The sequence below is a fragment of the Erinaceus europaeus genome, chromosome 16, assembly GCF_950295315.1.
Source record: "Erinaceus europaeus chromosome 16, mEriEur2.1, whole genome shotgun sequence".
Taxonomy (NCBI): domain Eukaryota; kingdom Metazoa; phylum Chordata; class Mammalia; order Eulipotyphla; family Erinaceidae; genus Erinaceus; species Erinaceus europaeus.
Genome location: NC_080177.1, coordinates 11,269,409 through 11,341,212, shown reverse-complemented (window position 1 = coordinate 11,341,212; position 71,804 = coordinate 11,269,409). Strand labels below are relative to the sequence as shown.

The following is a 71,804-nucleotide window of genomic DNA, read 5'->3' as shown; positions in this document are numbered from 1 at the left end:
AAAAACTGGAGACACTAAGCTTAAATAATAATCACCTGCGAGAGCTTCCATCTACTTTTGGGCAACTTTCTGCACTCAAGACCCTGAGCCTCTCTGGGAACCAGCTGGGAGTCCTACCACCCCAACTTTGTAGCCTGCGGCACCTGGACGTGCTGGATCTCTCCAAGAACCAGATTCGAAGCATACCTGACATAGTAGGGGACCTGCAAGTCATGGAACTCAACCTCAACCAGAACCAGGTCTAGAACTAAAGGATTTTTTTTTCTTATGCAGCATATATGTGGGTTTATAATCCTTTTAATATTCCTGTATTTTTACTTTTTGAACTGTGTAGTTGTCAATGAGAGAGAACCAGAACATCATTCTGGTGTATGAGATGTTGGGAATAGAATTTGGAACCTCATGCTTAAGAGGCCAGTATTTTATTTACCAACCACCCCCTGGGCCCAGATCCCTTGTTTTTAAACTGCAGTTATGAAACAATGAAAGGTGTATTCTGTGGGATGGACTAATTTCAAAACCCAAACTATCTTGGAGTTGTGTAAGTGGTGTTTCTTGGAGTGTGGAGAGGATAACAGGATAAATTTCAAAAGTTAAATTACTATCACAAATCTTAAAAAGTCCCTTTGACTCTGCTCCAGTACAACACTAATCTCCTGGCAAGGAGTTATATAGAGCAGAAGAGGCTTAAACTCTTAGGTCCTGAGTTGGAGATCAGAGGTAATTAAAAAATATATATATATATATTTACATCTTTGTCAAATGTTTACAGCTTTGGTAGGAAAAAAACCAAACTTGGCATTGAAAGCCTTTCTGGAGATAGTTGGTTTCATTCTTAGAATATTTCTTTAAAAGATTTGTTTTATGTATTTATTTATTACCAGAGCACTAGCTTAGCTCTGGTTTATGGTGGTGCGGGGAATTGAGTCTGGGTCTTTGGAGCGTCAGGCATGAGAGCTTTTTTGCATAACCTCTATGGTATTTCCCCAGCCCTAAAAATATGTTCTAAAGTTCTATTTACTACATATGAGAGAGAGTTTCACAAGAGTCAAAGAAAAAGTCAGAGCACCACTCTGGTACCTGCTGCACTGGGGGAATCTAACAGGGAGCCTCAGGCATGTAAGTCTGTTGCTTTTTACCAATTAATTTCCCCAGACATAAGAAATTTTTATTTTTATGAGAAAGACTAGATAGAGCATTACTCATCTCTGGCATATGGCAGTATCAGAAATTAAATCTGGGACTTCAGGCATGCAGGTGGGCATTTTTTTTTTTTAATTGGGGAATTAATGTTTTACATTAAACAGTAAATACTATAGTTTGTACATGCATAACATTCCCCAGATTCCCATTTAACAATACAACCCCCACTATGATGTCATTCATCATCTTTCATGGACCTGTATTCTCCCCACCCACCCCAGAGTCTTTTACTTTGGTGTAATACGCCAATTCCATTTCAGGTTCTACTTGTGTTTTCTTTTCTAATCTTGTTTTTCAACTTCTGCCTGAGAGTGAGATCATCCCATATTCATCCTTCTGTTTCTGACTTATTTCACTCAACATGATTTTTTCAAGGTCCATGCAAGATCAGCTGAAAACAGTGAAGTCACCATTTTTTACAGCTGAGTAGTATTCCATTGTGTATATATATCACAACTTGCTCAGCCACTCATCTGTTGTTGGACACCTGGGTTGCTTCCAGGTTTTGGCTATTACAAATTGTGCTGCCAAGAACGTATGTGTACACAGATCTTTTTGGATGGATGTGTTGGGTTCCTTAGGATATATCACCAGGAGAGGAATTGCAGGGTCATAGGGTAGGTCCATTTCTAGCCTTCGGAGAATTCTCCAGACTGTTCTCCACAGAGGTTGGACCAATTGACATTCGCAGGTGGGCATTCTAATGCTGAGCTGCCTCCATGCCCTAAAGTGGATATTCTATGCTCCCAAGCTTTTTGCGGGGGAAATATATATATTCATATGTATATATACACATATATAATATATATATCATATTGAGCACTCACTTCACATCTACCTATATTAATGTTTTAGCCAGTGATTCTGATATTAGTGTGCATCAGAATAGCTAGACTATATCTAGATCACTAAGCCCTGTTCTCATTGTTTCTGATTTGCAGGTCTGGGCTCAGTTCTGACACTCTGCATTTCAAAATGTTCCCAGGCAACGTTCTGTGATATCAGGGAGAGTAAATACAATGTGGATGATTTGGAGCATTTAAAAGATATTTAATTTTAAGGATCTATTTATTACAGATGAGTGTCACATTAGGCAGAGGAGAGAGACAAACCTGAGTATCACTCTACCACATGTAGTGCCAAGGATTGAACCAGGAATTTCAGGCATGAAAGTCTGATGCTCTGACAGTCCGGCTATTTCCCCAGCCTTGATTTGGTACTTTTAAAAGACGAAAGAGGTACCTAGGCAGTAAAGCACATGCCTTGCATGCATGAGGTTCTGGATTGATCCCCAATAATGCATAGTAAAAGCAAGAAAGACAAAAACTAGTGAAACACCATTAACAGCAAAACAGGGCTTCTGTCTCTGCTAAAAAATGAATAAAACAAAAGAAGTGATTGAATCAAAGGTTACTACTTGATATAGTGCCCTAGGGTCTAAGATGAGAGCGGTGCTACTGAAATTGACATGCTGAGTTGACTGTGATGGTGAGTTGTTCATATGGAAATGCTTTAGTAAAAATTGAAGACATACTAGTGGAATAGAGATCTATAGGGACTAACTTAAGGTCTTAATAGAGGTGATGGCTTTAAGAATAGTTGAACTTTCTAGGAGAAAATTTAGAGGAGAGAAAATAAATTAGGGAGTGCTGCTTGAAACATGTCCACAGGAACAAAAGGGAAGATAAACATCAGTATTAAAAAGCTAGAACCCAGTACTTAAATACAAGAGGGAGTTTCAAGGAAGGGACAGAAAAGGCAGTCAAGTAGGAACAATGTAATCCTAACTTTGGCCTGCTGGCATATATGTAAAGATAAGATTGTAACAAAATGCTTATCTGGTGAGCTGTACATACTGTTTTCTTATATATATATATATTTTTTCTTTTTTGCCCTTAGTTTTTTATTGTTGTAGTTATTGTTGTTGTTATTGATGTCATCGTTGTTAGATAGGATAGAGAAAAAATGGAGAAAGGAGGGGAAGACGGGGGGAAAGAAATATAGACACCTGCAGACCTGCTTCACCGCTTGTGAACTCCCCTGCAGGTGGGGAGCTGGGGGCTCGAATCAGGATCTTTACAGTACTGTTTTCTTTTGCTCTCCTTCCTTTCCAGCCTCCCCGCACCTTGCTAGATTTATCATGAGAAAATGAATGAGGGAGAGAGGTGAGAGACTGCTCAACCCTGGCTTGAGGTGGTGTTTGGGATTGAACCTGTAGCCTCAGGTATACACACCAGTGCTCTCTTAATAGCCTGAAGCACTTCCCCAGCCCCAGGTAATATTTCCTTTAAATTTATTTGATTCTCGGATTTTCTCCCATCCAAGTACTAACCAGGCCCGACCCTGCTTTGCTTTTGAGATCGGGCGTGTTCAGGGTGGTATACCAGGCCGTAGACAATTCTCCTATTTTCTATGAGCACAGCTTATCCAAAAATTTTGTTTCCAAAAAGGCACTGGTGACCTTCAAAATATTTTTTTCAAAGTGGAGGAGTAACAGAAGTTGCAAAATAGGCACTTCTGGAATGAGGAGGTAGTGAGAAAATGGAGGCGGAAAATGAAAGAACCAGGGCAGATGCTCAAATAAAGGTTTTGTTTTAAATATACACATATATATTACAGCTGGGTGATGGCCTACGTGTCTGAGCACACATTACCATACACAAGAACCTGGGTTCAAGCCCCCCCCAAGTCCCCACCTACAGGGGGTAAGCTTCACAGTGGTGAAGCAGCATTGCAGGTACCTCTCTCCCTATCTCCCCTTCCCCTCTCAACTTCTCTGTGTTCTAGCAAATAAAAATAAAAACACTATAGTACTTGTGCTTTTTTCCTATTCTTCTTTTTTGTTGTGGTTCAATAGATATCTCAGATCTCAGTAAAGATATCTTGCTGTCCTCGCCTTAAAGTTCTTCGCCTGGAAGAGAACTGTCTTGAGCTCAGCATGCTTCCACAAAGCATCCTCAGTGATTCCCAGATCTGTCTGCTTGCTGTGGAAGGCAACCTTTTTGAGATAAAGAAACTTCGAGAGCTAGAAGGGTATGACAAGGTATGAGTGTATTTCTTTATTTCTAGTCACTGGTCTAGAAAAGAGAATGACAAATCTTTTAAGTCTGCATTTTGTAGAAAATCAATCATTATGCAATAAAAACTAAAAGCAGTGGTCTGGGAAGTGGCGCAGTGGATAAAGCAGTAGACTCTTAATGAGGTCCTGAGTTCAATCCCCGACAACACATGTACCAGAGTGATGTCTGGATCTTTTTTTCTCTCCTCCTATCTTTCTCACTAATAAATAAATAAAATCTTTAAAAAAATAACTAAAAATAAACAGCCTTCCCCACCTGCAGGGGATCGCTTCACAAGCAGTGAAGCAGGTCTGCAGGTGTCTTTCTCTCCCCCTCTCTGTCTTCCCTTCCTCTCTCCATTTCTCTGTCCTATCCAACAACAATGACAACAACAATAATAATAACAACCAAAAAAACCAAGGGCAACAAAAGGGGAAAAAAATGGCTTCCAGGAGCAGTGGATTTGTGGTACAGGTGCCAAGCCCCAACGATAACCCTGGAAGCAAAATAAATAAGTAAACGGCCTACTTTATATATAGGTTGACATTTGCTCATGCCAAAATAACTACTTATACATTAAATGTATTCTTTCATGACTTTTAGTATATGGAGAGATTTACGGCTACCAAGAAGAAGTTTGCATGATATTCTTCAGGAATATGGAACCTTCTAGGATATTGAATTAGAACCTGCTGCAGTCTGGCTGAATCAAAGACTGTTGCTGTCAAGGATATCTGCAGTAAGGATGTGACCCCCAGGAGATTCTATCACTCAGTGATCTTTTTCCTTTCCAAGGCTTATGTCAAATAAGCTAAGACGAATCAAGAGATGGAAAGAGCCCTCCCTCCATTTTGAGTCATGGATAGAGTGATGGACAATGTTGATCTTCCAAATCATCATTAACTTTGACTTTAAGAAACCAGTAGTTTGTTGCTATTTATCCAGTGAGGGGATGCTGCCTGGTAACAGAATAGCTCTACCACAGCTTGAAATTTCATGTTTAGTTTCCCTGTGTGAGCGTTCATAAAATCAGTTGTCATTCCACCTGTGTCAGCATTCATATCCTTATGAAATCCAAATCATGTGTAAGAGCCTTTTATGGTTAATCTAAGGATTTACAGTTTTATTCTAGTTCATCATTGTGATTGCAGTATTTTACTTGGAATTTAGGCTATACATAAATGTCAATGTTTGCCTTGATTAAATGTGTACTTTGACAGAGAAGCACTAACCTAATACTAAAAAAGTTTCCCAAGGCTGCAGTAGCAAATTAACTATTGCAGGTGCCTTATTGGTATAGGGCTCCAAAGAGCCAAATCATATATGCAAAACTTGTAATTTATACCAGAGTTTTTAATAATCAGGATTTACTGAAGCTTTGTTAGAAATAATGTCAACTTTTCCTGCTAATCCTTTCCTCTTTTTGTATTTATAATTCTGAGTATCAATTACCAGTCAAAAAACTATTTCAATATTTTTAAACTATGCCTATTGGGACTCAGGCAGTAGCGCAGCGGGTTAAGCGCACATAGCACAAAGCACAAGGATCCGCGTAAGGATCCCAGTTCCAGCCCCCGGCTCCCCACCTGCAGGGGAGTCGCTTCATTGGCGGTGAGGCAGGTCTGCAGGTGTCTGTCTTTCTCTCCCCCTCTGTCTTCCCCTCCTCTCTCCATTTCTCTCTGTCCTATCCAACAATGATATCAATAACAACAATAATAACTACAACAATGAAAAACAACCAGGGCAACAAAAAGGAAAATAAGTATATATTAAAAAAAAACTATGCCTATCAAGTCTAGTCTCTGAATGTAAGAATATACTAAATAAAGAGTTTTTCATTAATTTTGGGTGGAATGAAAGTTAATTCATTAAAGTAAGAAAACAGTTTGAGAGTAAATTGATTAGAAGAAGTGTTTCATGTTCTTAGGTTATGCAAGTACTGAAATCCATGTGACTGATAAGCATGTTGTGGTACTGAAACCATACTTTAAAATATATATATTTTGGGGAGTCGGGCGATAGCGCAGCAGGTTAAGCACAGCCAGCACAAAATACAAGGACCTACAAAAAGATCCCGGTTCGAACCCATGACTCCCCATCTGCAGGGGAGTCGCTCCACAGGCAGAGAAACAGGTCTGCAGGTGTCTTATCTTTCTCTCTCCCCCTCTCTATCTTCCCCTCCTTTCTCTATTCCTCTTTGTCCTATCCAACAACAATGACATCAATAATAACTACAACAATAAAACAACACAGGCAACAAAAGGTAATAAATAAATTTTATATATTTAATTTGGGCAGAGGGTAGATAGCATAATGGTTATTCAAAGAGACTCTCGCGCCTGAGGCTCCAAAGTCCCAGGTTCAATCCCCAAACCACCATAAGCCAGATCTGAGTAGTGCTTTGGTTAAAAAAATAAAAATCTATTTATGGGTGGGGATAGATAACAATGGTTATGTAAAGAGATTCTCATGCCTGTGGCTCTGAGGTCACAGGTTCATCCCTTGCTCTACCATAAACCAAAGCTGATCAGTGCTCTGATTTAAAAAAAAAAAAAAAAAAAGATTTAGGGGGGTAGATAGCAGAATGGTGATGAGAAGAGACTCCCATGCCTGAGGCTCTGAAGGCCCAGGTTCAATCACCCCACATCACCACAAGCCAGAGTTCTGGTGTTTCTCTGTATGTCTCTCTCTCAAAAATAAAATAAGTGAAATTTTAAAAAGGATTTTAAAATTATATATATATGGGAGTTGGGTGGTAGCGCAGCGGGTTAAGCGCAGGTGGCGCAAAGCGCAAGGACCGGCATAAGGATCCCGGTTCGAACCCCCAGCTCCCAACCTGCAGGGGAGTCACTTCACAAGTGGTGAAGCAGGTCTGCAGGTGTCTGTCTCTCCCCCTCTCTGTCTTCCCCTCCTCTCTCCATTTCTCTCTGTCCTATCCAACAACAACGACATGAATAACAACAATAACTACAACAATAAAAAAACACAAGGGCAACAAAAGGGAATAAATAAAAATGAAAAAAAAATTTAAAAAGACGATAGGTAGATAGAAAGAAATCGGGGGCAGGGGTGGGGCTGGGACATAGCTTCCCTGGAAGAGCTGTATCTTGCCATGTGCAAGGACAAAGTTTTGAGCTCCCTGGATACTACCTGGGAGTACCATGCAAAGGAACATTCACAAATGGTGGAGTAGCGCTTGTGTTCTCTTTCCTTCTGTCTGTCCCACATCCTCTACTTGGGAGGGTGCGGTGGACTGACCCATCAGGTGTGGTGCAATTGCACAAGTTAAGCCTTCATAACAAAAACAAATAAAACCTAGTTCCTAATGAAGTCACTACAGGTTATCTGGCAAGTAGATTTAAGGGAGACTCGTAATTTACACATGACATGTAAAGAGCTAGAGTGAAAGTATAACAAAGGATGAAATAAATACAACTGCAAGGGATAAAGATCATTGTCACTGGGTAGCCTGGAGATAGCTTATCCTGTAGAGTACATACCTTGCAGTATGCAAGGCCCAGGGTTTGAGCCCAGATACTATATGGGAGCACCACAGGTAGCACTGGAGAATCCCCATGGGTGGAGGAGCAGTATTATGGTGCCCACTGCTTTTCTGTTTCTCCCTCCCACCCTCTTTAAATAAAATACGAGGGGAAAAATGTATGGCCTAGAAGACAGCCGAGCACGATATTGCATCAATATATGGCCCTGAGTTCTTTTCCTGATGCAGAATTTGGGAAGAAAAAAAAAAATGTCATCATAATACTGGGAACTTGAAGAAGGTGGCAGCCAGGGAAGTTGGACTTCAATGCATGTGCATCAGAGAATGATGCTCTGGTTCTCACTCTCTCTCTCTCTTGTTAATATATATATTTTTATATATATTAAGTTCCAAAGTGAATACTTTTAATTCCTCAGGCACAGCATTTGTTCAAGCTTTCAGAACTAGTAAATGAACTACCAAATTCTGAACCCCAGGCCAGACTCCTAAAATGTGTTAACCATTTTAGTTAGTACCACTCCAGAAGGTAATGGAAATAAGTTTCCAGACAATGCTGCAGGAAAGAAAAAGGATTTTGTCAGCAGCTTTTATTTCTAGTGTATTCCATCCCTCTTTAGTCAATCAATTAAACAAACAAACAAAAAAAAGACTTTACAGTCTAGCATTCATGGATAGACTTTTAAAATTCATTTATACAAGATCCCCCACACCTGGGAGTCAGGTGGTAGGGCAGTAGGTTAAGCGCACATGGCGCAAAGCGCAAGGACCCGCGGAAGGACCCTGGTTCAAGCCCCTGGCTGCCCACCTGCAGGGGGAGTCGCTTCACAGGCGGTGAAACAGGTCTGCAGGTGTCTGTCTTTCTCTCCTCCTCTCTGTCTTCCCCTCCTCTCTCCATTACTCTCTGTCCTACCCAACAACGAACACATCAACAATAACTACAACAACAAAACAAGGGCAACAAAAGGGAAAACAAATAAAAAAAAAACATTTTTAAAAAAAGATTCCCAACACCTATGGACATATAATCTTTGACAAAGGGGCCCAGACTATTAAATGGGGAAAGCAGAGTCTCTTCAACAAATGGTGTTGGAAAAAGTGGGCTGAAACATGCAGAAGAATGAAACTGAACCACTATATTTCACCAAATACAAAAAAAGTAAATTCCAAGTGGATCAAGGACTTGGATGTTAGACCACAAACTATCAAATACTTAGAGGAAAATATTGGCAAAACTCTTTTCCACATAAATTTTAAAGACATCTTCAATGAAACGAATCCAATTACAAAGAAGACTAAGACAAGCATAAACCTATGGGACTACATAAAATTAAAAAGCTTCTGCACAGCAAAAGAAACCACTACCCAAACCAAGAGACCCCTCACACAATGGGAGAAGATCTTTACATATCATACATCAGACAAGAGGCTAATAACCAGAATACATAAAGAACTTGCAAATCTCAACAAGACAACAAATAACCCCATCCAAAAATGGGGGGAGGTCTTGGACAGAATATTCACCACAGAAGAGATCCAAAAGGCCAAGAAACACATGGAAAAATGCTCCAAGTCTTTGATTGTCAGATAAATGCAAATAAAGACAACAATGAGATACCACTTCACTCCTGTGAGAAAAGGCAACAGCAGCAAATGCTAGAGAGGGTGTGGGGTCAAAGGAACCCTCCTACACTGTTGGTGGGAATGTAAATTGGTCCAACCCCTGTGGAGAGCAGTCTGGAGAACTCTCAGAAGGCTAGAAATGGACCTACCCTATGACCCTGCAATTCCTCTCCTGGAGATATATCCTAAGGAACCCAACACACCCATCTAAAAAGATCTGTGAACACATATGTTCTTGGCACACAATTTGTAATAGCCAAAACCTGGAAGCAACCCAGGTGTCCAACAACAGATGAGTGGTGTGGCTATATATATATATATATATATTACCTCAGCTATAAAAAACGTGACTTTACCATTTTCAGTTGAACTTTGATGGATCTTGAAAAATTCATGTTAAGTGAAATAAGTCAGAAACAAGGATAAATATGGGATTGTCTCACTCATGGGCAGAAGTTGAAAAACAAGATCAGAAAACACAAGTAGAACCTGAAATGGAATTTGCGTATTGCACCAAAGTAAAAGACTCTGGGGTGGGTGGGTGGGGAGAATACAGATCCAAGGATGACAGAGGACCTAGTAGGGGTTGTATTGTTATATGGAAAACTGGGGAATGTTATGCATGTACAAACTATTGTATTTATTGTTGAATGTAACACATTAATTCCCCAATAAGGAAATTAAAATATAATAAAATAAAATCCATTTATACAAGATTCATTATTTTCTCTCAATCTCTCTTTGCCTCCAGAATTATTGCTGGGGCTCTGTACCTGCACTACAAATCCACTGCTTCTGGAGGCCATCTTTTTTTTTTTAAATATTTTTTATTTTATTTATTTATTCCCTTTTGTTGCCCTTGTTGTTTTATTATTGTAGTTATTGTTGTTGTTGTCGTCGTTGTTGGATAGGACAGAGAGAAACGGAGAGAGGAGGGGAAGACAGAGGGGGGAGAGAAAGATAAGACACCTGCAGACCTGCTTCACCGCCTGTGAAGCGACTCCCCTGCAGGTGGGGAGCCGGGGTTCGAACCGGGATCCTTATGCCAGTCTTTGTGCTTTGCCCCACCTGCACTTAACTCGCTGCGCTACAGCCCGACTCTCGAGGCCATCTTTTTTCCATTGTTGTTGGTGTTGGTGTTGCTGCTGCTGTTGTTGAATATGACAGAGAGAAACTGATAGAGGAGGGGAGAGAAAGATAGACACACCTGTGTACACCTATGTTCATAGCAGCACAATTCATAATACCTAAAAGCTGGAAGGAACCCAGGTGCACAACAATAGATGAGTGGCTGAGAAAGCTGTGGTCTATATACACAATGGAATACTATGCAGCTGTCAAGAACAATAAACCCTCCTTAGCTGACCCATCTTGGATGGAGCTAGAAGGAATTATGTTAAGTGAGCTAAGTCAGAAAGATAAAGATGAGTATGGGGTGATCCCACTCATCAACAAAAGTTGAGAAAGAAAAACATAAAGGGAAACTAAAAGCAGGATCTGATTAAATAGAGAGTAGGGTACCAAAGTAAAAACCCTGTGGTGAGGGGGAGGGTGGACATTCAGCTTTGCAGGGCAGCAAGGAGGGGAGTGGGGGTGGGTGGGTGAGATGGGGCACAGTCTTTTGGTGGTGAGAATGGTGTTTATGTACACTCCTATTAAAGTGTAGTCATATAGACCACTATTTAATTAATATGAGAGGGAAAAACTGATCATATGTCTCGAACTTTTTAAAACACAGACTGAATCTTTTTAATACATAGGCTGAGTCTTTGATATGCTCTCAAAAGCCTAGACCAGGGAGAACAGAAGCAACCAGTGGCACAGCTATATACAAGATGCTGGGTATTATACAGCAATCCCTAACAAAGGGATTTTTCAAAGTTAACCCAATTATCAAATAATGTGATAATAGCAATCCATTGTCTTCTTTTTTAAAAAATTTTTAAAATATTTATTTTATTTATTTATTCCCTTTTGTTGCCCTTGTTGTTTTGTTGTTGTTGTTGATGGATAGGACAGAGAGAAATGGAGAGAGGAGGGGAAGACAGAGAGGAGGAGAGAAAGATAGACACCTGCAGACCTACTTCACCGCCTGTGAAGCGACTCCCCTGCAGGTGGGGAGCCGGGGTTCGAACCGGGATCCTTATGCCGGTCCTTGTGCTTTGTGCCACCTGCGCTTAACCCGCTGCGCTACAGCCCGACTCCCCATTGTCTTCTTGAACCCTAAGACAACATGAACCTCACATTTCCACTATAGAGCCTCTATTTCCCTCAGTCCTGGAATCTTAGGGTGGGGCCCACTTTCCTGCATGGAAAATTCATATCAAGTAATATTGCATCCGCCGATCACAATCTAAAAACGCAATGAGTGCCACCCCAGCATGCTTCACTTCAGACTGTCTCTAGAGACTTCAGGTGTGGAATGACAACCCTTCAGCTTCATCACTTGGGTGAGACCTTTCCTTTCATAGTATTCTCTAATTCCATTCCAGGTGGTTCACTTCCTAACAAAGTCCCAAAACCTAGATATAGACCAGGTCCCCTGAGATAGAGCATATGTTCACATGTATCCATAAACCAAGGCAAAATATATACCTAAAAGCAAAAGTACACAATAGTCTGCAGTGAGTACCCCCCAACACTTCATCTGCACTATTCCAGCCTTTAGGTCCATGATTGCTCAACAATTTGTTTCGCTTTGTATGCTCTCTTTTCAGCCACCAGGTTCCAGATGCCAGCATGCCGACCAGACTTCCCTGGACAGATGACCCCACCAATGTGTCCTGGAGCCCCACTTCCCCAGAGACCCACCCTACTAGGGAAAGAGAGTGGCAGACTGGGAGTATGGATCGACCAGTCAATGCCCATGTTCATCGGGGAAGCAATTACAGAAGCCAGACCTTCCACCTTCTGCAACCCACAATGACCCTGGGTCCATGCTCCTAGAGGGACAGAGAATGGGAAAGCTATCAGGAGGGGATGGGATATAGAGACCGGGTGGTGGGAATTGTGTGGAGTTGTACCCCTCCTATCCTATGGTTTTGTTTTTGTTAATGTCTCCTTTGTTAAATAAATATATAACATAAAAAAAAAAAAACTTGCAGACTTGCTTCACCACTTGTGAAGCGACGCCCACCTCCCAGAGGTGGGGAGCCAGGGGCTGAAACAGGGATCCTTGCACAGTCCTTGTGCTTTGCACTACACGTGCTTAACCCACTGTGCTACAGCCTGGCCTCCTTTTTTTGTTCTTAAACTTTTTTTTTTTTGCTTCCAGGGTTATTTCTGGGGCTCAATGCCTGCACCATGAATCCACTGCTCCTGGAGGCTTTTTAAAAAAAAAATATTTTATTTATTTTCCATTTTGTTGCCTTTGTTTTTATCGTTGTGGTTATTATTACTGCTGTTATTGATGTTGTTGCCGGATAAGAAAGAGAGAAAGATAGATACCTGCAGACCTGCTTCACCTCCAGTGAAGCGACCCCCCTGCAGGAAGCCGGGGTCTCCAGCTGAAATCCTTATACTGGTCCTTGTGTTTTGTGCCACAAGTGCTTAACCCACTACACTACCACCCGATTCCCTATTTATAAAAATTTTAAAATAATTTTAAAAAATATTTATTTATTCCCTTTTGTTGCCCTTGTTTTATTATGGTTATTGTTGTTATTGTTGTTAGATAGGACAGAGAGAAATGGAGAGAGGAAGGGAAGACAGAGAGGAAGAGAGAAAGATAGACACCTGCAGACCTGCTTCACCGCTTATGAAGCGAACCCCTGCAGGTGTGGAGCTGGAGGCCTGAACCGGGATCCTTATGCCAGTCCTTGGCTTTGCACCATGTACATTAGCTTAACCCACTGCACTACTGCCCAACCCCATTTATTTATTTATCTATTTCCCTTTTGTTGCCCTTGTTTTATTATTGTAGTTATTATTGTTGTTGTTGTTGATGTCATTGTTGTTGGATAGGACCGAGAGAAATGGAGAGAGATGGGGAAGACAGGGGGGAGAGAAAACTAGACACCTACAGACCTGTTTCACTGCTTGTGAAGTGACTCTCCTGCAGGTGGGGAGCCACAGTCTTGAACTGGGATCCTTACACTGTTCCTTGTGCTTGGCGCCACGTGCCCTTAACCCGCTACGCTACCGCCTGACTCCCCCAACCCCGTTTTTAAACTTCTTTATAAACTTTATTTATGACTTATTGGGTAAAGACGGAGAAAAATCAAGAAGGAAGGGGTGACGGGGGGGATAGCTTCAGCACTGCTCACTGCTTATGAAGTTTTCCCCCTCTATGTGGGGGCTGGGTGCTTGAACCTGAGTCACTGGGCATGGTAATGTGTTCATTATTCTCTTTTTAAATACCAGGATATGACTCTAGCGTATGCAGATTGAACTTGGGACCTCATACTTTCAAGTTATGGTCTCTACCACTAAGTTAGTCACTTCCGAGACTGTAAGATTCACTATTCTCTGGCAAGCAAAATAGTTCACCTGTATAGTGTGCTTGCCTTGCACTGTGAATGATCCTGGGTCTCAATCCCACACACTACCATAAGCCAGAGCTGAGCAGTGCTCTGACTGATTAAATAAATAAATAAATAAAATGTATGTGAATGATCCTGGTTCAAGTCCAATCCTCACTGCACTGGAGAAAGCTTCAATGGGTATGTGTATGTGTGTGTGTGTCTGAAATGTGTTTGTGTCTAAAGTGTGTGTGTGTGTGTGTGTGTGTGTGTCTGAAAGAGCCTGCCCAGACTAGAGAAAGCTTCAGAGTGTGTGTGTGTGTGTGTGTGTGTGTGGTGTGTGTGTGTGTGTGTGAAAGAGCCTGCCCAGTGCAATAAACCCTGGTGATGAGAAATATGAATACTCATTTTTCTCTGTGTATGGTCATATGGCTATTTCGAGATAAACTGCATTGCTTCATTAAATTCAAAGGGATTCTTGACCCAAAAAGAGCTCCACTCAAAGAGAATAGATGCTACTACTTATTAAGCTCTTACATTTGTTGGGGAACTACTGAGTCTGTTCAACAACTCTATACAGTACAAATTATCAATCCTATTTACAAATAAGGAAACTGAGGCACAGAAATGGACTTAGTTACTCAGCCAGCAAGTAGCAAAACTGGAGAGCAAATATATATAATCTGGTGCCTTAGTGCACATTTTGAGTCAATTATACTGTAAGGGCAGCATGTGGGTAGCCTCAGAACTATTTCCTTTAGTCATAAGCGCTTTTTTAAAAAAATATTTATTTATTCCCTTTTGTTGCCCTTGTTTTATTGTTGTAGCTATTAGTGTTGTTGTTACTGATGTCATCACTGTTGGATAGGACAGAGAGAAATGGAGAGGAGGAGGGGAAGACAAAAAGGGGGAGAGAAAGACACCTGCAGACCTGTTTCACTGCTTGTGAAGGGACTCCCCAGCAAGTGGGGAGCCAGGGGCTTGAACCCGGATCCTTATGCCAGACCCTGCTCTTTGCACTACCTGCGCTTAACCTGCTACACTACCGCCCAACTCCCCATAAGTGCTTTTAAAGGCTCCCAGGAAGGGTATTTAGAGAAACACAATCCTCAGTGTTACACTGTACATATTTACTATCCCTTGCCAAACTACTGGTTTTGGCATGGGTCATTTCAATTACAGAGAGTCTGTGTAAATATTTTCCTTTAAAAGTTCCTACGTTAACTTCTCCACTGCAGTTCTTGCTCAGAAACATTACCCTTTCAGTACTAGCATATTTAAGCTGATACAAGTGAAAGACTAGTGGCTGCTAAAATGCACCTGATGACAGATTACATAAAGTAAACATCTGTTTGCTCAGTAAAAATAGGAAAGGTGACCAAGAAAGATGGTTCAGTTTGTTAGAGCACCAGAATGTAAGGCCCTAAAAGTCCCATGTTCAGACCCCAGTAGCACCTTATTCCAGAACTAAGCAGTGCTCTGGTCCTCTCTCTCTCATATCACACAAATCTTTAAAAAATAACAATAATAATTTTAAAAAGGTAAAGTTTTAAAGGTAGCTTTCCACTGGAATGCATCTTAGACACATGAACCTTTGTTTTATTCAATTTGTTAGAAGCTAATAGAACTTCCCCCTCCCCCGAACCTCCAAAAAAGTCACAGAAATGCAGTGCTTCTTTGAAAGCACAAATCCATTAGTCGCCAATTTTAATTGCAAGGATTAAGAAGTGGTAATCGGTCAAACCAATCCACATTAGTTTTGAAGTATGCAGATGCTGGGTTTTAAATAAAGGTAACCAATAGAAAATTCTTTTAACACTGTTCAGAATCTAAATAACCCAATTTGAACAAAATTCAACAAAGAAGGCGAAGAGAATGATAGTGCAATTATAATAATTAAACTAAAGGCTTAACTTTCCAAATCATTAGAGTTAAACAAATTCTAGATTTACAAATTCTAAAGCTACATAGAAAGCAATCTATTTTACTACCTGAGATCAAAACAAATTTTATATTTCCTATCTAACCATAATTCTTGGCACTGAGGTAAATCTGATTTCACATGATATGTTTTGTCAAACTTTTCCAGGAAAAAAAAATTGAGCCCTGCTTTAGAAATTCTCATGTTACAATACATATTTACATATTTTTTTCTTAAAAGACCAATGACAAATTTTTGAGGTTAGTAGTCCTGTAATGGGACCATGATATTAATAATATGAAAATAAAGTCATCCATTTATACAAAGTGTTCCTGTATGGTGAAATATGAAAACGGGATCACAGAATTTATGTACATACGTCAACAACCCAGAGTCCAGAGAAATTAAGCTCACTTTAAGAAACTCAATCTACTCTTTTTTGGAACAGAGGCTGCAAAGTCATAGTGTATAACAAAAAAATATATATAAATGCTCCAAAATTAAATTATCCTACATTGGCAATAACTGCAACTTTTAAACTAAACAAACCCAGCTAGATCTTTACTGTGACGATGCAGCGTTTTGCCTCGTGGCCTTGAGATTTTACAGAAGTAACAACCTCTTCTCTCTTGCCTCTTCTTTCAGTCCTCCCTCCCCCTACTCCCAATTCCCTTTTTTCATGGCCATCTTTGGCATGACTTCCAGATTCTGAAAGCAAGACAACCTGCTACAGCAAATAATCAAAAACATAAAATGTGATGCACAAAAATTAAGAGTATGAACTGAGAGAAAATAGCAGGAAGGGCAAGCAACAATCTACCTCAGAGAGAAGAATGGGCATAAAAGGCGGCGGCAGTGGGGGCTACTACACCTAGCCCTTCTTCATTATCTCCTGATTACAGGTGTATGAAACCAAATTTTCAAACTCTGAAAAGGTTATGACTTTGAAGGAAGAACTAGAGAACTGAATAAATGATGAAGTACAGCACTGGCTTTAGCTGTTAATGAGTTTCTTTGCTCTGGCATTAGCAATGTCAATACGATCTTTGTTGGTGTCGGCCTGGAAAAAAAAAATTAGTGTTACTTTACAATGTAAATTTCTCTAATAAAAGCTAAATTACAAACACTTGGGGTAATGGACACAATGAAAAAATTCAAGAAACAACTAAAATCACATTACAGAATCTGGGTAGGAAGTGTCAGAATACAATACTCATTTGGAAAACCCGAATGTATAAAAATGACAAAGGTATACATAAAAATAAGAATTTACCAATATTCCATGATTTCTAGAATACATTATTTCATAGTTAAGTATCTCTGAAACAGGAATGCATTTCCTAACCAAAGGCATTTTAGATACACTGAGACACAGCAGAATTCTTAATAAATTAATTTTTATTTTACCAGAGCACTGATCAGCTCTGGCTTATGGCTATGTGGGGGACTTAACCTAGGACTTCAGAGCCTCAGGCATGAGAGTCTCTTTGCATAACCATTATGCTGTCTACCCCCACCCTCAGCAGGCCAACTTTGTCAAACACAAAGAGGGAGAGGGAAGGAAAGAGATCACAGCATGGAAACTTCCCTGGGCTTGGACTCCAACCTGGGTGACCTGCATAGCAAGGCAGGTGTCCCCCCTACGTGAGGACTTTTGCTGGTCTCATTCTCTTTCTTCCTTCTAGTTCGCTTCCCTTTCCCCCTCTTCCCTCCTCTCCCTTTATCTCTTCTAAGATTTTTTTATTTACTGGGAGTCAGGAGGTAGCATAGCAGGTTAAGCACAGGTGGCGCAAAGCTCAAGGATCGGTGTAAGGGCGTAAGGATCCCTGTTTGAGCCCCTGGATCCCCACCTTCACAAGCGGTGAAGCAGGTCTGCAGGTGTCTGTCTTTCTCTCCCCTTCTATCTTCCCCTCCTCTCTCCATTTCTCTCTGTCCTATCCAACAATGATGACATCAATAACAATAATAATAACTACAATAATAAAAAGGGAATAAATATTACAAAAAGATTTTTTTATTTACTAATGAAAGAGATATAAGGAGAGAAAGAATAAGAGAACCAGAGCGAACTCTGGTACATGTGCTGCCAGGGACTGAACTTCATGCTTGAGAATCTAATGTTTTGTCCACTGTACCACCTTGAGGTCCACACCCATATTTTCCCTTTTATCCCAAGTTTCTTATTTTGTGTGTTCACTATGTAAAAAGCATCCTACGGGGGGATTTTTTTTTTCTTTTTATGGTGCCAGGGTCGCACACAGGCACAATTCCTCTACTCCCAGGATCAAATGTTTAAAATTCATTTTCAAATTTCAGACAGAAACAGAAAACAGACACCACAAAATTGTCCCAGCATTCATGGGGCTTGCCTTTGTGCCACGGTACTTCTTCTATATGCTATTAGGTCCATTTTGCAAATGGCAAGCCAGGTGCCTTACTGAGTGAGCTATCTCCTGGCCCCTCAAATAATTTTCATCTCCTGACTCATGAGATAAAGATTCAGGAACTCTGTTTGCTGCTAGTTAACAAAAATAAAATCCCATAACTTGCTCTTTAAAAAAAAAAAAGCAGGGAGTCGGGCTGTAGTGCAGCGGGCTAAGCGCAGGTGGCGCAAAGCACAAGGACCGGCATAAGGATCCCGGTTCGAATCCCGGCTCCCCACCTGCAGGGGAGTCGCTTCACAGGCGGTGAAGCAGGTCTGCAGGTGTCTATCTTTCTCTCCTCCTCTCTGTCTTCCCCTCCTCTCTCCATTTCTCTCTGTCCTATCCAACAACGACAACAACAATAATAACTACAACAATAAAACAACAAGGGCAACAAAAGGGAATAAATAAATATAATAAATAAATAAATAAATAAAAAGCTTAAAAAAAAAAAAAGCAGCCCCCGTAAAGGTTTGAGATGATGTTAAGCTTTATGCTTATTCTATTACATATTATATATTATTTTATACTATATATATTTATTTTTATTGCTAGGGCTTCCCTGCCCCAGATAAATTTTTCCAGATAGGAAAGGGCCAGGTGGTGGAGCACTTGATTAAATGCACACATTATAGCGCATAAGTATATGGGTGTTCAAGCCACAGATCCCCACTTGAAAGGGGAAAGCTTCACAGGTGGCAGGTATACAGGTGTCTCTGTCTCCCTATTTCCTTCTCCCCTCTAAATTACTCTCTGTCCTATCAAATAAGAGAAAGTAAAAAAAAATAATCATTAATAAAAAAAAGAACTAGAGAGAGAGAGAGCTAGAAGAGAGGTTGTGGTCTAGGAGGTGGCTAAGGCACCGGACTCTCAAGCATGAGGTCCTGAGTTCAATCCCCAGCAGCACATGTCCCAGAGTGATGTCTGGTTCTTTCTCTCTCTCCTCCTATCTTTCTCAGTAATAAATAAATAAAATCTTTTTTTTTAATAAATAAAATCTTTAAAAAGAGAGAGCTAGAAGAGGGAGACGGGGGTGGGGTGGCTCAGAGAATTGAAGTTTCCTCCAATGTCCTGAGTACCAGTTTTGAACCTGGGTCTTGCACATGATAAAGCAAGTGCACTACTTTCCCAGCAATGTGAATAAATTTTTAAGTAAAACCATTGCATTCCAATACCTTGGTCACAAATAAGCCAAGTTTCATGAGCAAAAGGTAGAACGATTTAGATATTGGTTTTCAGTGTTTTGGAAGTGTCATCTCATTTCAGCCTGGGAGGTGGCTCAGTAAATAAGGTGTTAAGACTCTCAACTGAACTTGGAGGCCCCAAGTTCAGTTCCCAGCATAAATGCTAGTATGATACACTGGTGCTCTGTCTTATAAAGAAACAATATTATTGTTGTTGCTATTTTTATTATTATTACCAGAGCACTGTTTTGCTCTGGCTCATGTTGGTGCAAGGAACTGAATCTGAGACTTCAGAAACTCGGGCATGAATCTTTTTGCATAACCACAACAACAGTATTTATCTCCAAATACATATATTTTTCCCTCCAGGGTTATCACTAGGGCTCGGTGCCTGCACCTGGAGGCCATTTTTTCACCCATTTTTGTTGCCCTTTTTTTTTTTTTTTAATTTCTTTATTGGGGAATTAATGTTTTACATTTGGCCCGTTATTGTTGTTATTGCTGCTGCTGTTGTTGGATAGGACAGAGAGAAATCAAGAAAGGAGGGGAAGACAGAGAAGAGAGATAGACATCTGCAGACCTGTTTGATTGCTTTTGAGGCAACCCCTCAGCAGGTGGAGGGCCAGGGGCTTGAACTGAGATCCTTACACCAGTCCGTGCGATTCATGCTATGTGCCATATGCATTAGCACGCAGCCCACCAAATATTTTTTTTAATATTTATTTACTTATTCCCTTTTGTTGCCCTTGTTGTTTTTATTGTTGTAGTTATTATTGTTGTTGTCGTTGTTGGATAGGACAGAGAGAAATGGAGAGAGGGAGGGGAAGACAGAGAGGAGGAGAGAAAGATAGACACCGCCTGTGAAGCGACTCCCCTGCAGGTGGGGAGCCGGGGTTTGAACCAGGATCCTTATGCCGGTCCTTGTGCTTTGCGCCACCTGCGCTTAGCCTGCTGCGCTACAGCCCGACTTCCCAAATATTTTTTTAAAAGAAGAAATACCGTCTTATCAAAAGTGGAACTGTTGTGAGGATGGATCTTATCATACTACTCTCCCACATTCATTTAGCATAACTATGCAGTAATAGACCTTGTACTAGATGTCCCTTTTCCCTAAGGCACTAAGAAGTTTTTACCTTTTCTGTGATTCGTTTGATTTGTTGATTTTGAGCATCAATCTCATTGCCCATGTCCAGGGCCATGTTTTTTAGATTCCCTAGGATACTGCCCACTTGAGTCAGGTTCTCTTCCATTTCATCTTCTCTGGCATCATTAGTAATACTATCACAAAAAAAGACAATTCAGTCAGTACTTTTTGGTGAACTATTCATGGACTAGGATTTAGTTTTTATAGAAGCAAGTAATCAAAATGACTCCACAGTGTTAGACCAGTGAAAATATAAGTTACTGGGCGGGGGCAGATAGCATAATGGTTATGCAAAAAGACTCTTATGCCTGAGGCACCAAAGTCCTAGGTTCAATCCCCCACACCACCAAAAGCCAGAGCTGAGCAGCGCTCTGGTAAAAAAATACATATATAAGCGGGAGGGTAGATAGCACAATGGTTATGCAAACAGACTCTCATGCCTGAGACTCCAACGTTCCAGGTTCAATCCCCCCGCACCACCATAAGCCAGAACTGAACAGTGTTCTGGTAAAAGAAAAAAAAAAAACATATATATGTTACCGTTCTTAGAAAAGACACTATACTGAAAATTAATACCTGATCAGAGCACATCTTTTAAAAAATTTTCATGACTAATTTAATAATGATTTCAAGCTTATAATATAGCAAAGGTATAGTTCGATATCACACCCACCACCGAAGTTCTATAAAAGCATAGTTTCTTAAGATTATGTAAAAAAAGATTAAGGACTCCAGATGTCTTACCAAGATGTCAGGAGACTAGAAGGATCCTGTTTTCTTTTGCTGCGGTCACTACCACAATAGAAACTACAACACACTTGGGAAACCAGAAAAGATATGAGCATGGAGTTCAAATAAGAACAAAGGAAAAAAAGGCCAGAATGCAGGCACTGAGGACAGAGAGACTTTCACAGAAGATATACTCCCTACTCAGTTACATAGTACCGCTGCTATAGTCACCACCCACCTTTCTAGGTTCTCTACACTTATATTCACCCACCTCAGCTGACTACTTCTACTGGTGCCACTAACCCTGGCCAGATCTCTGCAGCTGCCGCCCACTGTAGCCTGCCTCAGTTAAAGCTCCCTAACTAGCAGACTAGTTAGGCCTGACACTGCTGCCAGCACCTGCACTGTCATTGTCCCCTGCAGCCTGGCACCTGCCACCTTTATGGCCTGGCATCCTTTGGGGCTGTCCTTCAAGCCTGCTACACTTTATTATAATTCTATGTCCACAGCTTTATAATAGCAGGGAGAAAAAAAGAGGGAAACAAAAGCCACAAACTATATGGCAACTACAACTTGAAAGCAGCCATTACAGAACTCAGTTCCTTGGCAGTAGGGCTCTGAAGATGAAATCACAGAGAAGCATCCTATTGGTACAGACTGCCAGAGTGCTCCCACCAGCTTAGTGATATACCTGCAACCCCAAACTTCTGGTTTGGCAGAACCTTGAGAATAAGCCAGGGGTTGGGCGGTGGTGTACTGGATTAAGTGCACCTAGTAGGAAGTGTAAGGATCCTGGTTCAAACCCCGGGCTCCCCACCTACAAGATGGTCATTTCACAAGCAGTGAAGCAGGTCTGGCTCCTTCCCTCTTTTTTTTTTTAACCAGAGCACTGTTCAGCCCTGGCTTATGGTGGTGCGGGGGATTGAACCTGGGACTTAGGAGCCTCAGGCATGAGGGTCTGTTTGCTATCTACCCTCCGCCCGTCTCTTTACCTCCCCTTCCCCTGTCAATTTATCTCTGTCCTATCCAATTATCCAATAAAAAAAAAAAAAAAAAGGCCACCAGGAGCAATGGATTCGTAGTGTTGGCATCGAGCCCCAGCAATAACCCTGGAGGCAAAAAAGGAGAGAATAAGCCTAAGCCAGGCACGTATAATTATAAATCCTTGGTCACTTCGGGTCCTACTCAAACCCAGATTGCTAACCCTTTCTTCAGGGAGAATCAAACAGAGGAAAGCAGCGTGAAGGCAGTAGAGCTATAAAGACCTAATGAAAACTTCCAAAGTTAATAGTCCTAAGGATACTCACTGAATTGAGAAGATCTATGGAGAAGCACTGTAACAAATTCAGAGAAATTATGAGGAAGATGTAGAAAAACTCACAAGTAATGAATGCGTACAGTGACCAAAGTAAAAAGAACAACAGAGGAAGAGAGATACTATGGATCAAAGAGGAAAATCAGAAACTACCTCATTACCCCCACATGACACCCTCCCCAAAGTACAGTTAAAAGAAAAAAAAAGCACTAAAACAAATGAAAATACTATAAAAAAAAAAACACCATGGGACAGCATTAAGAGATAAAACATTTATATTATAATGGTACAAGAAGGAAAAGAGAGAATATGGAAATATTAAATGAGAATTTCCAGTGAAGTGACCTGCCTCACCACTTGTGAAGCAAACCCCTGCAGGTGGGGAGCTAGGGGCTCGAACCAGGATGCTTACGCCAGTCCTTGCGCTTTGCGCCATGTGTACCTAACCCACTGTGCTACTGCCCAGCCCCTAGCATTTTTTTAAAAATTCGTTTCTTCTTTTTTTAATTGTATGAAACATACAGAAATTGAGAAGGGTTAGGGGAGATAGAGATGGAGAAAGAGAGATACTTGCAACACTACTTCACTGCTCCTGAAGCTTCTCCCCTGCAGGTGGGGACCAAGGGCTTGAACCTGGGTTCCTTGGGGCGTGGTAGTGTGTGTATCCACCCAGGTGCCAACACCCAACAGTTTTCAAATTTGAGTCCTAGTGTCATTTTGGAATTTCTTAGACATAAAAACATGCTGATTGTCACACTCCAGGCCAGAATGACTGGTTCTGAAAAAGCCATGTGTGGATTTTTAAAAAATTATTTATTTATTTATTTATTGGATAGACAGCCTGAAATCGAGAGGGAAGGGGAGACAGAGAGATAGAAAGACACCTGTAACTCTGCTTCACCGCTCGTGAACTTTTCCCCTGCAGGTGGGGACCAGGGTCTTGAACCTGGGTCCTTGTGCATTGTAATATGTGTGCTCAACCAGGTGTGCCACCACCCGGCCCCTAGCAATGTGTGCTTTAATGTATCTCCCAGGTGATTTTGATGCACACTTAAATCTGACGCATCATGGCTCTAGGGCTGGGGAGACAGCACGATGATAGCTATGCAAGGCACCTGCATGCTTGAGGCTGCATTGTGCCAGGTTCGGTCCCCAGTTTTATCATAAACTAGAGCTGAGCAGTGCTCTGATAAATAACTTAAATGAATTAAACAATTGCTGCTCGAAAATTAAATTTGTAAAGCTTTGGACCTAACGGCCAAATCTGGTCAATCACACATTTTATCTCAGTAAAACTGTGCTCATCTGCTTACGCATAGCATTACATTATGACTGCTGTAACCACTGAATAAAGGCAAGAGACTGGCATACTTTAATGATGACTCTTTACTCACTGTCAGGCCACACCATCAGCTGGGTCCTTAGTTGGGGAGTCCTGAGGTTCCCAAACAGACATGATGGGCCTAGACCTCAAATAAATCCCTCTCTCCATTGCTACCAGTCATCTCTATCAGGAGCAACAAAACAAACCCCTTTGTGGGCCCCCATAGGACCTTGTCCTCAACTTGGATCAACAATGGTAGACAATGTCCTTCGGAGGATGGACAACATACTCTATGCTATACCTGAAGAAGATGGGTCCTGATATTGGGGCAGGTTGGAACATTCCTACTCATGACCACAGAATGTGAGCTCAGATCTACAGGGATTCAGAGGTCACATAGGCTCCTAAGCTGAATATGGGCCCTAGATCAGATCAAATCGATGGGGTTTACAGTCAACAATATTTACACACCTTTCCTAAATTTGAGAGCTACTCTTTTCCCTGATCCAGGTTTTTGATCCTATTCCCAGCCATGACATCATCTCCCAGACAGTAACTTGGATCCACCTGCATTTCAGATTTCAGGCTCAGGGAGAAAAGAAAAAAAAAAAAAACTAGTATAGCCACAGGCCCTTTAGAATATAACTAAAATATGCCTACTAGCTATCTACAAATCAGAACCCCCCCCCCCCAACTCTTCATCTGCACTATTCCAGTCTTTAGGTTCACGAGTAGTCAACGACTTGTTTGGCTTTATATGTTAACTCTCTTTTCAGCCACCAGGTTCCAGATAACAGCATGATGCCAACCTGACTTCCCTGGACAGACAATCCCACCAATGTGTCCTGGAGATCCAATTCCCCTGAACCCCGCCCCACTAGAGAAAAAGAGAGGCAGGCTGAGAGTATGGATCGACCTGTCAATGCCCTATTCATCGGGGAAGCAATTACAGAAGCCAGACCTTCCACCTTCTGTATCCCACAATGGCCTTGGTTCCATACTCCCAGAGGGTTAAAGAATAGGAAAGCTATCAGGGGAGGGGGTGGGATACAGACTTCTGGTGGTGGGTATTGTGTGGAGTTGTACCCCTCTTATCCTATGCTTCCATCAGTGTTTCTTTTTTTTAAGATTAAAAAAAATATTTAATTTATTCCATTTTTGTTGCCCTTGTTTTTACTGTTGTTGTAGTTACTATTGTTGTTGTTGATGATGTCATCGTTGTTGGCTAAGACAGAGAGAAATGGAGAAAGGAGGGGAAGACAGAGAGGGGGAGAGAAAGACAGACACCTGCAGACCTAGTAGGTCTGTGAAGCAACTCCCCTGCAGGTGGGGAGCCGGGGGCTCAAATCGGGATTCTCACAATGGTCCTTGCACTTTGCGTCATGTGCGCTTAACCCGCTGTGCTAACGCCTGACTCCCCAGTGTTTCCTTTTTATAAATAAAATAAAATAATGAGGAAAAAAGGGGGAAAAAAAAAAAGACTGCTTTAACCATACAAAAGAGTCAAGTAGGGAGTCGGGCTGTAGCGCAGCGGGTTAAGCGCAGGTGGCGCAAAGCACAAGGACCGGCATAAGGATCCCGGTTCGAACCCCGGCTCCCCACCTGCAGGGGAGTTGCTTCACAGGTGGTGAAGCAGGTCTGCAGGTGTCTGTCTTTCTCTCCTCCTCTCTGTCTTCCCCTCCTCTCTCCATTTCTCTCTGTCCTATCCAACAACGACAACAACAATAATAACTACAACAATAAAAAACAACAAGGGCAACAAAAGGGAATAAATAAATAAAATAAATATTAAAAAAAAAAAAAAAAGAGTCAAGTATTAGTAGCTGGAAAAGTCATGTAGTATTTTTCTGTGCCAAAATGTATCATGACTTTTCCAACAACCCATAGTTGTAACAGAGATGATATAGCCTCTAAAGTTTGCAGTATTTACAACCTGATCCTTTACAGATTGCTTTTGAGAAATGTGGCTGGACCCTAAACTAGACCAGCTATACTGCAAATTATTCAAGCCCCCCAAAATAAAATGATTAACCCTCCTCCCACTTTTTCCCATTTATATTTATATTTATAATTTGCAAAGTATTGAAAATATAAAGAAACATTAATTCATTACTGCATGTCAACTACTATGATATTTTTGCCAGAGGCAATTAAAATACATGTATTTTAAAGATACAGACAGAAGCAGACAATGAAAGTGATCACAGCATGAAAGTTTCAGTGTAGTGGAGGCTGGGGCTCAAACTTGGGTCAGGCAGCACATTATCCAAGTGAGCTGTTTTGCCAGCCCAGGAGGCAAAAATGTAAGTGTATTTTTAGAAATGGAATAAATGGGATTTTTAATTGGTGAGCGAGGTTCAGGTGTAACTACACCCATTCTCCTGAGTAAACCAGGAGACTTGGGGAATGGGTGAGCACTTGCGGAGGAGATAACTCACCGTTTTATGTATCCACCAGCTGCTCCTGAGCTCGCCTGCTGCGGCTGCCCGTTTGTCACTCGGCCTGGCTGCTTAGATACCACACTGCCCGGAGAGCTGTCTCCGCCATCTCCCCATGTACTCCTATAGGCCTTACCAGACTCAAAGTTCTTGGTCCTATGTAAGAGTCAGGAATACAGGGACAAGAAAGCAAAAGTTGTCATTATTAGGGTGTGTCATGTTGAGGATGGCCCCTACCACCCTCAGCGTAAAAGCTATGTACAGTTAGACGTAGATTATCAATACTATGCTTCGTTGCAATACAGCATTAAAAAGATGAATTATGTAAGCCCACTGACAGTATAAATGTTTTAATGGTTCAAATATTTCTACCATTTCAACAAGTAGTAAGCAAATAGAGGAACTGTTTCATTATCTAGGTTACCCTAAATTGTGACACTACAAGAAAAAAGAGGTTAATGAAAAAAAAAAAGAAAAAGAGGGCTGAGAGGCTATGTGGATAGAGCACATGCCTCCCATCCACGAGGCCCCCTGAGTTCAGTTGCTGGTACAATATGGAAGTGCCATGGACAGCAACAGGACAGAAAGGTGGGGTCCCATGGATGTTAGCAGGGTACCTTGGTGTTTCTGTTTCTCTCAAAAAAAAAAAAAATATATATATATATATATATGGAGTGATCCAGGAGAGGTGGCACAGTTTTGGACTCTCAAGCATGGGGTCCTGAGTTCAGTCCCCAGTAGCACATGTGCCAGAGTGATGTCTGGTTCTTTCTCTCTCCTTTCTCATAAAAAAAAAAAAAAAATCTTTTTTTAAAAAAATATATATGGGGGGTCGGGCGGTGGCGCATTGTCTTCACGTGGCGCATTGCGCAGGGACCGGCGTAAGGATCCCGGTTCGAGCCCCCGGCTCCCCACCTGCAGGGGAGTCGCTTCACAGGCGGTGAAGCAGGTCTGCACGTGTCTATCTTTCGCTCCCCCTCTCTCTCTGTCTTCCCCTCCTCTCTCCATTTCTCTCTGTCCTATCCAACAACAAAGCAATGTCAACAATGGCAATAATAACCGCAATGAGGCTGCAACAACTAGGGCAACAAAAAGGGGGAAAAATGGCCTCCAGGAGCGGTGGATTCGTGGTGCAGGCACCGAGCCCAGCAATAACCCTGGAGGGAAAAAAAAAAAAAAAAAAAAAAAAAATATATATATATATATATATATATATATGGAAAAAGGTTGATAAGATAGTATAACAACGCAAAGCACAAGGACCGGCATAAGGATCCCGGTTCGAACCACGGCTCCCCACCTGCAGGGGAGTCGCTTCACAGGCGGTGAAGCAGGTCTGCAGGTGTCTATCTTTCTCTCCTCTCTGTCTTCCCCTCCTCTCTCCATTTCTCTCTGTCCTATCCAACAACGACAACAACAATAATAACTACAACAATAAAACAACAAGGGCAACAAAAGGGAATAAATAAATATTTTTAAAAAAAAAGATAGTATAACGAATATGCAAAAAGACTTTCATGCCTGAGGCACCAAAGGTCTCAAATTCAATCCTCAGCACCACCATAAACCAGAGCAGAGCAATAAAAACAAAGAGCAATAAAATAAATCTTTAAACATTTTTCAAAGCCCTATATTAACTTTTTTTTTCATAGCAAAAAGAAAAGGGGTTGAATAAATATCAATTGTAATGTTTTTGTGTGGGGGAGGGATAAACAAGTCAAGGAGAGAAGGAGGGTAAGAAACCAAGAATATGGGAGTCGGGCTGTAGCGCAGCGGGTTAAGCGCAGGTGGCGCAAAGCACAAGGACTGGCATAAGGATCCCGGTTTGAACCCCGGCTCCCCACCTGCAGGGGAGTCGCTTCACAGGCGGTGAAGCAGGTCTGCAGGTGTCTGTCTTTCTCTCCTCCTCTCTGTCTTCCCCTCCTCTCTCCATTTCTCTCTGTCCTATCCAACAATGACAACAACAATAATAACTACAACAATAAAACAACAAGGGCAACAAAAGGGAATAAATAAATAAAATTAAAAAAAAAAAAAAAAAAAAAAAAGAAACCAAGAATATGCAGCCTAGGAAGTGAAAAAATGGATGGGGCACTGGATTCTCAAGCATGGGGTCCAAATTCAAATTAAGTTCCTGACATTACATGTGCCAGAGTGATGCTCTGGTCTCTCATTAATACTGGGTTACTGAAAAAAATCATGATGGCCCACCCAGGGATGCCAAAAACAAAAACAAAAACAAAAAAGAAAAAATCATGATGTATGTTTTCTGTGTGTGTGTTTTTTTTCCCTTTTGTTGCCCTTGTTGGTCTGTTGTTTTTTTTTTCTTTTATGCAAAGAAGGCATCATGGCTTTTTCAAAAACCCAATAAATAAATCCAAAAATAGAAACAGAGGAAGAATAAAGTATTTAACATTTTAATATTTGACCATATCTTTTTCTGAATTTAACATTTTTTAATCAATTTTAAAGGGGTGGGGCTAATGGCTTACAGCACAGCTATCTGACACATGGGTGCAATTTCTTATCTTCCCATGAAAGTTCTCAGCAGAACACTCACCCACAACCTAAGTCCTTTTATATCATTATACACCAAGACCCCAAGGTTCTCTTCAACCCTTCCCTCCCTTTCCTTCCCCAGAGTACTTTGTTTTGATGCAATAAACCATGCCCAGTCCAGTTCCACAAGAAAGCAAAATTAAAGAGTCAAATATAGTAAACAGTAGGCTTAGTAGGTTACTAACTTCCATGAAGTAATTAAGATTGATTAATTCAATATTAATTCAACATGAAGTCAGGGCAAGTTAACATATGACACTATAGGAATGACAGAACACGTATATTTGAAACAAGAGAAAATAGACACCCATTTGAAAAAAAGAACACATCAGACTTTAAATTTGTAAATATATTTTATATTTGTATCCTTGTTTCAAATGATATTCAAGATAACTAGTGATTGATTCCTCCATTTTGTAGTTCCCTAAGCCCTAATGCATAGGAGAATCAAACTATTAGAAAACTTTAATATAGAAAATCTTGATTCTACACGTGTAAAGTTAAGGTTGAAATCACTTGTAGGCAAATGATGGGTTTAGTCTCAATTCCCTTACCTTTGGTTGGAACTAGAATGCAACAATTCTCAACAAAGTGAAATCTATTTCAAACTATCTAGTAAGGTTCAGTGGTATTTTTATTTTTATAATCTTAAATGTTACAAAGCCGTAATAGAAACAAAACTGCACTTTTACAACACACATCACAACACAGTTTTTAGAGCAACTTCCACCATTCACAAAACCCATGCACATGCAGGGAAAAGTTATTTGAAGCATCACCTTTAGATAGATAGCAGGTTAACAGCCCAAACTGCACCACAAGACTGCATCTTAAAGTTCCCTTTGATCAGTTATTGAGCCAGGCTCCGGATGTTAAGTCTTCATTTTTAGTAAGCAGATTAGACAGGAAGAGATTAGGTGAGAGAATGAAATGCAGAAAATAGTGAATGCCAGTCAAACAGAACAGATCACAAGGTTAGAATTTTCAAACAAATGCATTTAAAATTCCTGCCTGGTTTCATAGAAGCAACCAACATCTGATAATCTAGATAAAAAGAAAAGCAAGAAAGTGGTTTGAATCAGAACGCACTTTACTTTCCCAAGACTACCTGAAGGAGGAAGTTCTTTTCAACATTTTAGCAAATTAAACAAAAAGAAGATAAACTCTAATACAGAAGCTGGAAAACATCTTTACTCTTTCCCTGGTGAGCACAGACTTCTCTTAATTTATATCCACTAAGTAGCTAATTTGCATTTCATTTTTAAAACTTTTTACATGTCTAGCTCTCCTGTCAACTGACAAACTTCTAAAGGACATTTAAGCAACAAGTATTTACTGAGCATTTACTATGTACATAAAGTAGAATCACTATTAAAACTAGTAGAATCACTAAATAAAACAGTGTCAGATGGAGTGCTTAGTTGTCTATGTATCTCCAATAAGTAGGATGAAGGAAGAAATGAAAATGTTGACAAAAATGTAACATTTACTTTAACCAACCAGGGCTAAATTTTTACACCTTAATTATAAAGACTGGAATGGGAGAAAATCTGTAGTGCCAATTTGGGACTTGTCTAAGTGGTCTAGGAATATCAATCATCTTTAAATATGTGCAGCTAAATAGTTGATATTATAAACACAGACTGAAGAGGTGCAAGTTGAGAGAAGAATGCCCTGTCTGGAAAGGGTTATTGCACTAGACACCAAGTATTTCACTTTTCTGAGAACTCCCATTTTAAGTTTGTCTTAAACTCATTAATTAGAATTACCATTTGGTGGCAAAGATAGAGAGCTAGGACTTTTTGTTCTTAAAGAATCTGTGCGAGCAAAGATTTAGTGTTAAAATGGTACCTGAGCAACATGACATCATAGCTACAGGTATGTGGTGTGTGGGGAAGTTTCTATATGTGAGGAGGGAAAATGAAAATAAAAGTGTATTTGAAAGGTAAAAAAAAAGCATCGAAAAAAAGAAAATCTATGCAGGTGGTCAGGTAGTGAGACAGCAGCTTAAGCACAAGTGATGTGAAGCCAAAGGACCCTGGCTCCTCACCTGTAGGGGGCGTCGCTTCACAAGTGGTGAAGCAGGTCTGCAGGTGTCTTTCTGTACCCCGTCTCCCCTCCTTTCTTGATTTCTCTGTCCTATCCAGCACAACATCAAGGGCAACAAAATGGGAAGAAATGGCCTCCGGAGCAGTGGATTCATAGTGCAGGCACCAAGCCCCAGCAATAACCCTGGGGCTTGAAAGAAAGAATCTGTGCTATTTTTTTCCCCTTTTGTTGCACTTGTTTTATTATTGTTGCAGTTATTATTGTTGTTGTTATTGATGTCATCGTTGTGGATAGGACAGAGAGAAATGGAGAGAGGTAGGGAAGACAGAGGGGGGAAAAAAGATAGACACCTGCAGATCTGCTTCACCGCCTATGAAGCGACTCCCCTGCAAGTGAGGAGGGAGTGGGCCTCGAATGGGGTCCTGTGTTTAACCCACTGCCCCGACTATTTTACTTTTAAAATACAAACAAGCATGTGGTCTGGGAGGTGGTGCAGTGATAACATGAGATCCCAAGTTCGATCCTTGGCAGCACATGTGCCAGAGTGATGTCTAGTTCTCTCTCCTCCTATCTTTCCATAAATAATAAAATCTTTAAAAAAAAATACAAACAAGCAAACTAACAGAGCAACATTTATTCACAAATTTATTATTTTTATTATTTTTAATATTTATTCCCTTTTGTTGCTTTTTTTTTTTTGCTGTAGTTATTCTTGTTGTCGTTGTTGGATAGGACAGAGAGAAATGGAGAGAGGAGGGGAAGACAGAGAGGGGGAGAGAAAGACACCTGCAGACCTGCTTCACTGCCTGTGAAGCGACTCCCCTGCAGGTGGGGAGCCGGGGGTTCAAACTGGGATTCTTAAGCTGGTCCTTGAGCTTCACGCCACCTGCACTTAACTCGCTGCTACTGCCCAACTCCCTTTTATTCACAGATTCAAAGTCCAATCTGGTAGTCTGTTTTTATATTCTAGTAACCCTTTAAAAAAAACAATGAGTTGGGGCAGGGAAGATAAAATAATGATTCTACAAAGAGACTCTTATGCCTGCCTAAGGCTCCAAAGTCTCAGTTCAGTCTCCTTAATCACCATAAGCCAAAGCTCTGATAAAAATAAAGGGGCTGGGTGGTGACGCACCTGGTTGAGTGCACATATTACAATGCACAAGGACCCAGGTTTGACCCTCCCATACCCACCTGCAGGGGGAAAGCTTTGCAAGTAGTAAAGTAGTGCTACAGGTATCTCTCTGCCACTCCCCATCATTTCCCCTTTCCCTCCTGATTTCTGGATGTCTCTATCCAATAAATAAATAAAGATAATTTAAAAAATTTTACATAAAAAGTAAATAAAATAAATGTTATTTTAAAAAAAGTTAAAGTTGAAAAAAAAACTCTTCTAGGAAAGAGTTCTGTTAAGTAAAGTATTACCATATCTTATTAAAAAAAAAAAAAAATCAAACTTCCCACTAGGTCCTCCTCTGCTATCATGACCTGAAACCTCCCCCCCCTCCGCCCCAGAGTCTTTTACATATATATTTTTTTTAATAAAAAAAATCTATTCCTTATTTAAGATTCAGAGTATTCAAAATAAAGAGCCTAATGTTAATATCTATGTCCATAAGTCTCATCCAAACCCTCGGGTGCATGACATCTTGAGCTGTTTCATATAACCAAATACACCAATATTTCTGTAGTGAAGCTGATGTTTATAATGTCTTAAAAATTATAAAAATCTGACAGGAGTCAGGTGGTAACACACAGGTTAAGCACAGGTGGTGCAAAGCACAAGGACCGATGTAAGGATCCTGGTTCGAGGCCCCAGCTCCTCACTTGAAGGGGAATCGCTTCACAGGCAGTGAATCAGGTCTGCAGGTGTCTGTCTCAATCTCCCCCTATCTTCCCCTCTCTCTGTCCTATCCAACAACAACAATAATGACTACAACAATAAAACAACAAGGGCAACAAAAGGGAATAAATATTTTTTTAAAAATTATAAAAATCTACAGGGCTGGGCAGTAGTGCACCAGTAGATTCAGTCACCTGTGAAGCGACTCCCCTGCAGATGGGGAGCCGGGATCTTTAAGCTGGCCCTTGTACTTCTCGCCATGTGTGCTTAACCCACTGTGCCACCTGCCTCCCTTGTTTTTTTTTTTAATTTTTATTTGCCCCACTTCTTACTTTCTATGGTATAAGATAATTAAAGGACTCAGTACTTTTCTGATTATCAACCCCTCAGCTGATTATACTCTAGGTTCTAAGGATGTCTTCTTTTTGCTTCCTCTTCTCCTAACATCCAATTTTAAGGAAATCACCTATTTTTTCTTCTTTGCATTTAAAATTTTTTTAATTTATTTATTCCCTTTTGTTGCCCTTGTTGTTTTATTGTTGCAGTTATTACTATTGTTGTTGATGTCGCTGTTGGATAGGACAGAGAGAAGTCAAGAAAGGAGGGGAAGACAGAGAGAGGAAGAGAAAGATAGACACCTGCAGACCTGCTTCACCGCCTGTGAAGGGACTCCCCTGCCAGTAGGGAGGTGGGGGCTCAAACTGGGATCCTTATGCTGGTCCTTACACTTTGCGCCACATGCGCTTAACCCGCTGCGCTACCGCCCGACTCCCCTCTGCATTCTTCTAAGAGTACAGAGGACACAGGAAAAAGGCACGTTTGCAAAAACATGGTTAGGAGTTTAGACTAAATGAACTATATACTTGTAATTTGAATATTCTGTTATATCTTGATTGACAAACTGTAGTTATTAAAAATATACTCTTGGAGAGTCACTCTGACTCTAAATAGGTCAACAGACTTGTCCTAGAACAGAAAACCAATCAGTAAGACTAAGAACACTGTCAAATTATATTCACTTCTCCTGGTCAAAACGCTAACATTGATGAAAAGCAACTTAACTGTATTTCCACTATGGAAAGAGAGTGCTCTCATTTTAAATTTAAAAAAAAGCTTAGATTTATCAACTCACCTATTACATGGGCAGACACAAAGGCCACAGCACTTGTTGAGTTCTGTTAATGTCTTCTCTGCCTCTCTCATGTCTTTATTTATTTGGTCCATGCCTTCTTCTATGCGGTTTAGTTGTTCTAAGAATAAGTTGTGCAAGTTAAATGCTGTGTTACATTCACAGAGCCAATCAGGAAATGCTACTTTTGGAAGAGAAATCTTTAACAATGACCCGGTGCAGTGGCTGTATCAGTGCCAGAATACTGCTAACATGAAAACTATCTTTCACATATTGAGGCTGTAGCATCTGGTCTCTCACTCTGAAATGATTTTTCTATTAAAAAAAGAAATACTAAGAGAATAAGTATTTAGACATCATGCTTACAGGTAAATTAAGTGTGTTTTGATCATAAGATCAGATGTGTGACTGGGCTTACATAAGGAACTGTTTCAGATAAATGTTAACTACTCCTCTTAAGGCAGGTAAAACTCTTCATGTATCAAGGTGTTCACTGAAAATCAATGGCTATCATCTGATCAAACCTTGGACTAAGTTCCAATTTCACTTTTCACTAACAAAAACTGTTGAGAAATATACATTTAGGTTTAAACAGAACAGGACAGAGTTAGTATCTGCTTCTTACAGATAAGGAGCATTAGGGGCTGAGAGGTGGTGCATCTGGCAGAGCACACACGGACCTAGAGTCAAACTCCTGCTCCCAATCTATGGAGGGAAACTTCATGAGCGGTAGAGCACTGATGTAGGTGTCTCTCTTTCTCTGTCCCTATCTCTCCCTCCTCTCTCAATTTCTGGCTCCTATGAGGGCTAGCAAGTTAGCTTAATTGGAAAAATATAATATCACACACACATATACTACCTTTCTTGTTTCATATTCTGTGGTAGGCACATGAGTGATATTAAATACAGCAAAGAATGTGGATTCTTGTTTTCAAAAGACTCAGCATGTAGTTATATATGAGAATTTGTATTAAAAAACAATATAGGGCAGAGGGTAGAGAGTATAATGGTTATGCAAACAGATTCATGTGGTCCGGGAGGTGATGCAGTGGATAAAGCATTGGATTCTCAAGCATGAGGTCCCGAGTTCAATCCCCAGCAGCATATGTACCAGAGTGATGTCTGTCTGGTTCTTTCTCTCTCCTCCTATCTTTCTCATAAATAAATAAATAAATTATTTAAAAAAAAAAAAACTCTCATGCCTGAGGCTCCAAAGTCCCAGGTTTAATCCCCCAAAACCATGAGCCAGAGCTGAACAGTGCTCTGGTAAAAAAACAAACAAACAAAAAAAAACAAGCATATGTATATATATTTGCGCTAACATTCAATGTATAGAACTTTAAACAGATCACCAGGATTTATATTACTGAATAGGTTCAACTACCTGAAGGCTCTCTTAAGACTAATAAAAACTAAACTAGATTGTTTAGGGCCAACTCAAATGGAATGTTTCCAGATTCACCTGAATCTAGACTTGTTTGAGATCATACCTGGATTTCTGAAAATAATACAAGAACACTATATCTAAGGTATATACAAACCAATGCATAGAATAAGCCCTGCTACCTAACAAATACTTGGAATAGAACTCAACATGGTTGTCCTTACCTCAAACAGCAATGAACATGATTTGATTCAAATTAGTGGGAACAAAAGGCAAATAAACCCAATGTTTTCTTACAAAGAAAGGGAACGCTCAAAGGCTGAATTTCATACATGGTTAACTTGAAAGGGTTTTCTGGCATTATAAGGAAATTTGTCAATGACTGACTCACCTCCTTGTTCATCAAGCATAGTGATGGTCTTGATTCCTGCATCCTGAGACTAAAAGAAGAAAAATAATTTAAAAAAAAAAAAAGAAACAAAATTTACAAGGTCTGACAAATAGTAAGAGAATCATTTAGTAAACTAAGTTTTCAGAGGCTTATGGTTACAAAGAAAATATTCTGAGGTCAATTTAATATGAACATTCCCCTCACCCACCTCCCATCCCCTACACACATAGTAATTAAGTCACAGACTGATGGTGAAATGATCTTCCCTATCACATTCCTACCAGTGGGGAGATAGGAGGGAGAGAGGTAAGTGTAATGTTTGATCATTTCAGTAATTGCTGATTTCAAATACTAAAGCTTACTGACTCCCAACAATAATTCTAGCTTATACTATTACGATCCCTCTTATAGTTTCCATATATAACTTGATTAAGGAGACTTCCTTACCTCAATGGCTAAACCAAGGATTCTCCTTGTACTTTCCAGAGACTAGAGGGAAAAAAAAGTTTTAATATTCCAAATTATGTAGCAAAACAAACAACAACAAACTAAAAACCATAATTTTTAAACCATAAGCCATATTTATAATGTTACTATATTTTAAGACTGCCAGCTGATTTATCCATTCTTCAAATTAAAGTTAATAATTTTAATTTTAACTATTTCCTCCCAGGTGCTTCTTGAAAGAAAATTTGAAGAGTGAAGTTAATCGAACTCATAGACAATAAGCAGAAATGTGTCTTTTAAACAGACAGTAGAAAATTAGATTAAATTAAGTGCTCAGAAGTTCTTAAATCTAAATATATATATATATTTTTTTGTTTTTCTTTCAAGTAATGACTGTCTAAACAAATATCCATGCAATTTTTTTTTTTCCTCCAGGGTTATTGCTGGGCTCGGTGCCTACACCATGAATCCACCGCTCCTGGAGGCCATTTTTCCCCCTTTTTGTTGCCCTAGTTGTTGCAGCCTCGTTGCGGTTATTATTGCCATTGTTGACGTTGCTTTGTTGTTGGATAGGACAGAGAGAAATGGAGAGAGGAGGGGAAGACAGAGAGGGGAGAGAAAGATAGACACCTGCAGACCTGCTTCACCGCCCGTGAAGCGACTCCCCTGCAGGTGGGGAGCCGGGGGCTCGAACCGGGATCCTTACACCGGTCCCTGCGCTTTGCGCCACGTGCGCTTAACCCACTGCGCCACCGCCCGACTCCCTCATGCAATTTTTTTACTTCAACTTTTTGGTGAATTTAAAATTGAAATAACTAAGGAACTAGTAATGGCACTAAAGGGAAAAAGGGGGGCCAAGTCATGATGCACTGGGTTGAGTGTACATGGGCTTGGGTGGAAAGCCCCAGGCTCAACATGCAGGGAAAAGCTTAGAGAGTGGTAAAGGAGTACAGGTGTCCCTCTGTTTCTAGAAGGTAAGTAAATAAAATCCAATATAATATTTATAATATTTGATAAATTTAAAATATTCAATTTATCTGTTTCTATCCAATAAATAATTAATTATAGCAATAAATAAATGGGGAAATGCATGCTTTGATATATACAAAATAGGAAGTTCTTATCCTTTATTAGGAAAACTAAAAAAGAATAGTACATATTTTAATAAAAGTTACCTCATCAGTAACCTGGTTAGCCTTCAGCTGAATTTCTTCTGATGATAAATTATCCATGATGAATTAAAAATCTTGATAAGCACAGAAATGTAGGTATACTGTAAGAATAAGGATAAAAAATACAAATATGAACAAGAGTCTAGACTTATGGAATCCAGGACACTAATTTGGAAAACAAGATAAATATCTATTTAAATCTGTATCTACAGCACTGCACAAGTGAAGAAGTTACCGCTGAACAGGTAGATAAATGCTTAAACATTAGTATTAAGTGTGGGTGGATCCAAAACTCAGAATTTAGGACTTCTAGTAAACTGCTGTTTCTTTTTTTTTTTAATTTATTTCTTTATTGGGGAATTAATGTTTTACATTCAACAGTAAATACAATAGTTTGTACATGCATAACATTCCCCAGTTTCCCATTTAACAATACAACCCCCACTATGTCATTTATCATCCTTCATGGACCTGTATTCTCCCCACCCACCCACCCCAGAGTCTTTTACTTGGGGGCAATATGCCAATTCCATTTCAGGTTCTACTTGTGTTTTCTTTTCTGTTCTGGTTTTTCAACTTCTGCCTGAGAGTGAGATCATCCCATATTCATCTTTCTGTTTCTGACTTATTTCACTCAACATGATTTTTTCAAGGTCCATCCAAGATCGGCTGAAAACGGTGAAGTCACCATTTTTTTACAGCTGAGTAGTATTCCATTGTGTATATAGACCACTCATCTGTTGTTGGACACCTGGGTTGCTTCCAGGTTTTGGCTATTACAAATTGTGCTGCCAACAACATATGTGTACACAGATCTTTTTGGATGGATGTGTTGGGTTCCTTAGGATATATCCCCAGGAGAGGAATTGCAGGGTCATAGGGTAGGTCCATTTCTAGCCTTCTGAGAGTTCTCCAGAATGTTCTCCACAGAGGTTGGACCAATTGACATTCCCACCAGCAGTGTAGGAGGGTTCCTTTGACCCCACAACCTCTCCAGCATTTGCTTCTGTTACCTTTTCTGATGTATGACATTCTCACAGGAGTGAAGTGATATCTCATTGTTGTCTTGATTTGCATTTCTCTGACAATCAGAGACTTGGAGCATTTTTTCATGTGTTTCTTGGCCTTTTGGATCTCTTTTTTTTTTAAATAATTTATTTCTTTATTGAGGAATTAATGTTTTACATTCAACAGTAAATACAATAGTTTGTACATGCATAACATTCCCATTTAACAATACAACCCATTTAACAATACAACCCCTACTACGTCATTCATCATCTTTCATGGACCTGTATTCTCCCCACCCACCCACCCACCCAGTCTTTTACTTTGGTGTAATACTCCAATTCCATTTCAGGTTCTACTTGTGTTTACTTTTCTGATCTTGTTTTTCAACTTCTGCCAGAGAGTGAGAGCATCCCATATTCATCCTTCTGTTTCTGACTTATTTCACTCAACATGATTTTTTCAAGGTCCATCCAAGATCGGCTGAAAACGGTGAAGTCACCATTTTTTACAGCTGAGTAGTATTCCATTGTGTATATATATCACAACTTGCTCAGCCACTCATGTGTTGTTGGACACCTGGGTTGCTTCCAGGTTTTGGCTACTACAAATTGTGCTGCCAACAACATATGTGTACACAGATCTTTTTGGATGGATGTGTTGGGTTCCTTAGGATATATCCCCAGGAGAGGAATTGCAGGGTCATAGGGTAGGTCCATTTCTAGCCTTCTGAGAGTTCTCCAGAATGTTCTCCACAGAGGTTGGACCAATTGACATTCCCACCAGCAGTGTAGGAGGGTTCCTTTGACCCCACAAACCTCTCCAGCATTTGCTGCTGTTACCTTTTCTGATGTATGACATTCTCACAGGAGTGAAGTGATATCTCATTGTTGTCTTGATTTGCATTTCTCTGACAATCAGAGACTTGGAGCAGTTTTTCATGTGTTTCTCGGCCTTTTGGATCTCTTCTGTGGTGAATATTCTGTCCAAGTCCTCCCCCCATTTTTGGATGGGGTTATTTGTTGTCTTATTGCTGAGTCTGGCAAGCTCTTTATATATGTTGGTTATTAAACTCTTATCTGATGTATGGCATGTAAAGATCTTCTCCCATTCTGTGAGGGGTGTCTTGGTTTGGGTAGTGGTTTCTTTTGCTGTGAAGAAGCTTTTTAATTTGATGTAGTCCCATAGGTTTATACTTGCCTTAGTCTTCTTTGTAATTGGATTCGTTTCATTGAAAATGTCTTTAAAATTTATGCAGAAAAGAGTTTTGCCAATATTTTCCTCTAAGTATTTGATAGTTTGTGGTCTAACATCCAAGTCCTTGATCCACTTGGAATTTACTTTTGTATTCGGTGAAATACAGTGATTCAGTTTCATTCTTCTGCATGTTTCAACCCATTGTTTCCAACACCATTTGTTGAAGAGACTCTGCTTTCCCCATGTAATAGTCTGGGCCCCTTTGTCAAAGATTAGATGTCCATAGGTGTGGGGCGAACTGCTGTTTCTAATAGAAGAATGATCCTTCTACTTTAAGAAGGAAGGCATCGGGGGTCGGGCAGTGGCGCAGTGGGTTAAGCGCATGTGGCGCAAAGCGCAGGGACCGGTGTTAAGGATCCCGGTTCGAGCCCCCGGGTCCCCACCTGCAGGGGAATCACTTGACAGGCGGTGAAGCAGGTCTGCAGGTGTCTATCTTTCTCTCCCCTTCTCTGTCTTCCCCTCCTCTCTCCATTTCTCTCTGTCCTATCCAACAACGAATTGCGTCAACAAGGGCAATAATAATAACCACAACGAAGCTACAACAAGGGCAACAAAAGGGGGGAAAAAAATGGCCTCCAGGAGCGGTGGATTCATGGTGCAGGCACCGAGCCCAGCAATAACCCTGGAGGAGGAAAAGAAGAAAAAAAAAAAAAAAAAAAAAAAAAGAAGGAAGGAAGGCATCACTGGAAGCAGCCTTTAAGAGATCACTGAGGGTGCCAGGAGATAATTCACCTACTAGAGCACATCTTCTCATACTCAAGGTCCTAGGTTCAAGCCCTGGTACTACATGGGAGCATCACGTTGTCTGGGGTAGCGTATGGAGCAGAACGTGGATGACTTGACTCTGTCCTGCTCTCTTCCTACTGGGAAGAAAAAGTCAGTCTGGGTGTGGTGAAATGTGCAAGTGAGGGCTGGGGAGACAGAATAATGGTTATGCAACAGTCTTTCAAGCCTGAGGCTCTGTGGTGCCAGGTGCAATCCCCAGCACCACCATAAACCAGAACTGAGCGGCGTTTTGGTCTCTTTCTCTCAGTATCTTTCTCTCTTAGTCTACTTTTTCTCATTAAAATAAAATAAAAATATTATAAAAATAAATAAATAAATAATTGAGCAAGTGAGAGGTCCCAGCATTACAGGGGAAAAAAAAAAAAAGAAAAACACTAATGATATTTGTGAATGCTTTTCATACATAGTTTGATTATGGAAACACAATAAAGTGAAGAAGTCTAAGTTAATAAAACTATTAAGGGCCCAGGTGGTGGGTGATGTACCAGGTTAAGTACACATAATACCAAGCACAAGCACCCTCACTAGGATCCCAGTTTGAGCCCCCAGCTCCCCACCTGCAGGGGGGTCGCTTCTCAAGCAGTGAAGAAGGTCTGCAGGTATCTCTCTTCCTATCTATCTCCCCCTCCCTTCTCAATTTCTCTCTGTCCTATCCAATAAAAGTGAAAAATGGCTTCCAGGAACAGTGGATTTGTAGTGCTGGCACTGAGCCACAGCAATAACCCTGGAGGCAAAAAATAAACTCTTAAGTTACCAAAGCTTTTTGTCACTGACACAAGTAAATTCTGGTTCATAGTCTGGATTTGATCCCAGGGGACAGTCCGGCAATGTCTGAAACCTTTTTAAGGTAGAGATAGAGAGGAAGAGTGAAGAAGACCGCAGCAGCAAATCTTGCTTCAATGCAGTAGAGGCTGGGCTTGAACCTGAGTTGCACACATGGTAAAGCAACACACTATCCAAGTGAGCTATTTCCCTTGCACTGGAAACATTGTTTTGGTTTACAAGTGGGGAGAAGGGAGGGAGTAGTGTCATTTGCATTTCATTGGAGAGGTCTAGGATGCTGCTAAGCACCTAGAATGCACCTTGGGTGAGCCTCTTATAGGAAAGAATTACCCAGGCCAAATGGCGAAGCACTGAAGTTGAGAAATCACAGGGTATATTCACTGACAAGCTGGGAACCTCAGTAACCAGACTGTGCTAGACTGAGTTTGCTTGCTTGCTTATTTACTTACTTGTTTGTTTATTTATGTATTTATGTATTTATTTTTACCAGAGCACTGATCAGCTCTGGTTTATGGTGATGTCGGGGGCTGAACCTGGGACTTGGAGCCTCAGACATGAGAATCTCTTTGCATAATCATTATGCTGTCTACCCCCCCCACTGTTTTATTTATTTATTTTTGGAGGGATCATCATTATTGGATGATTTTTTTTTTCAGCTAGAGACATAGACAAAAAGGAGTGGGGGAGGAGAGAAAGAGTGGGAGAGGAAGAGGGAGGAGAGGGGTGGGTAGAGGAGGAACTACAATACTGAAGGTCAGGCTTGAACTTTGGGTGAGTACATGTTTATAATTCTGTCACAGCTAATTGTTTTAAGGTTTAAATTTAGATTGTGACTTTTTTTGGGGGGGATGGCATAATGGTTATGTAAAAAAGACTCTCATGCCTGAGGCTCCAAAGTACCAGGTTCAATCCCCCCGCACCACCATAAGCCAGAGCTGAGCAGTGTTCTGGTGTTTCTCTGTCTCTTTCTTTCTCTGCATCTCTCTTAAAAATAAAATAAATAGCACAAAGTGCAAGGACCAGAATAAGGATTCCAGTTCAAGCCCCCGGCGCCCCACCTGCAGGGGGTTTGCTTCACAGGTGGTGAAGCAGGTCTGCAGGTATCTATCTTTCTCTCCCCCTCTCTGTCTTCCCCTACTCTCTCCATTTCTCTCTGTCCTATCCAACAATGATGACATCAACAACAATAGCTACAACAACAATAAAAACAAGGGCAACACAAAGGAAATAAATATTTAAAAATAAATAAATATTAAAAAAGATTGTGACTATTGATTAAAGACACTAATATTCAAGTTAAACTATTAACTATTTTATTGACAATAGTAATAAAATTATTACTATAAAAATGACAAATCTCTCCCTACCTACAGGGGAGTCACTTCATAGGCAGTGAAGCAGGTCTGCAGGTGTCTATCTTTATTTCCCCCGCTCTGTCTTCCCCTCCTCTCTCCATTTCTCTCTGTCCTATCCAACAACGATGACAACAATAACTACAACAATAAAACAAGGGCAACAAAAGGGAATATCTTTAAATAAATAAATAAATAATTAAAAAAATTAAAAATGACAAATCTCACAGTAGGATTGTCTCAGGCACAAGGTTCATATTAGGATACATAATAGGTATATAAAGGCCTTTATTGAACCGGGAAGATATAAGTACAAACAAAACCACATTCCTTATGCTTACAAACCTTTAGTTTTATCATATTTATGCTAATGCTTTCTTTCTTTCTTTCCTTCTTTCTTTCTTTCTTTCTTTCTTTCTTTCTTAAGATTTTATTTACTAATGAAAAAGGAGGAGAGTTAGAAAGAAGCAGACATCACTCTGGAACATGTGCTGCCAGGGACTGAGTTTGGGAGCTCATGCTTAGGAATCCAACGCTTTCTCCACTACATCACCTCCCAGATCACTACTACTGTTTCTTTTTAATTATTTTTTAAATATTTTTATTTATTTATTATTGGATAGAGACAGAGAGAAATTGAAAGGGGGAAGATATAGAAGAACAGGAACAGAGAGACACCTGTAGCCCTGCTTCACCACTCCGGAAGCTTTCCCTCTGCAGGTAGGGACCAGGGGCTTGAACCTGGGTTCATGTGCAACGTAAAGTGTGCACTTAACCAGGTGTGCCAATTATGAAAAGGAAAATTGTTTTCATATCCTTTCACCTACAGATTTTTGTATACCTTTCCTTTCTGCAATACTCTTGTCTGTTTGCAAAGGTAGCATTCTGCTTCCCCATCAATTCAGAAAGTTATAATAAGATTTTTTTTTATTATTCTTTAAAATTTTTTACCAGAGCACTGTTCAGTTCTGGCTTATAGTGGTGCTAGGGACTGAACATGGGACCTCAGAGCGTCAGGCATGAAAGGTTTTTTTGCATAACCACTATGCCATTTCTGCTGCCCACAAGATGCCTTTCTGGACCTGCCCTTTATAGACAGTATCTTCCAAAGTTACTTTTTTTGATGGATTGTACTCAGACACTATGAATTATTTGGGGGACGGGAGATGGCTCCCCCAAAGGAACATAGACAAGGACCTGGATCTGAACTCTGGCACCACATGGGAGCACACACATGGCACCAGAGGAAGCTCCACAGCCAGTGCTGTGGCATCTCTCTATCTGAAATGAAAAGATCGAAAAACTTGGTCCAGAAATACTGGGATCAAACATGTATATGGCTCTGGCACCACAAAACACATTTATTTTTTTCCTCCAGGGTTATAACTGGGACTCACTCACTACAAATCCAGCGCTACGAATCCCCTGTTCTTGGAGGCTATTTTTCCAATTTTGTTGCTCTTGTGGTTGTTACTGTTGTCATAGCTATTTTTGTTGTTGGATAGGACAGAGAGAAATGGAGAGAGGAGGGGAAGACAGAGAGGGAGAGAGAAAGACAGACACCTGCAGACCTGCTTCACCACTTGTGGGGAGCTGGGGGGGGGGGGGGGGGCGCTTGAACCGGGATCCTTATGCTGGTCCTTGCACTTCTAGCCATGTGCACTTATCCCACTGCTATACGACTCAGCCCCCTACAATTATTTTATTATTTTTAAATATTTATTGATTTTATTTACTTTCTCACTCTTTTTTTTTTTTTTGCCTCCAGGGTTACTGCTGGAGTTCAGTGCCTGCATCATGAATCCACTGCTCCTGGAGGCCATCTTTCCCCCCCCCCCTTTGTTACCCCTGTTGTTGTAGCCTTGTTGTGGTCATTATTGTTGTTGATGTCTCTCGTTGCTTGATAGGACAGAGAGAAATGGAGAGAGGAGGGGAAGACAGAGAGGGGGAGAGAAAGACAGACACTCTGCAGACCTGCCTCACCGCTTGTGAAGCGACTTCCGTGCAGGTGGGGAGCCGGGGGCTTGAACCCGGGTCCTTATATCAGTCCCTGCGCATTGTGCCACGTGAGCTTAACCCGTTGTTCTACCACCCAAGCCCCATTTATTTTTCTCTTTTTTGTTGCCCTTGTTTTTCATTGTTGTTGCAGTTATTATTATTGTTATTGAAGTCATTGTTAGATAGGACAGAGAGAAATGGAGAGAGGAGGGGAAGACAGAGGGGGGAGAGAAAGACAGACACCTGCAGACTTGCTTCACCACCTGTGAAGCGACTCCCCTGCAGGTGGGGAGCCAGGGGCTGGAACCCGGATCCTTACTGGGATCCTTACGCCGATCCTTGTGCTTCGCGCCACCTGCGCTTAACCCGCTGCGCTACCACCTGACTCCCTACAATTATTTTTTAAAGCAGAGATGTGTAGTGGTTCCACAGGGACTGGCAGGTGAGAGGTTCTGGGTTCACGCCCTGTACCACTAACCAGAATAGTGCTCTTGTCAAAAATAATGATGATAATAACTTTAATTAAGTAAAAAAAAAAATTGGGAGTCGGGTGTTCTGGTTTCTCTCTCCTATAAATCACTCACTCACGGGGGTCGGGCGGTGGCGCAGTGGGTTAAGCGCATGTGGCGCAGAGCGCAGGGACCGGTGTAAGGATCCCGGTTCGAGCCCCTGGCTCCCCACCTGCAGAGGAGTCGCTTCACTGGCCTGTGAAGCAGGTCTGCAGGTGTCTGTCTTTCTCTCCCCTTCTCTGTCTTCCCCTCCTCTCTCCATTTCTCTCTGTCCTATCCAACAACGAACAACATCAACAATGGCAATAATAATAACCACAAGGAGGCTACAAGAACAAGGGCAACAAAAAGGGGGTAAAAATGGCCTCCAGGAGCGGTGGATTCATGGTGCAGGCAGCAGCCCAGCAATAACCCTGGAGGAGGAAAAAAAAAATCAATCACTCACTCACTCACTCTCCCATCCCTATTTAGGGAGTGGAAGTGGTGAACAGGCAAATATCACAGGGAGATGAGAAACTGTACCTGTAAATCACTATTCTAATAAAATGATTTGGAGGGGAAATGAAATAAATTTAAATGCATAATAATTATGAAGACAACTTTCATGACTGAGGCTCTGAGGTTCCAGGTTCAATCCCCAGCACCACCACAAGCCAGAGCCAAGGAATGCTCTGATAAAAGTAAAGTCATGTGGGAGGTGGCACAGTGAGCAAAGCATTGGACTCTCAAGCATGAGTTCAAACCCCAACAACACATGGACCAGAGTGATGTCTGATTCTTTCTCTTGCTCCTCCTGTCTCTCTCATTAATAAATAAAATAAAAAATATATTTTATGTTCTTTCAGAGCAGGACATGGTAAATGACAGGCAGTAAAGAATGAGTGCCTGAGGGAGTCAGGCAGTAGCGCAGTGGTTTAAGCGCATGTGGCACAAAGCGAAGGGACCAGCTTATGGTTCCCGGTTAGAGCCCCCGGCTTCCCACCTGCAGGAGAGTCGCTTCACAAGCGGTGAAGCAGGTCTGCAGGTGTCTTTGTCTCCCCCGTCATCCCCTCCTCTCTCCATTTCTTTCTGTCCTATCGAACAACGACATCAGTAACAACAACAACTATAACAGTGAAAAACAACAAGAACAACAAAAGGGAAAATAAATAAATATTTTTTAAAAAGTGGTGCAAAGCACAAGTACCGGTGGAAGGATACTGGTTCGAGCCCCCGGGTCCCCACCTGCAGGGGAGTTGCTTCACAGGTGGGGAAGCAGGTCTGCAGGTGTCTATCTTTTTCTCCCCCTCTCTGTCTTCCCCTCCTCTCTCCATTTCTCTCTGTCTTGTCCAACAATGACGATAACAATAACAGTAACAACACCGATAAACAAGGGCAACAAAAGGGAAAAAATGGCCTCCAGGAGCTGGGAATGATAACCCTAATCAGGTTTTTCCAGTATAGTATATTGGGGGTAGGAAGATATATGGATCGTAAGGAAGCCCAGATCATTAAACTGTACACTTTTGCAACTCTATTCTTGGAACTGATTACTGCCAATTAAAAGTCATATTTGCTATCTCCTAGTAAAATGAGTCACACCCTATGTGGGTTGTCAGACTAGAAGACTTCAAGAGACTTGTCTCCCTTCAAATTATCAAAAAATAAACAACAAAACCAGATGTGACTGAGGTTGCTACAGAGTCCTAGCATGGCAACGGATCATTTGGAAGGATATACCTTTTCAATGAACTCCAAGTGCCAACGAGTACTTTTGTTTTCTTTTAATTCTCAAAGTAGATAACACACAAGATAAGAAACAGACATCAGCAAAGTTCTATATCTGCCATGTGGACATGGGCTACAGCTGCCTAAGAGCTCTCCATTCTGCATTCATAAAAATGTTGAGCAAATAATTATAATAGTAAATAAAAGGGGGATGGGGAGAATTGAAAGGGGAAAATACAAAACAAAGAGTTTGGTTTTACTGAACTACTCAGAAGTTTCAGGCAGGATACAAGCTAGAATTAGCTATTCATATTATCTCTAGAAGTTCTTATGGAGTCATGGGTGGGCGGGGATCTACCCAGAATGCTGGAGTAAAGAAAATTAGAGAGAGGGGAGGGGAAGACAGACAACATCATCTGACACAAAGGTCTCCTTTAAAGTTTCCTTCTTGGGAGTCGGGCAGTAGCCCAACAGGTTAAGCGCAGGTGGCGCAATGTGCAAGGACCGGCGTAAGGATCCGGGTTCAAGGTCCCCGCTCCCCACCTGCAGGGGAGTCGCTTCACAGGCAGTGAAGCTGGTCTGCAGGTGTCTATCTTTCTCTCCCCCTCTCTGTCTTCCCCTCCTCTCTCCATTTCTCTCTGTCCTATCCAGCAACGACATCAATAACAACAATAATAACTACAACAATAAAACAACAAGGGCAAAAATAAAGGAATAATAATAAAAAAAGTTTCCTTTTTGTGGTCCGGGAGGTGGCACAGTGGATAAAGCATTGGATTCTCAACCATGAGGTCCTGAGTTCAATCCCCAGAAGCATATGTGCCAGAGTGGTGTCTGGTTCTTTCTCTCTCTGCCTATCTTTCTCGTGAATAAAAAATATATATATATATTTAATTTAAAAAAAAAGTTTCCTTCTTGGGGGCCGGGCAATAGCACAGCGGGTTAAGCTCAAAGCTCAAGGACCAGCTCAAGAATCTGGTTCCAGGCCCCAGCTCCGCACCTGCTGGGGAGTCACTTCACAAGCAATGGAGCAGGTCTGCAGGTGTCTTATCTTTCTCTCCCCCTTTCTTCACATCCTCTCTCAATTTCTCTCTGTCCTATCCAGCAACAACACAAGAACAACAACAAAAATAAACAAGGGCAACAAAAGGGAGAAAATAGCCTCTAGCAGCAGTGGATTCGCAGGTCTGCAGGTGTCTATCTTTCTCTCCCCCCTGTCTTCACATCCTCTCAATTTCTCTCTGTCCTATCCAGCAACAACACAAGAACAACAAAAATAAACAAGGGCAACAAAAGGGAGAAAATAGCCTCTAGCAGCAGTGGATTCACAGTGCAGGCACCCAACCCCAACAGTAACCCTGGAGGCAAAAAAAAAAAAAAAAAAGTTTCCTTCTTTTTTCTGATAGAGGACAGGAAGGGGGGGAGGGAGGGAGAGGGAGAGAGAGAGGCAGGCTGACTTGAAGACTTGCTTAGTGAAGTGTCAGGAAGCTGAGACCAGGGCTCGAACCTAGGTTCAATGTGTGTGCTGTACCAGGTGCACCACTGCCCAGTCCTTTCTCAGTTACTTTTATGTCATACTATGGTTCTCATATTTATTATTATCTTTAAAAAAAATAAGCTTATCTCTGGCTTATTGCGGTATGGAGGATTGAACCTCAGACTTGAGAGCATCAGGCATGAAAGTCTCTTTACATAACCATTATGCTATACCCCCACCCCTAAAGTTCTCTTATGATGGTTCATCTGGCTTATGAAAAACTCCTACTTTAACTTCCTTAATTTCTTTTCTTTTTAAAAATATTTTCCTTTTTGTTGCCCTTGTTTTTATTGTTGTAGTTATAATTGTTGATGTCACTGTTGGATACAACAGAAATGGAGAGAGGAGGGGAAGACAGAGAGGAGGAGAGAAAGATAGACACCTGCATCGAAGCAGGTGGGTAGCGGGGGCTCGAACCGGGATCCTTATGCCAGTCCTTGTGCTTTGCGCCACGTGGGCTTAACCTGCTGCACTACCACCCGACTCCCCTTAATTTATTTTCTATGATAAACCTAAAAGGGAGTGCGGAGGAAAAATGTTCACTGACTACCTACCAAGTATCATTTATTAAATACATGTGTATATATACACACACTTTATTATCTATGATGCACATTTTAATTTATTATTATTATTTTTATTTATTTCCTTTTGTTGCCCTTGTTGTTTTATTGTTGTAGTTGTTGTTACTGATGTCGCCATTGTTGGATAGGACAGAGAAAAATGGAGAGAGGAAGGGAAGACAGATGGGGGGAGAGAAAATTAGACACCTGCAGACCTGCTTCACCGCCTGTGAAGCGACTCCCCTGCAGGTGGGGAGCCGGGGGCTCAAACCAGGATCCTTAGGCTGGTCCTTGCACTTTGTGCCACATGTGCTTAACCTGCTGCGCTACCACCCGACTCCCGGCACATTTTAATTTTTAAAGGTTTTTTAGTCTTTTTACTTGATTTATTATTTTTAATTTTTTTAAGTTTATGAATGAGAAAGATAGGAGGAAAGAGAGAACTAGACTACATGTGCTGTCGTGGACTGAACTCAGGACCTCATGATTGAGAATCCAATGCTTTATCCACTACACCACCTCCCGGACCACCTTAATTTATTATTTGATAGACAGAGAGAACTTGAGAAGAGAGGGTGTGCAGAAGCTTTTTAATCTGATGTAGTCCCACAGGTTTATACTTGCCTTAGCCTTCTTTGTAATTGGATTCATTTGATCGAAGATGTCTTTAAAATTTATGTGGAGGGTGGAGGTATAGCATAATGGTTATGCAGAGAGACTTTCATGCCTGAGGCTCTCAAGTCCCAGGTTCAATCCAACACACTGCCATAAGCCAGAGCTGAGCAGTGCTCTGGTTAAAATAATAATAAAATTTATGCAGAAAAGAGTTCTGCCAGAAATTATCCTTTTTTAAATTCTATTTACTTATTAGTAAGAGGGGTAGGGGGAGAGAAAGAACCAGACATCACTCTGGTACATGTGTTGCTGGGTATTGAACTCGAGACCTCATGCTTGAAAGTCCAACACTTTATCCATTGTGCTATCTCCACTAGTCCACTAGGACCACTAGTTTTCTTCCCCCCCCCCAATTTATTTACTATTGGATAGAGACAGAGAGAAATTGAGAGGAGAGGGGAAGACAGAGAAGAACAGAGACAGAGAGACACCTGCAGCCCTGCTTCACCACTCAGGAAGCTTTTCCCCTGCATGCGGGGACCAGGGGCTTGAACCCAGGTCCTTGGGCACCTTAGTATGTGCACTTAACCAGGTGTGCCACCACCTGGCCCCTAATTTTCCTTTTTTAACGCTAGAGGGATGCAGAGCAATAGAGAGCAGATTTTTTAAATTTATTTTTAACAAGAGCATTGCTTAGCTCTGGCTTATGGCAGTGTGGGCCTTGAACCTGGATCTCAGAGCTTCAGACATGAGAATCTTTTGCATAGCCATTATGCTGTCTCTCTAGACCAGGAAATTTAGGGGTTTTTTTAAGGTATTTAGATGACATAATTTGCATTTATGTTAAGGTTACTTTCCTCCTTTTACTTTCTCTCTCAGTCCCTATCTACTTCCTCCTACAAGAACAACTTGAACCATTGCCATACAAGGTCCCCAAACTGCAAATACTGGAAAGACACCATTAAGATCTTGGTTTCAAAATGCACTGAAGCACATGATTTAGAAATCATACTGAATGAGAAAGTACCAGTAAAAATCAAGAACTAAGAAGATCAAACTTACATTTCAGTTTTACAGAAACTTTTACCATGACTTAATGGCATAATATCCAATTTCAAGTCCAAGTCAATCTTGGAATTTCCAGAACTCTACTCTCCAAGTTGTGTAATCTGGCACAGTGGCTAAGGCACTAGATTCTCAACCATGAGGGCCTGAGTTCAATCCCTGGCAGCACATGTACCAGAGTGATTGTCTGGTTCTTTCTCTCATCCCTATCTTTCTCATGAATAAATAAATAAATAAATTATCTAAATAAAAAAAAAATACGATCAGAGCAACCCAGTGGTGGGGAGGAGGCTATGGAGTTGGACTTTTGCAAGCATGAGTTCCTAAATTTGTTCCCCAGCATTTATGTGCCAAAGTGATGCTCTGACTTCAGTGACTCTCTCATAAATAAATATATCTATAAATATCTTAAAGTTAATTGGGGTGGGTAGTGGTGTACCTGGCGAGTGCACATGTTGCAATGCGCAAGGGCCAGGGTTCCAGCCCTTGTTCCCCACCTACAAGGGGAAAGCTATGCAAGTGGTGAAGCAGTGTTGCAGGTGTCTCTCTGTCTCTATCCCTTCTCTATCACCTCCTTCTCTCTCAATTTCTGGCTGTCTCTATTCAATAAATAACGAGAGGGAGTCGCGCGGTAGTGCAGCGGGTTAAGCGCACTTGGCACAAAGCCCAAGGACCGGCTTATGGATCCTGGTTGGAGCCCCCGGCTCCCCACCTGCAGGGGAGTCGCTTCACAGTTGGTGAAGCAGGTCTGCAGGTGTCTATCTTTCTCTCCTCCTCCTCTCTCCATTTCTCGCTGTCCTATCTAACAATGATGACATCAATAACAACAATAACTACAACAATAAAAAGGGCAACAAAAGGGAAAATAAACAAATCTTGCTGGGGAGACAGCATAATGGTTATACAAAGACTTTTATGCATGAGGCTTCAAGATCCCACGTTCAATCCCCAGAACTACCATATGCCAGAGCTGAGCAGTGCTCTGGTAAAAAAAATTAAATAAATAATAATAATAATAGTGTGGTCTGGCAGCACATGTACCAGAGTGATATCTGTTTCTTTCTCTCCTCCTTTCTTTCTCATTAATAAATAAAATATTAAAAAATAATAATAAACAGATTATCAAAGAAGTGCTACAATATGAGGCTTCAGTAATCAGTAAGAAGTATCACATGCTGGGAGTCGGGTGGGAGTCAGGCGGTGGCGCAGCGGGTTAAGCGCATGTGGCGCAAACCCCAAGGACCCGCTTAAGGATCCCAGTTCGAGGACCCGGCTCCCCACCTGCAGGGGAGTCGCTTCACAAGCAGTGAATCAGGTCTGCAGGTGTCTATCTTTCTCTCCCCCTCTCTGTCTTCCCCTCCTCTCTCCATTTCTCTCTGTCCTATCCAACAATAACAACATCAATAACTACAAAAATAAAACAACAGGGGTAACAAAGGTGAATAAATAAGGTATAATTTTTTTTAAATGGCAGAAAAGTATATAAAAAAAGAAATATCACATCATGTGGCAGAACAGAGGAGCAGGGTGGCTTTAGAGGGTAGACAAGAAAGGTTATAAAAGGCTTTCTTGGGGACTGGGCATTAGCAGAGTGGGTTAAGTGTACATGGTGTGAAGCACAAGGGCCCCAGCTCCCTACCTACATGGGGCCTGCTTCTCTGCCCCTCTCTGTCTTCCCCTCCTCTCTCCATTTCTCTCTGTCCTATCCAACAACAGCAAGGGCAACAAAAATGGGGGAAATGGCCTCTAGGAGCAGTGGATTCATTGGGCAGGCACCGAGCCTCAACGGGGAAAAAGTTTTTCTTTGTATACTACCCCAAGTAATTTGAATTTATGTCATCTAAGTCACACAGTCATTGAATCATAATTGTCAAAATAAGTTTAAAATACACTTTAAGTTTCAAATGTCACAAAAATCAAAAATATAATAGTATTTCAGAAAAATACAGTGATCAGTGATTTAAACATTAATAAACCCATAATTGAAATCAAAGCAAAAATGTGAGTGAATTTAAGTGAAGCCAACAGCAGTCTCCCTCCCCTCCCCCTCAATATTACAAAAGGAACAGTGGGCTGTACATGCTGTTTCCTGGCTCCACAATCCACTTCCTCCAGTTGTTGGAGGTGCTAAATCCATCTGCGTCAAGCCCACAAATTAAAGAGCAGTCCCTGTCATCTACTTCTCTGTCAATGTACATATTTGGAAACAAAAAGCTCAACGAGGGCGGTGGGAATTGTGTGGAGTTGTACCCCTCCTAAAATAAAAAAAAAAAAAAAAAAAAAAAAAAAAAAAAAAAAAAGCTCAACGAGTCATCTGGGAGGTCGCACAGTGGATAGCATTGGACTTTTTTTTTTTTTTAATATTTATTTATTTCCTTTTTGTTGCCCTTGTTTTGTTTTTTGCCTCCGGGGTTAATGCTGAGGCTCGGTGCCTGCACCATGAATACACTCCTCCTGGAGGCATTTTCCTCCCTTTTGTTGCCCTTACTGTTATAGCCTTGTGGCCAACATTGTTGTTGTTGATGTTGTTCGTTGTTGGATAGGACAGAGAAATGAACAGAGGAGGGGAAGACAGAGAGGGGGAGAGAAAGATAGACACCTTCAGACCTGCTTCACCGCCTGTGAAGTGACACCCCTGCAGGTGGGGAGCAGGGGCTCGAACCGGGATCATTATGTGGGTCCTTGCGCTTTGCACCACGTGGGCTTAACCCGCTGCGCTACTGCCCAATTCCCACAGCATTAGACTTTCAAGATCGAGGTCCTGAGTTTGATCCCCAGCAGCACATATACCAGAGTGATGTCTGGTTCTCTCTCTCTTTCTCCCCCCATCCCTCCTCTCATTAATAAATATATAAAGCTCAGCAATCTTGGATGCAAACAACATACTATAAATGTCAATACACATGTATATATTACAGAATACAAACTATTAAAAAAATTGGGGGAGCAAGGTGGTGGTGCACCTGGTTGAGCGAACATGTTACAGTGCACAAGGACCCAGATTCAAGCCCCTGGTCCCCACTGGTAGGGGGACAGCTTCGCAAGTGGTGAAGCAGAGCTGCAGGTGTCTCTATCTCTCTCCCTTTTTATCTTCCCCTCCCACATCAATTTTTCTGTCTCTATCCAATAACAAAATTTAAAAAATTTTAAGAATGTTTGAAAACAGGGATCAACAAAGTTCCTCAATTCGAAAGGAAAAAACAAGGCAGGCAGCTGATAACTGATTTCACAAAAATGTTAAAAAGCAGACATCCTCTTTTACTATTGTTTTCATCTGGTGAAACCAGATTAGTTAACTTTCTAAAACTGTGTCATAATGAATGCCATCGCTGGGTTCACAGAATTTTGAAGTCCAGTAGCATCAAGTTCTTCATTTTATTTTTTAAAAATGCGTATAGACTGGGCAAATTGCTGAAGTAGCTCACAAGACTTACATACCTGAAGCCTCAGAAGATTCCAATACAATCCCTAGGACTACCATATGCCAGAGCTAAGCAGTGATCTGGTGTCTCTCCCTCTGTCTCATAAAACTTTTTTTTTTTTTGCCTCCAGGGTTATCGCTGGGGCTTGGTGCCAGCACTATGAATCCACTGCTCCTGGAGGCTATTATTCCCATTTTGTTGCCCTTGTTGTTATCCTTGTAGTTGTTATAGTTGTTGTCATTGTTGGATAGAACAGAGAGAAATGGAGAGAGGAGGGGAAGGCAGAGGGGGCAGAGAGAGAGACACCTGCAGACCTTGCTTCAATGCCTCCGAAGTGACCGCTCTGCAGGTGGGGAGCTGGGGGCTGGAACCGAGATCCTACGCCAGTCCTTGTGCTTTGTGCCATATGTGCTTAACCTGTGCTACCGCCCAGCCCCCATAAAAATCTATTTTTTTAAGTAAATGAGGCCAGTATTTTCTAATGTGCAGATAGAGAAAATTTAGCTTTTTTCTTTTATTTCTAAAATTTAACTTTTATGTTAGCAAATTGTTATGTACTTCATAGCTACATATTTATTACAATATTACTAGAAAAAGGGATAGAGTTGACTAGACAGATCATTTTGGAAGAGAGCAATACTCTTGAAAAAAAAGTTTTATGAAAAATATGAGGTGGTCTGGAAAAGGCACAGTGGAAGGGCAATAGATTAATGTGTGTGGTCCTGAGCTCCACCCCCAGCAATCACTAAAGCCAGAGTGACGCTTTCTCTACCCATTAATAGATAAAATCTACCTCATTAATAGATAAAATCCAGGGGAGTCAGGCGGTAGCACAGTGGGTTAACCGCACGTGGCGCAAAGGGCAAGGACTGGTTAGGATCCTGGTTGGAGCCTGCAGGGGAGTTCCTTCACAGGCAGTGAAGCAGGTCTGCAGGCATCTCTGTCTCTCTTCCTGTCTCCCCCTACTCTCTCAAATTCTCTCTGTCTCTATCCAATAACAAATAAATAAATAAATAAAATAGATAAAACAACAAAATGGGCAACAAAATGGGAAAAAATAGCCTCCAGGAGCAGTGGATATGTAGTGCAGCACTGAGCCCCAGCAATAACACTGGAAGCATAAAAAAAAAAAAAAAGATAAAATCCATAAAAATATGAAGGAAAATAAGAGACAATGTTCTGAAAGGCAACATTTATGACGGTGGTGTGTTAGCTTGGTGCTAAGTACTGACAAGCTCTTCCATGAGAAACAGAACCTGGTTTTTTGTTTGCTTGACTTTTGGCCAAGGTTTGTGCTCTGAAACTAAGAAAAGATGTGACCTTTAGTTAAATGAGCCTGTTACTACAATTTATTTAAAGTAAGAGAAACAAACACTATGATGCATACAGAGATCCTATTGTTTGTGGCAAAGAGCATACTACTAAGAAAACAATGGTGCAGCCTGGGAGGTGGCACACTGGCTAGACAGCCAGATTTTGGAAGCATGGGGTCCAAAGTTCAAGCCCAACACTGTGTGTGCCACAGCAGAAACGCTCTAGTTCTCTCTTCTTGTAGCACTAATTTTACGACATATTTTTTCTTTTTTTTTCACTTTTTTTTTAAATTGGGGAATTAATGTTTTACATTCAACAGTAAGTACAATAGTTTGTACATGCATAACATTCCCCAGTTTCCCATATAACAGTATAACCCCCACTAGGTCCTCTGAATCCTTCCTGGACCTGTACTCTCCCCACCCACCCATTAAGACATATTTTTAAGTATGTTTATTTCATTTGAGGAAAGGAGATGGAGGAGAAAGACACCAGAAGCAGGACTTTACTGGCCTCCCCGTTGCAGATGGGAACTGCAGGCCTGAACCTGGGTCCTTGTGTATTAACACATGCACTTAAACCAAGTGTGCTACCTCTCCCCTCCCCCACACACTTTCAGAAAATAATGGTACAATACGTCAGTCCTATTCCAGGAGATAATGGGAATTTTCTATGGGATAGCCACCTACCACAAGCACCAAAAAATAAAACCTCCAATAAGATTGCTAAACACTTAAACTTTAGGTTTAGCTAACTGCTCACTGTATTTCCTTTAAAAATCTTTTTTATCTTTATTTATTTATTGGATAGACAGCCAGAAATCAAGAGAGAAGGGGCTGAGTGGTCCAGAATGGGGCGCAGTGGGTAAAGCATTGGACTCTCAAGCATGAGGACTTGAGTTTGATCCCTGGCAGCACGTGTACCAGAGTGATGTCTGGTTTTTTCTCTCTTCCCATCCCTTTCCTTGATAAATAAAATAGTAGAAGAAGAAGAAGAGGAGGAGGAGGAGGAGGAGGAGGAAGGAGAAGAAGAAGAGGAGGAAGAGGAGGAAGAGGAGGAAGGAGAAGGAGAAGAAGAAGAAGAAGAAAAAGAAGAAGGGGGGGTGACAGAGAGGGAGAGAGACAGAGAGAGATCTGCAGCCCTGCTTCACCACTCGCAAAGCTTTTCCCCTGTAGGTGGGGGCTCGGGATCTCGAACCCATGTGTTTGAGCACTGTAATGTGTGCGCTCAAACAGGTGCACCAGCACCCGACCCACTTCACTGTATTTCCTTACATGTGAGTTGTTAAAGGAACATACTACTGTGCGGTGAGTCTAATAATACATGAATGTGTTCTTTCTCCTCACCTCTTGCCAGAGAACAAATGACAAGTGACCACTGAGATGGTCAACTCTGCTGGTGGCAGGAATATTAATATTTACATTTTTTAAAAGATTTTATTTATTTATTAATGAGAAAGATGAGGGGAGGGGAGAGAGAGAGACGGAGGCATCACTCTGGTACATGTGCTGCCAGGGATTGAACTCAGGACCTCATGCTTGAGAGAGTGCAATGCTTCATCCACTGTGCCGCCTTCTGGACCACTGATATTTACATTTTTGGGTGAATGGACTAGGAAATATTTTAAGATCCGCTCTCAAAGTATTCTAGCTAGCGCTGTCTCGTGAATATTAAGAATGACATTTTTTTTTCCTTGTTAGGTAAGAACGTAAGAGAATCCCCTTATCTGGCCAGATTGCAGTATTTTATTTTATTTATTTTATTTTATTATTTTTTTTGCCTCCAGGGTTATCACTGGGGCTCGGCACCTGCACTGCGAATCCACTGCTCCTGGAGGCTATTTCTTCTCTTTTGTTGCTTTTATGGTTGCTGTGGTTATTGTTATTGTTGTTATTGTTGTCGTTGTTGCTGGATAGAGGAGAGAAAAATAGAAAAGAGGTAGGGAAGACAGAGAGGGGGAGAGAAATAGTCACCTGCAGGCCTGTTTCACCGCTTGTGAAGCGACTCCCCTGCAGGTGGGGAGCCGGGGGCTCGAACCCGGATCCTTACGCCGGTCCTTGGCGCCGTGTGAAATTAACCCGCTGCACTACCCCAAAACCGGGAAATACCTGTTAGCAAGCTACATCACTTCCCTAAGAAGTCGGGGCCAGGCGATGGCACCCCCGGCTGAGCGCACATGTTCCAGTGCACAAGGATCCAGGTTCAAGCCCCCTGGCCCCCAACTGCAGAGGGAAAAGCTTCACGAGTGGTGGCGCAAGGCTGCAGGTGTCTCTCTCTCTCTCTCTTCTTCTCTCCGTCTCCCTTCCCCTCTGGATTTCTCTGTCTCTATCTAACAATGATAATGATGATGTTAGGTCCCTGTGAAGTAGCCAGTCTCCAAACTCCTCTCCCAGCCCCCAAAAGATGTCAAGGAGCAGAAGCCAAGTGACACCCCCCCCCCCCCGCACACACCCCAACCCCGCTCCCCTCGATGTTGATGATTTTCGGTTCCCTCTGGCCTCACCCGCCTTTCCTAAGGAGGAAGACAGACCAGGGCGAGGTGAAAACGGCCCTTTTCCAGCACTTCCCCCCAACTCCCCCCCCCCCGGACTTGCCCGTTTGCACCCGGGTCCGCGGGGGAAGCTGCGGGGCGAGAGGCTGGACTTCGCTCGGGAGCCGGGACCCTCGGGGCGCGGCCGCGGGTCTCCGGACGACCAAGTAAGGGAGCTGGTCACGGTGGCCACCTCTCAGCCTAGGCACCCCGACCGCGGCGACACAGGGCGGCGGGGGTCGAGGGTGAGAGTGGGAGGTGGTCTGTCTGCCGGGCTTCGAGGAAACGTCCCCGCCGCCCCTGCTCACCTCCCGCGCCTCGCGTCCCCACTCCGGGCCCGACCCACCAACCCCGGTGGGAGCGCCCCCTCCTCGCCTCTGACCCCACCAGCTTTTCAACCGTCCCGAAACACACTTTCTCCCCGGGACGCGACACCAAGCTTCACCCCGAGTCGGTACCCTCAGCCCCCCGCCCCCGCCCCCGCCACTGCTGGAGACTCACCAGTCAGTTCCGGCCACTCCTCTCAGGCAGCCACAGCTCGGACACCCTCAGCTACTGACCTAGAGACGGAACCCTTCATGCGCATGCGCGCGTCCTTCTCCCACGCGTGCGCACTAAGCCAACGCAGCCGTACGGACACGCCTCCGCAACGGGAGCCAATCACGGTGCGGGGGCGGAGCTAAATCTTCCTGCCACGCGAGCGGAGATCCCGGGACTCCGCCGCCTGGAGGTGCAGAGGGCTTGCTGTCCTGGACCTTTCCCAAAAGCTAATATACTAGGCATCTAGTGGGCTGACGACTGAAAAAAAGACGACCAACGAGAACAGCTTAGCTGCCCTCCGGACGCTTGAGATCTGTCTAGTTTAGGCGATACGCTGTAAACAAAATACTGGGTGAACGTAGTGTGAGACTATATACAGAAAATTCCCGGCGCATCTGGCTCCCAGTAAACAAAGCGCCTTATTCTTAGGGGTTTCCGCAAGGATTCCAGGAGGAAGTAACTTTTCAATCATCAAAGAAAAGTAGAAGTTCTTGCCAGAAATCCCCGAGGGAGGGAACAAGTTTCCCCCGACTTGTGGGAGTGGCATTGCGAAGTCCAGAGAGTCTTCTAGGTATGGGTGGGTCTAGACAGCTTAATGGTTATGCAAAAAGACTTTGTACCTCAGGCTCCAAAGTCCCAGGTTCAGTCCCCCCACACCACCATAAACTAGAGTTGTGCGGTGCTCAGGTCACTTTCTTTTATTTATTTATTTATTTACCCTTTTGTTGCCCTTGTTTTTTATTGTTGTAGTTATTGTTGTTATTATTGACGTCGTCGTTGTTAAATAGGACAGAGAGAAATGGAGAGAGGAGGGTGTGAGAAATAGCCCAGTTGGTTGTAGCCTTTTTATTGATGTCTATCAATGCAGACTGACTATAGACCCTTGACTTTTACATGTCTACGTGACTAACAACCATGCCTTGTTTTTCTTCAAAATTAGCTTAGACTTCCCAGCCCCTTCCTAAATCTCCCATTCCCACATTGTAAACTCAGACTTTCCTGGCCAAAAGCCCCTTCCTCAGTCTGTCTTTCCCAGTACAGTCACATTGCCCTGGCCAAAATTCCCCTTCTTTGCGCTTCCTTTCTCACTATAGTCCCTCCTAATATCGGCCCTCATCCCCTTTTCCTGAACATGGTTAGATTGTGAGCTCTGAAGCCCAGCCCAGGGGTGGGGGAGACAGTTCTGCATCAGATATTAAAGATGGGAGAAGGATGAAGGGGGCACGCTGCAGCCTGACAGCCACTGTTGGCAGTACACCCTTTTGCAAAAGAATAAATGCCTTGCTTCAACTCCTTATTTATGCCTTGATAAGTAATTTTAATTGGCCGTCATTTACAAGGGGAAGACAGAGGGGGAGAGAAAGATAGACAACTGAATACCTGCTTTTCCGCCTGTGAAGTGACTCCCTTGCAGGTGGGGAGCTGGGGAGCTGGGGGCTCGAACCGGGACCCTTACTCTGATCCTAGTGTTCTTTTTTTTTTTTTTTTTAAAGATTTTATTCAAGCACCGGCATAAGGATCCCGGTTCGAGCCCTGACTCCCCACCTGGAGGGGAGTCGCTTCACAAGCGGTGAAGCAGGTCTGCAGGTGTCTATCTTTCTCTCCCCCTCTCTGTCTTCCTCCTCTCTCCATTTCTCTCTGTCCTATCCAACAACAACGACAGCAATGATAACTACAACAATAAAACAACAAGGGCAACAAAAGGGAATAAGTAAATAAAATAAAACACTGGGGAGGTGACTTAAAAATTAAATAAATAAAATAAAATAAAACATTTTATTTTATTTATTAATGAGAAAGATTGGAGGAGAGAGAGAAAGTACCAGATATCACTCTGGTACATGGTGCTGCCAAGGATTGAACTTGGGAGCTCATGCTTGAGAATCCAGTGTTTTATCCATTGCGTGACCTCCCAGACCACCTCTGGTCACTTTCTATATCGCTCTGTACCTCTTGCTCATTAAAATAAAATAAATAATATAAGAGCAACAAAAGGGAATAAATAAATATTTTAAAATAAATAAATAATATATATCTTTTTTAATACAGAGAGCCTTCTGGAAATTCTTGTTAGAGGTTTAGAACTCATCATCCTGGAATAAGGGGGTGGGTAGATAGCTTTAATGGTTATGCAAAGAGATTCTTTTTTTTTTCTTTCTTTTATTTATTTCCTTTTTGTTGCCCTTGTTTTTATTGTTGTTGTAGTTATTATTGTTGTTGTTACTGATGTCATTGTTGTTGGTTAGGACAGAGAGAGGAGAGAGGAGGGGAAGACAGAGAGGGGGAGAGAAAGATAGACACCTACAGACCTGCTTCACCACCTGTGAAGTGACTCCCCTGAAGGTGAGAGCCAGGGCTCTAACCAGGATCCTCACTCCAGTCCTTGTGCTTTGCTGCCACATGAACTTAACCTGCTGTGCTACCGCCGGACTCCCTACAAAGACAGATTCTTTTTTTTTTTTTACCTTTTAAAAATATTTTTTTAAATATTTATTTATTCCCTTTTGTTGCCCTTGTTGTTTTATTGTTGAAGTTATTATTATTGTTGTTATTGATGTCATTGTTGTTGGGTAGGACAGATAGAAATGGAGAGAGGAGGGGAAGACAGAAAGGGGGAGAGAAAGACAGACACCTGCAGACCTGCTGAAAGATTCTTTTCTGATGAATAAAGGCACTGAATTGTGTTCCCGCTCAGTCATGAGTCCCCGGTCGTCTCTCTCCCTCTCTCCGGCCCATGAAGCTAGCCCGCCAAAGGGCAACAAAAGGGAATAAATAAATAAATAAATATTAAGAAAAAAAGCAGGATATGACTAAATTGAAAGTAGGGCACCAAAGTAAAAACCCTGTGATGAGGGGGAGGGTGGACACAGTCCACCAGGGTGGGGGGGAGGGGGGTGAGTGGGATGGGACACAGTCTTTAGGTGATGGGAATGGTGTTTATGTACACTCCTATTAAAGTTAGTCATATAAATCACTATTTAATTAATATAAGAGGGGAAAAATTAATGGTATGTCTTGAACTTTTTACAACACAGACTGAGTCTTTTTAATACATAGGCTGAGTCTTTGATATGTTGACTCTAAAAAGCCTAGACCAGGGAGAACAGAAGCAAACGGTGGCACAGCTATATACAAGATGCTGGGTATTATACAGCAAACCCTAACAATGGGACCTTTCAAAGTTAACCCAATTACCAAATAATGGGATGATAACAATAACTATCCATTGTCTTCTTGAACCCTAAGACAGCAGGAACCTCACATTTCCACTAGAAAGCCTATATTTCCCCCAGTCCTGGAACCTTAGGGTGGGGCCCACTTTCCTGCATGCTTCTCTCAATTCATATAAAATAATATTGCATCCGCCGATCACAACCTAACCAACGCAATGAGTGTCACCTCAGCATGCTTCACTTCAGATTTCAGGTGTGGAATGACAACCTTTCAGCTTCATCACTCGGGTGAGACCTTTCCTTTCATAGTATTCTCTAATTCCATTCCAGGTGGTTCACTTCCTAACAAAGTCCCAAAACCTAGATATAGACCAGGTCCCCTGAGATAGAGCATATGTTCACACATATCCATAAACTAGGGCTAAATATATACCTGAAAGCAAAAGTACACAATAGTCTGCAGTGAGTACCACCCAACACTTCATCTGCACTATTCCAGCCTTTAGGTCCATGATTGTTCAACAATTTGTTTCGCTTTGTATGCTAACTCTCTTTTCAGCCACCAGGTTCCAGGTGCCAGCATGATGCCGACCAGACTTCCCTGGACAGATGACCCCACCAATGTGTCCTGGACCCCTGCTTCCCTAGAGCCCCACCCTACTAGGGAAAGAGAGAGGCAGACTGGGAGTATGGATCAACCAGTCAATGTCCATGTTCAGCGGGGAAGCAATTACAGAAGCCAGACCTTCCACCTTCTGCAACCCACAATGACCCTGGGTCCATACTCCCAGAGGGATAGAGAATGGGAAAGCTATCAGGGGAGGGGATGGAATATTGAGATCTGGTGGTGGGAATTGTGTGGAGTTGTACCCCTCCTATCCTATGGTTTTGTTAATGTCTCCTTTTTTATTTTTATTTATTTATTTATTTAATTTTATTTATTCTCTTTTGTTGTCCTTGTTGTTTTATTGTTGTAGTTATTATTGTTGTTGTTGTTGTTGGATAGGACAGAGAGAAATGGAGAGAGGAGGGGAAGACAGAGAGGGGAGAGGAAGATAGATACCTGCAGACCTACCTGTTTCACCCCTGTGAAGTGACTCCCCTGCAGGTGGGGAGCTGGGGGCTCAGATTGGGATCCTTACTCCAGTCCTTGCACTTTGCACTACCCATGCTTAACCCACTGCACTACTGCCCGACTTCCAGCATTGGACTCTTAGGAATGAGTTCCCAAGTTCAATTCCTGGCAGCACATGTACCAGAATGATGAATGATGTTTGTTTCTTTCTCTCTCACCTCCTACTTCTAAAAATTCTTTTTTCCTAATATTTATTTATTTATTGGATAGAGACAGCCAGAAATAGAAAGGGAACAAGGAGCTAGAAAGAGAGACAGACACCTGTAGTACTGTCTCACCGCTCACAATGCTTTCCCCCTACAGGTAGGGGTGAGGGCTTGAACCTGGGTCCTTGTGCTCTGTAACATGTGCACTCAAACAGATGTGCCACCACCTGGCCCCCTCATACTTTCTCATTAATAAATAAAATCTTTAAAAAGAGGAGAGGGAATGAGAGAGACAGACACCTGCAACACTACCTCACCATTGCCAAAACTTTACACCTACAGATGCGGGGGTGGTGGTGGTGGTTTGAACTTGAGTTCTTGCACATTGTAACATGTGCGCTTAACCAGGTGTGCCACCACCCAGCCCCATACCACAGTCATTCATCTGTCACTGGTCACCTAGGTTGCTTCCAAGTTTGGGCTGTTACAAATTGTACTGCTATGAACATGGCAAGAAACAAGACATTAAGAAACCAGAACAGGGAGTCGGGCGGTAGCACAGCGGGTTAAGCGCAGGTGACACAAAGCACAAGGACTGGCCTAAGGATCCCGGTTTGAGCCCCTGGCTCCCCACCTGCAGGGGAGTTACTTCACAAGCAGTGAAGCAGGTCTGCAGGTGTCTAACTTTCTCTCCCCCTCTCTGTCTTCCCCTCCTCTCTCCATTTCTGTCCTATCCAACAACAACGACATCATCAACAATAATAACTACAACAATAAAACAAGGGCAACAAAAGGGAATAAATAAATAAAATATCTTTTTAAAAAAGAAACAAGAACACAATGGGCAACAAAGTAAAACTTGGACTGATTGTATGTATTGCACCAAAATAAAGGACTCTGAAAAAAGAGGACAAGGGAGAAGGGTGGGGTGAGGGGAGCTTTTAGGTCCTGATACATGATGATGGAGAAGGACCTACACTGGGGTGAGAGTGGTTTGCAGAAACCTCTCGTGGGAAGATGAGAAATTTTACCCATGTGCAAACAGCTATACAGTAAACAATAACCTCCCAAATTAAAGAAAATGAAGTAGTTTAGAGAGAAAGAGATACAGATGAAAAAATGGGAACAGGTGGAATAACTTTTTTTTTAAATTTTTGCCCTTACAAAAGGAGAAAGAGATCACTTAATTTTTAAAAATATTTATTTATTCACTTTTGTTGCCCTTTTTAAAAAATATTTATTCCCTTTTGTTGTCCTTATTGTAGTTAGTATTGTTGTCTGTCTTCATTGTTGGATAGGACAGAGAAATGGAAAGAGGAGGGGAAGACAGAGAGAGGGTGGGAAATACACCTGTAGACCTGCTTCACCGCTTGTAAAGCGACTCTCCTGCAGGTGGGGAGCCGAGGGCTCCAACCAGGATCCTTACACAGGTCCTTGTGCTTTGTGCCATATGCGCTTAACTCTCTGCACTTCTGCCCGACTCCCTGCCCTTGTTTTATTGTTGTAGTTATTATTGTTGTTATTGATGTCGTTGTTGTTGGATAGGACAGAGAAATGGAGAGAGATGGGGAAGACAGAGAGGGGGAGAGAAAGATAGACATTTACAGACCTGCTTCATCGCCTGTGAAATGAGACTCCCCTGCAGGTGGGGAGCCTGAGGCTCAAACCGGGATCCTTATGCCAGTCCTTGGGCTTTCTGCCACGTTTACTTAACCCACTGTGCTACTGACCGACTCTCAGGGATCACTTTTCAAAAAAAGTATTTATTTACTTATTCCCTTTTGTTGCCCTTGTTTTATTGTTGTTATTGATGTTGTTGTTGTTGGATAGGACAGAGAGAAATGGAGAGAGGAGGGGAAGACAGAGATGGGGAGAGAAAGATACCTGCAGACCTGCTTCACCGCCTGTGAAGCGACTCCCCTGCAGGTGGGGAGCTGGGGGCTGGAAACAGGATACTTAGATTGGTCTTTGTGCTTCACAGGTCATGTGCACTTAACACGTTGTGCTACCACCTGGTCCCCCTTTTTTCTTTTTCTTTCTTTCTTTCTTTTTTTTTTTTTTTGAGTAGAGAAACTAAGGGATGACAGGGGAGATACTAACTGAAAGAAGGCAATTGAATAAAGAGGAGGATTAGTTAGCAGGTACAGATTCTGAGAGTACCGGTGTAGAGACAATTGAGTGCAATAGTGAGAAGAATTGTGTTAAAAGGGGGCTAGAATGGTGTTAAAAGGTCGGGCGGTGGTGCAGTGGGTTAAGCGGAAGTGGCACAAAGCGCAAGGACCGGCGTAAGGATCCCGGTTCGAGCCTCCGGCTCCCCACCTTCAGGGGAGCCGCCTCACAGGCGGTGAACCAGGTCTGCAGGTGTCTTTCTCTCCCCCTCTCTGTCTTCCTCTCCTCTCTCCATTTCTCTCTGTCCTATCTAACAACGAACAACATCAACAATGGTAATAATAATAACCACAAGGAGGCTACAGCAGCAAGGGCAACAAAAGGGGGAAAAATGGCCTCCAGGAGCGGTGGATTCATGGTGCAGGCACCGAGCCCAGCAATAACCCTGGAGGAAAAAAAAAAGGAATTAAAAAAAAGGGGGGGGGCTAGAGAAGACATTTCCGTTACAGTGAGAGGAAGTATGCAAATATTTATGTATTTAGTAACATGAAGTTAAAGAAGTTCTCATCTGTTTTTTTCTGTGTGAAGTAGGATACAAAGTCATTTGCTGGCAGAAAAAGATCTGGGATCTTTGAGAGAAGGGGAAGATAGAGAGGGAGATACAAAGAGACATCTACAACACTGCATCACTTCTTTTATTATTTTTATTTTTTTAAATATTTACAAAACCATTATTGAGATAAAGGTATAATATTTCAAGACCAAAGAAGCAGTGAGGCAATACCTTCCGACTAAGACTAAGACTGCATATTGTTACTGTGTATTTGATGATGGATGTTAACTAGGCTTATCATGATCATTTAACAATATATACAAATACCAATCATTACGTTGTAAGCCTGATATATACAAATTGAATCTAAATTTTGAAGACCACATGAGGCCCAGTTTAACAAAAATATTAAACCGTATTTGTTCATTCCAACACTTTTGTAAGCTGATCAAGTTTCAGTAATAGAAAATTAATGACATTACTATCTTTTCCTGAATCTTGATCCCAGTAATCATTTGAAGTTTTTAAGAGCCTGGAGTGCATGTACTCAGTTCAAATTAAGAGACAAGTGACAATATCTAGAGCTTTCATAAAGCTCAATTCAGACCCCACAACACAACTCATCCTGAAAATTCCTAAAACCATCACTTGTATGTAGAGAACACTCTATCACCTTATTTGAAAACTTGCAAACCTGTGAATTCCCTTTGCTAGGGCCCTTTGCCCCAACTAGCCTAGAATACCCTTGCCTCAGCAGGTAACTTCACCTCCAATCCCTCAACCCTCTCATTGCATTCCACCCTTTATTTCCCAAAACACAGCCTCCTGTGGACTGTCCTTTGAGCGTCCTGATTCCTGAGGAGCCCTGCCAGCCCCTCAGGCCCCACACCTCTGAAAAATACTCGCAGAGTAATCCCCACTTACCCTCCAAACACACAGGCACCTCTGCCCCCTGGCTGCCCTCTACTGCATCACTTCTTGTGAAGCTTTCTCCCATGCTGTTGGGGACCAGGTCCTTGCATACTGTAACATGCACTACTGGCCCCTGGAGATGTTTTAGATTGTTAAGATGATACAGTATTACTGACGTCTAAAGTAGTGAAGGTACTATTAACATCTAAAGTTCAGGGATAAGGGCAACAAAAGGAAATAAATAAATATATAAAAAATTAAGTTCAGGGATGCAGCTAAATAGCCTATAGCACAGAGTCCTGTCATGGAGTAATGCAGACATTCTCTTCAAAATGTCAATAGCAGCAAGGTTTAAAAACCCTGCTCTAGGATTACCTTGATTTTCACCAGCAGCTGACCTTGGTCTTCTTCAGGCTTCCTATTGGACTAAGACCCTGGCATGTTAGGGTATGGAAGCCATTCCATTGCATGCCCTGAAAGCAGAGTAGAATGAGCAACATGAGTCAGACCCTTGAGTGTTTCAAGCATTTATGATGTCACAAATACTGAATTAGAATAGTTCTCCAATCCTATAGAGAAGCAAAGCTGGAATTACACATAGATAAATGCTTTCTTTTCATTATTAATTAATTAATTAATTAATTAATTTATTCATGAGAAAGGAGGAGAGAAAGAACCAGACATCACTCTGGTACATGTGCTGTGGGGGATCGAACTCAGGACCTCATGGTTGAGAATCCAATACTTTATCCACTATGCCACCTCCCGAAACCACAAGATACATGTTTTCTTTGAAGAACTGGTTAAAGAGAAGTCTTATTATTAGAAGTTCTTGAAAAAATGAGTTTGGGCAGGAAGAAGACACATCCTGACTAGTTTTCGCCACTAAACTATGATTCTGAAGGAATGAATTTGGGTTAAATTTCATAATAAATATAAATACATTAGTTAGTAAGAAGAATCATAATCGTAGGTATTGGCAAAATCTGTGATAGTTACTACTTATGGACAGGCACTTGACTGATGTTATTTCGTTTAATCTTAGCAACACTCTGAAAGTAAGTTTATTGTCCTACTTTTAACTGAGGGGATCAAGGTTACAAGAAGGCTTGTAATTTGCTCAAAGGCATAAAAGGTCAATACCTTGATCAAGACTTAGATTTAGGGGAGTTGGGTTGTGGTGCAGCGGGTTAAGCGCATGTGGCCCAAAGCACAAGGACCGGCGTGTAAGGATCCCGGTTCGAGCCCCCGGTTCCCCACCTGCAGGAGAGTCGCTTCACAAGCGTGCAGGTCTGCAGGTGTCTGTCTTTCTCTCCCCTTCTCTGTCTTCCCCTCCCCCTCTCTGTCTTCCCCTCCTCTCTCCATTTCTCTCTGTCCTATCCAGCAACGACAGCAACAATAGCTACAACAACAACAACAACAACAAAACACAAGGGCAACAAAAGGGAATAAATAAATATTTTTTAAAAAAAGAATTAGATTTAGATCTTGCCTCTTCCATTGCATTTACAAAGAAGGAGTGGCTGGAAATTTAGTTTAATCGGCTGTCATTTGCTTAAAGGGATTTTCGGGGACTTTTAGGAAGAGATTGATCTAGCAAGAGGAAATCCCAGGAAGGGTAAAGAGAACGACAAGGATGCCAAGGAAGCCGGTCACTGCAGTGTCCACCGCACTAGTCTTAACTTTAGGGCAAAACTCTATGTCCGTTGTTCACCACCAGGTGTTCAAATAAAGCTGGATTATTGAAAGGGGCGTGTCGTAAAGGGGGCAGGCGGAGGAGCACGACCGCAGGGTTGTGCGTCTGCGCGCTGGGGGAGGCGGCGGCGGCGGCGGCGGAGGTGGCTGTGCCCGGCGGGGAGCGGGTCCGGAGCGGGCCGCCGGACCCCAAAGTTGGGGGTGGGGAGGAGTCATCAGGGGTTTAGGGTGCTCCTCGCCGGGGCTTCGGGGGCCTGATGGAGTAAAAGGGGACGGCTGTGAGTGTGAGTACCGAAGGGCCGGGCTGTGCGGGGGCGTCCCGGAGCCGGCAGGTCCTGGTGGTCTGTCCTTCCGGGGGCTTGGGGCTGCGGGACGCGGCCGGGGCTCCGCTGCTGCGGGCGGGGGTGCGGCGTGCCCTGTAGTCCCGGCTCCGCGAGCCCGCTGGGGTCTACGGGCAGGCGGTGCTTCTGGCTGCGGGGTACAGATTCCCGCGGGGGCGTCCCGGCTCTGCCCGCAGCTCCTGCAGGAAACGTGGCTGCAGAGCTTGACCTTTGGGGGCGGGAAGGCCTCCTGCACCCGGTGCTCCAGGTGCCCACGAACCCCGGTACTTCAAGGCCTCCAGGTTGCAGGACACGGGTCCCTTCGGGCCTCTGATGACTGACAACCGCCGGTCTCTTTTCCTCCTTGGGTCTTCTGCCGGGTTGAGGATGCGTCTTAATAACGGCTGCTATTTATGGAGCGGTTATCTGTCAGTTGAATATTTCGCTCTAATCTGGGTGCATAATTAAGAAGTAGAAAGGCTTTGCACCCCAGTCTTTCTCCCTTCAGTGCGCTCAATGGAATCATCTTTGAGAGAGTCAGATCAAGCCAATTTGTCGGGAAGTTTGAGATTTCCATAACTCAGCATTTGGGGACTGCCATCCAGCGAAGGGAAATTCGTTTTTTTGTTTTGTTTTGTTTTGTTTTCCCTCGCAAATCCGTTCTTTACCCACCAGCATGGTTTATATCAACTTTATACAAGTGAAAGTAACTGTTGAGCTCTTGAAATGTTACTGTTCTGAAGCTCATGGGGAAAAGATGTATCTATTTATAAACATGTATATACATTTATTTATTTTATTTGTATCTTTATTGACATGAGCGAGAAGTTAGATTGAAATCGAGACCTCATACTTTTTTTAAAACATTTTTTTATTTATTTTCCCTTTTGTTGCCCTTGTTTTTTGTTGTAGTATTTTTTAATATTTATTTCCTTTTGTTGCCCTTGTTGCTTTATTGTTATAGTTATTATTGTTGTTGTTCTTGATATGGTGGTTGTTGGATAGGACAGAGAGAAATGGAGAGAGGAGGGAAGACAGAGGGGGAGATAAAGATAGACACCTGCAGACCTGCTTCACCGCCTGTGAAGCGACTCCCCTGCAGGTGGGGAGCCAGGGGCTCGAACCGGGATCCTTATGCTGGTCCTTGCGCTTCATGCCACGTGTGCTTAACCCACTGCGCTACAGCCCGACTCCCTTGTTGTAGTTATTATTGTTGTTATTGATGCCGTCGTTGTTAGATAGGACAGAGAGAAATGGAGAGAGGAGGGGAAGACAGGAGGGGAGAGAAAGACACCTGTAGACCTGCTTCACCGCCTGTGAAGCGACTCCCCTGTACATGGGGAGCCGGGGGCTCGAACCGGGATCCTTACGCCGGTCCTTGAGCTTCTCGCCACCTGCGCTTAACTCGTAGCACTACTACCCGACTCCTTGAGACCTCATGCTTTTAAGTCTAGAACTCTAGTCACTGTGCCACCTCCCTGGCCATGCTCATGGGAGTCTTTTTTAGTTTTTATTTTCATTATTTTTATTTACTGGATAGAGACAGCCAGAAATTTAGTGGCAGGGGAGATAGGGAGAGAGGCAGAGAGGCACCTGAATCAGTACTTAACCACTTGTAAAGTGTTCTCCCTGCACGTGGAGTCTGAGGGCTTGAACCTGCGTCCTTGTGCTTTGTAACACCTGCACTCAAGCAGGTGCACTACCATCCAGCCCATTTTTGTGTTATTTATTTTTTATTTTTTTATTATTTTTATTGGATAGAGACAGCCAGAAATCGAGAGGGTATGGGGAAATAGAGATAGACACCTGCAGCACTGCTTCACCACTTGCAAAGCTTTCCCCTGGTAGGTGGGGACTAGGGGATCGAATCCGGATCCTTGAGCACTGTAACATGGTGCCCTCAACCAGGTGCACCACCACCCCGCCACACTATTGTTTGTGTTAAGCCCTGTTATGTCATTTATTTCTTTAATTGGATAGTGACGGAAATTTAGAGGGAAATAGAGATACATGTAGCACTGCTTCACTACTTAATGAAGCTTTTCCCCTACAGGTGGGAAATGGGGCTTTGAGTATATGTACTCAAATAAATGTGCCACTTGTTGGGCCCCTAAACTGTGATTTTTTTCCCCCCTCCAAGGTTATCACTGAGGCTCAGTGCCTGCACTGAGAATCCACTGCTCCTGGAGGCTATTTTTCCCTTTTGTTGCCCTTGTTGTTTATCGTTGTTATTATTATTATTGTTATTGATGTCGTTGTTGGAAAGAACAGAGAAATGTAGAGAGGAGGGAGAGAGATAGATAGACACCTGCAGACCTGCTTCACCGCTTGTGAAGCAACCCTCCTGCAGGTGGGGAATCCGGGGTTCAAACTGGGATCCTTAAGCTGGTCCTTGCACTTCATGCCATGTGCACTTAACACGCTGCGCTGCCTGACCTCCCTAAGTTGTGATCTTAAGCTTCGCTGTAGATGAGTCAGTCAAAAATAATATATAAATTCAGTTAGGCTTTACTTTTTTTTTTTTTTTTTTTTTGGTGGTGGGAGCCCAGTCTTTGAGAAGTCTGTGCAGTTGAGAAAGCAAGCCTGGCTGCTAATGGGTGGTCTTGAAGACACTTGATCACTCAGATTTTTTTTTTTGCCTCCAGAGTTATTGCTGGGGCTCAGTACTTGCACTAGGAACCCACTGCTCCAAAAGGCTATTTTTCCCCTTTTGTTGTCCTTGTTCTTTATTGTTGTTGTTATTGTTGTCGTTGGATGGGACAGAGAAATCGAGAGAGGAGGGGAAGACAGAAAGATAGACACCTGCGGACCTGCTTCACTGATTATGAAGGGACCCCCGGTAGGTGGGGAGCAGGGGCTCGAACCGGGATCCTTATGCTGGTCCTCGCGCTTTGTGGATAACTCAGATTTTAGAGTTTTAATATTTTGCTTTAATTCCTGAAATTTTACTTATAAATACTTTGTGAATGGTTCTCAAAAGAGATACTTTCTTGAACAAACAATCCAGTATCACTACAAGTAATTCATCTATATTATTTCTTTTTTTTAAACTATTCCCTTTTGTTGCCCTAGTTTTATTGTCGTCGTTGTTGGATAGGACAGAGAGAAATGGAGAGAGGAGGGGAAGACGAGAAGGGGAGAGAAAGATAGACACCTGCAACCTGAAGACCCGCTTCACCGCCTGTGAAGCGACTCCCTGGCACGTGGGGAGCCAGGGGCTTGAACGGGATCCTTATGCCCGTCTTTGCGCTTTGCTCCACCTGCGCTTAACCCGCTGTGCTACCGCCTGACTCACTATTCTTTCTTTTTTAACCAGAGAACCATTCAGCTCTGCTTGTGCTTGGCTGGGGTTTGAACCTTGGACCACTGAACAGAGAGACACCTGCAGCCCTGCCTCACTTGTGAAGCTTTCCCTCTGCAGGTGGAGACCTGGGGCTTGAACCTGGCTCCTTGTGCATTTGTAGCATGTGCTTTCAACCATG

The 71,804-nt window shown here is 42.2% G+C and overlaps 3 protein-coding genes across 6 annotated transcripts in view; 2 read left to right on the top strand and 1 right to left on the bottom strand.

Moving 5' to 3' along the window:
- LRRC57 (leucine rich repeat containing 57) overlaps window positions 1-5,306 on the top strand; it is a 6,674-nt gene extending 1,368 nt beyond the window's left edge. The window contains exons 4-6 of one of the 2 annotated variants that reach the window (XM_016192749.2): window positions 1-239; window positions 4,061-4,246; window positions 4,866-5,306. The exon at window positions 1-239 is cut by the window's left edge and continues 30 nt beyond it. In XM_016192749.2, coding sequence (XP_016048235.1) covers window positions 1-239; window positions 4,061-4,246; window positions 4,866-4,907 — 467 coding nt within the window. In that variant the 3' untranslated portion in view covers window positions 4,908-5,306. Of the gene's footprint in view, window positions 240-4,060; window positions 4,247-4,865 lie in introns of those variants that run through there. The other variant, XM_060174485.1, reaches the window with a different exon arrangement.
- A 10,228-nt stretch (window positions 5,307-15,534) lies between these two features.
- Window positions 15,535-58,374, bottom strand: SNAP23 (synaptosome associated protein 23). 2 transcript variants are annotated; one of them, XM_060174465.1, is made up of 9 exons: window positions 58,241-58,374; window positions 37,297-37,394; window positions 36,122-36,163; window positions 35,675-35,723; window positions 33,903-34,020; window positions 29,893-29,925; window positions 26,323-26,478; window positions 20,506-20,650; window positions 15,535-16,825 (listed from the first exon to the last, which is right to left on the bottom strand). In XM_060174465.1, exons 2-9 carry the CDS (start codon window positions 37,351-37,353, stop codon window positions 16,760-16,762), a joined length of 666 nt encoding a protein of 221 aa, XP_060030448.1. In that variant the 5' UTR covers window positions 37,354-37,394; window positions 58,241-58,374; the 3' UTR covers window positions 15,535-16,759. The 2 variants fall into 2 exon arrangements, with proteins under 2 accessions (XP_060030448.1, XP_016048245.1); XM_016192759.2 differs by lacking the exon at window positions 29,893-29,925.
- A 9,765-nt stretch (window positions 58,375-68,139) lies between these two features.
- Window positions 68,140-71,804, top strand: part of ZNF106 (zinc finger protein 106) — an 80,208-nt gene continuing 76,543 nt past the window's right edge. The window contains exon 1 of one of the 2 annotated variants that reach the window (XM_060174464.1): window positions 68,140-68,286. The gene's annotated coding sequence lies outside the window, so the exon portion shown is untranslated. The remainder of the gene's footprint in view (window positions 68,287-71,804) is intronic. The other variant, XM_007533560.3, reaches the window with a different exon arrangement.

What these genes read in the sequence shown, in the direction of transcription:
- SNAP23 (XM_060174465.1), bottom strand. Translation starts at nt 37,353, where the DNA reads ATGGATAATTTATCATCAGAAGAAATTCAGCTGAAGGCTAACCAGGTT. An exon ending in TCCTTGGTTTAGCCATTGAG is followed by an intron (nt 35,724 to 36,121) that starts GTAAGGAAGTCT and finishes TTCTTCTTTTAG; the next exon opens with TCTCAGGATGCAGGAATCAA. An exon ending in TGTGTCTGCCCATGTAATAG is followed by an intron (nt 29,926 to 33,902) that starts GTGAGTTGATAA and finishes CTTTTTATCTAG; the next exon opens with ATTATCAGATGTTGGTTGCT.